This window comes from Bos grunniens, chromosome 29, assembly GCF_055505025.1.
Source record: "Bos grunniens cultivar Pamir isolate PY7600 chromosome 29, Bosgru_T2T1.0, whole genome shotgun sequence".
Classification (NCBI taxonomy): Eukaryota; Metazoa; Chordata; class Mammalia; order Artiodactyla; family Bovidae; genus Bos; species Bos grunniens.
In genome coordinates this window covers 1,434,305-1,503,906 of record NC_141193.1, presented here as the reverse complement: position 1 = coordinate 1,503,906, position 69,602 = coordinate 1,434,305, and the positions used below count along the sequence as shown (strand labels likewise).

The 69,602-nt window shown below is 55.5% G+C and overlaps 2 protein-coding genes and 1 long non-coding RNA gene across 4 annotated transcripts; all 3 read left to right on the top strand.

The window, feature by feature from the left end:
* The first annotated feature begins 21,572 nt into the window (after positions 1-21,572).
* Positions 21,573-23,644, top strand: LOC147341675 (uncharacterized). 2 transcript variants are annotated; one of them, XR_015157600.1, is made up of 3 exons: positions 21,573-21,958; positions 22,467-22,696; positions 23,292-23,644. It is a non-coding gene; the product is annotated as an uncharacterized LOC147341675 (long non-coding RNA). The 2 variants fall into 2 exon arrangements; XR_015157599.1 differs by lacking the exon at positions 23,292-23,644 and having other exon boundaries at positions 21,575-21,958; positions 22,467-22,790.
* Positions 23,645-35,723: 12,079 nt separating this feature from the next.
* Positions 35,724-45,067, top strand: CTSD (cathepsin D). The gene is made up of 9 exons (XM_086383805.1): positions 35,724-35,820; positions 37,826-37,985; positions 39,731-39,854; positions 40,265-40,383; positions 41,557-41,783; positions 43,380-43,502; positions 43,834-43,978; positions 44,064-44,162; positions 44,247-45,067. The coding sequence occupies exons 1-9, from the start codon at positions 35,747-35,749 to the stop codon at positions 44,412-44,414; spliced, it is 1,239 nt and encodes a 412-aa protein (XP_086239931.1). The 5' UTR covers positions 35,724-35,746; the 3' UTR covers positions 44,415-45,067.
* Positions 45,068-48,538: 3,471 nt separating this feature from the next.
* IFITM10 (interferon induced transmembrane protein 10) lies at positions 48,539-60,661 on the top strand. The gene is made up of 3 exons (XM_086383843.1): positions 48,539-48,824; positions 49,662-50,114; positions 60,052-60,661. Exons 2-3 carry the CDS (start codon positions 49,872-49,874, stop codon positions 60,199-60,201), a joined length of 393 nt encoding a protein of 130 aa, XP_086239969.1. The 5' UTR covers positions 48,539-48,824; positions 49,662-49,871; the 3' UTR covers positions 60,202-60,661.
* The last annotated feature ends 8,941 nt before the right edge of the window (positions 60,662-69,602 follow it).

The window sequence follows — 69,602 nt, the reverse complement described above, 5'->3', positions numbered from 1 at the left end:
CTCAGGTAGCCACCAATCCAGTCTCTTTCGCTGTGAGTCTGTTCGCCTGTTTCTGAAGTGTGATTGTTACACAATGCAGTGATTCAATGTTCTATATGTTTCAAAATGATCACAAGATAAGTCTAGCAACCATCTGTCAGCACGGGGAGATATTACATAATTACGGACACATTCCCTGTCCGGCTCATCTCGTGACTCACTGCTTTTTTTCTTTTGTGACTCACCTATTTTGTAACTGACAGTTCACGCCAGTTCGGTCTCTTCACCTGTTTCTCTCCTGCCCTCATCCCCACACACTCTGGCAACTGCCTGCTTTGTTCTCTCTATCTGTGTGTTGTCTGTATCCATGACTCTTGCTTCAATTCTGTTTGTTCATCTTGTTTTTGGATCCCACATAGACGTGATACAAGGCAGTGCTTGTCTCTAACTTCACCTAGGATATTCCCACAGCGTATTTCACTTAGGATGATGGCCTCCACTTCAACCATGCTTGGAAGTGGCAAGACATTGGTTCTTCGTGGCTGAGTAGTCCTCGATTGTGTGTGTGTGTGTGTGTGCCACACCTCCATCCATTCATCTGCCAGTGGACACTTCAGTGGCTTCCGGACTTTACTTATGATTAATAATGTTTCCGTTAACTTCGGGGTACATCAGTTCAGTTCAGTCGCTCAGTCGTGTCCGACTCTTTGTGACCCCACAAATTGCAGCACGCCAGGCCTCCCTGTTCATCACCAACTTCCAGAGTTCACTCAAACTCATGTCCATCGAGTCGGTGATGCCATCCAGCCATCTCAGCCTCTGTCGTCCCCTTCTCCTCCTGCCCCCAATCCCTCCCAGCATCAGAGTCTTTTCCAATGAGTCAACTCTTCGCATGAGGTGGCCAAAGTACTGGAGTTTCAGCTTCAGCATCATTCCCTCCAAAGAAATCCCAGGGCTGATCTCCTTTAGAATGGACTGGTTGGATCTCCTTGCAGTCCAAGGGACTCTCAAGAGTCTTCTCCAACACCACAGTTCAAAAGGATCAATTCTTCAGCGCTCAGTTTTCTTCACAGTCCAACTCTCGCATCCATACATGACCACAGGAAAAACCATAGCCTTGACTAGACAGACCTTTGTTGGCAAAATAATGTCTCTGCTTTTGAATATGCTATCTAGGTTGGTCATAACTTTCCTTCCAAGGAGTAAGCGTCTTTTAATTTCATGGCTGCAGTCACCATCTGCAGGGATTTTGGAGCCCCCAAAAAATAAAGTCTGACACTGTTTCCACATCTATTTCCCATGAAGTAATGGGACCAGATGCCATGATCTCAGTTTTCTGAATGTTGAGGTTTAAGCCAACTTTTTCACTCTCCTCTTTCACTTTCATCAAGAGTGAAATTTTTGATTTTATGGCAGATTCACTTTCTGCCATAAGGATGATGTTATCTGCATATCTGAGGTTATTGATATTTCTCCCGGCAATCTTGATTCCAGCTTGTGCTCCTTCCAGCCCAGCATTTCTCATGATGTACTCTGCATAGAAGTTAAATAAGCAGGGTGACAACATACAGCCTTGACGTACTCCTTTTCCTATTTGGAACCAATCTGTTGTTCCATTTCCAGTTCTAACTGTTGCTTCCTGACCTGCATATAGGTTTCTCAAGAGGCAGGTCAGGTGGTCTGGTATTCCCATCTTTCAGAATTTTCCACAGCTTATTGTGATCCACACAATCAAAGGCTTTGGCATAGTCAATAAAATAGAAATTGATGTTTTTCTGGAACTCTCTTGCTTGATGATCCAGCGGATGTTGGCAATTTGATCTCTGGTTCCTCTGCATTTTCTTAAACCAGCTTGAACATCCAGAAGTTCATGGTTCACGTATTGCTGAAGCCTGGCTTGGAGAATTTTGAGCATTACTTTACTAGCATGTGAGATGAGTGCAATTGTGCGGTAGTTTGAGCATTCTTTGGCATTGCCTTTCTTTGGGATTGGAATGAAAACTGACCTTTTCCAGTCCTGTGGCCACTGCTGAGTTTTCTAAATTAGTATCTTCATCATCTTCAGATAAACACCCAGGAGAGGAATCACTGGGCCACATGGTGGCTCTATTTTTAATTTTTTGAAGACTCCCCATACTGTTTTCTATAGTGGCTGTTAGTGGAGTTTCTTGAAACTTGCTTAAATTTTAATTTACTGTTTTTGACTTAATAATATGTTCACAGGGTATAAACTACAGAGAGGGCACAATGAGTGAGAGCTCCTTATCCCCCCCCGCCCCCCACCACACGGAACTGACGGTTTTTGTTGTCCATAAGGTTTCTGGTCAACAGCAGGCTATTACACCTGGTCTCATGTCCCTAGACATGTCCCAATGTCTCCTGGTTTATCGTCTATGGGAACTTGAATAGAATTCGTATTCTGCCTGTGTGAAATTGTATAAATATTAATTACATTGAATCTGTTCACAGTGCTTTTCAGGTCTGCTACATGCTTCTAATTTTCTGTCTATTCATTCTATTAATTTTTGAGAGCTTGATATGGGAATTCCAGTTAAAAAATCTTAATTTATCTACTTAAAAAATAATTGTAATACATAGTGGAATTATATAGTGAAATGAAAATATCTCCTGCCGTATTAATAAATAAGAAACGTCACTGCCGTTGGTGATTTCCAGCCTCTAAATGTGAATGAGGGCTCTCCAAACACGATCCAGCGGATGCTGCCCCCCTCATGGTGTTTGCTGAGGAGCTGGGGGCCCAGAGGCGTGCATTTTCCCACACACAGAATGCTAAATTTCTTAACTTGATACCTTATCTTTGGTGTTCAGACTGCCTGCTCCCTCTGTTGCAAACTTGTGTATAGCCTGACTTGCCCCCGCCCCGGCCCCCGCCTCCTTGGAGCAGTTTCTTCAGAGCTACTGAGACGCTGTCTCCCGGAGTCCTAAACATTCCCTCAAAACTAAATCCCTCTCTACTTTCAGGCTGTGATTATATGTTTAAGTTGACAATTGGTCCTGTGTTTTCCAAGTCTCCTGTAAATGAGTTATCATACTTTCAGATTTTGGAAAATAGGAAATAAACAATAGGCTATTAGTAGTTAATTCTATTGATTAGGGGAATAAAATGTGATGCATGGATTTTCCACTGCAAGAGGGGTCAGTGCACCCCCCGCCACCCCCACCCCATCGTCATTCGAGGGTCAATTGTACTACGTTGCTTTTGAATTTTCGCTGCTCTCCGTGAGTCTCAATTTGTAACAGAAAAGCAAAATCTGACTCCCTGTTTCCTTTACTTTAAGCTTTGCTTTCCGTTGCTTTTGTTTTTGAAATCTCTAAAAGGCTGCTGTCTTTATAAGCTATGAGGGTACACAATGGTCCGCCTCAGGGAACCCTGCCCCTCTGACTGTTAAACTAAAGTCCCTTTGTTCGGCTCACAAGGAGACATTCTGACACTGCCCACCTGTTAATGGCTGCAGAGAAGAAGGGATTACACAAATCCATCCCCTCCATGATGCTGGCCAAGGCAAGCAAAACCACTGGCCTTTTTGCTTTGCTTCCTCACCTGCTCTGCCTCTCTGTTCTATAAAAGAACCTGACATCCAGACTTGAATAGGATGGCTGTTCTGAGACGTTAGTCTACCGTCTTCCCAGTCAGCTGGCTCTCTGAATACAGTTCATCCCTTGCCTCAACTGGCCTGTGGTGTGGTGAGTGGAGTGAACTTGAACTCTGTGATACCTCAGGTTCTTTTTTTAAGTTATTATTTGTAGGAGCTCCTCGTGCATTAGAGCAACGAGTCTTTCTCTGTGACTGCTATTTATTCAGAGTTCATCAGAAGCCTGTGACATGGCCCGTTAGGGTTTGGAGCTTCACTGGTGGCTCAGCAGTAAAGAATCTGCCTGCCAAAGGCAAGGATCTTCCTGGGTCGGGAAGATCCCCTGGAGAAGGAAATGGCAACCTGCTCCAGTATTCTTGCCTGGAAAACCTCATCAACAGAGGAGCTTTGTGGGCTACAGTCCATGGAGTCGAAAAAGAATCGGACAGGACTTAGTGACAACAACAGTTAGGGCTTTATCCAATAAAACATTGAAAAAAAATGTTTAACTAATTTAACTTTTTTAATGAAGGCAACCAAATTCTGGGTTTAGTGTCATGCTTAGTCACACCTTCCCCACATCAAGATGCTAAAGTAACAATAAGAAGAGAGGATAATGGCGATAACAACAGCTCACTCCCATCTGGTGAGTCATAAGTGCCGGCCATTGTAAGGGCTTAACACCTATTACCTGTTTAAGCTACCAGCTCGCTCTGCCGTCATTTCATTTTAAACAAGCACAGGAGGTGCAGAGGCTAAGTGACCTTCACAGGGTCACAGAGGTCACTCGCACCTGCTTCAGCCGGGATGGCCTCAGAGCCTCAGCTTCACCCACTCTGCTCCGCGGTCACCATGGTCCGCTGGAAGCTTTCGCAGTTTCGCTTATTGTTGTTAAAATCGTGGATCCCTCTGGCATTTAACTGGGGGCGGGGAGATACAGGCTCATTCCCCACCCCACCCCACTCCGGGGTGAAATAGTAGTGTGTGGTCCTTTCCCCCAACACTCCACTGTCCCCTGGTTTGAAATTACACTTTAACCCAGCCTCCACCTTTGCTCTGGGCACCTGAGAAGCAGGGTATTTGCTGCCACATTGGTAAACCAAGGATGTCCGAGCTGGTGAGTCCTGAGGAACTCAGGGTGAGAAAGCACAGATCCGGGCACTGGAGAGCTGGGGTGCGAATCAAAGGAGAGATTTCAGGGAGCCCAGATGCTTGCATCTCCCACACTGAGAAAAGCACTGAATTCCTTAACTTGGGATGTCAGATTTTCTGTAATTAACAACACACTTTTGACATTCAGACTACCTGCTCTTTGTTGCAAAACCTCTGTATAACCCGGCTCCCACTCTTGCCTCCTTGGAGAAGCTCTCTCAGGGTCACTTGAGATGCTGTCTCCCAGGCTTAAGTCCTAAATATTCCCACCGAATAAAACAACTCTTAATTTCTAGCTTGTGCATGTCTTACGAGTCAGCAACCCTCAGTCCCCAGGGAGCTGATTCAAACTCCATGACACACCGGCCCCCAAATGCTGAAGTCCAGCTCAGACCTCTTTCCTGAGCTGGACTCACAAATCCGGTTTTCTGGTCAACATCACCCCTGGGATGCCTCCCTCTGAACCCTACATGCCCCCAACCAGCAAACCTACTCTCCCCTCCGGCATCTCCCAGCTCAGCAAACGGAAGTTCCACCGTTTCCGGTGTTCAGGCCACACACCTTGACCTCCCTCCCCACACACCCTCACCTAATCCATCAGCAGGTCTCATGTAAAACACAAAAGCGGGTTTGGAGCATGAGGGCTCCGCCCAGGGTCCGCTCCATCGCTTCTCAGACCTCTGAGTGAGATCCAAGAGAAGAGCAGACCCGCGGCCCCTGCAGACCAGCCGACCGGGACGACCTTGACCTTGCTCCGTGTCTCCATTCAGCCTGTATCCTTACTGAGCAGCGTTCCAGACACCCTTGACCCGCGATGGCTTAAAAAACAATCACAACCTGAAAGCTGAGAGTTGTTCTGCTCAGTGGGAATTTTTAGGACTTCAAGCCCAGGAGACAGTATCTCAAGTGACACTGAGAGATTTCTCCCGGGAGACAAGGAGATGATCGAGGGTTTATAGACGTTTTCAATAAAGGGCAGGGACTCTGAACTCCTAAAGTATTTATGAATTAAAGAAAACCAGATATTTCAGTTGAGGAGCTTAGCACTTTTCTATGCAGGGGCGTGGACTCCGGGCTCACCACAGTCGTTCCTTTCCCATCCACCAGAATCCTGTATTTCCACATCCCGAGTTTCCTTGGGGCTCTCCAGTGGTGGCTACAAATGCCGATGACTGTGCCATCCTTTGTTTACTAATATGGCAGGAAATATTCCATTTCTCATGATTAAAACCAGCAGCCAGGAGTAGAGGGAAAGTTTTCAAAGCATCTGTAGAAAAATGCACGTAGGAGGACAAAGTAACAATGCGAGTAGGCTTTGCTGCCGAAACGTTGGCCTCTGTGCACTGATGCTGAGTAGGAACACAGCAGCAGAGGTTTCGAGGAAACGGAAAGAGTGGCCTTATGTCTGCGCCAGGCCAGAGGGAACACGGCAGGCTAGCGCCTCGGAAACTGCCCCTCCCTGGGGAACAGGGAGCGGTCTCACTGTCAGGGCTCATGCTCAGGGGTTGGTGGCAAAGATCAAAGCAGTGACAGTCTCGCATTCCTCTGATGGGTGGTGGTGAGATAAGTAGGCGTCAGCCATTAACCTGCAGGTTCCAACTGGCCTGGGGTCTACATGCTTGCGGGCAGCTTGCCATGGTTAATAGTTAACTTCTCCCACCTGGAGGGGTTTTCGGTATCAGCCAAACAGTTCAAAGATATCCCTAGGTGTATCGCTCGAGGGGGAACCAGGGCCTTGCCCCAAAGTGCAACTGCTGTTTTTCTGGACTGTTTCTCCATTGATTCACATCCCCTCCCTTCCCTAAACAGAAACTGCTTGAGTCTGCCCCTTGGACCTTAGGGAAGGTCGTGGAGGCTGTAGGAAGCCTATTTCCTATAACCAAAGGAATGAGGGGGACACAGAAAGTCTTTGTGCCCAGGAGCCCCACAGGGTCCTGCTCGGTATCATTACCAGAGACAATTCAACTTAGAATACAGGAGAGCAAGCTCTGGAAGAAGCTGTAGACCTGAATTTCTATATTCAGCAAGAATTCCTTTAAAAATGAAGGCAAAGAAAAGCCCTTTTTTTTCAGACTTCAAAGAGCTGAAAGGATTACTAAGCAGCAGACCTGAACATCAAGAAATTTTCAAAGAAATCCTTCAGGCAGGAGGAATGTGGCATCAGATGGAAATCTAATCCACCTGAAGCAATGATGTGTACCAGAAATGATATACATGGAGGCAGAAATATCTTTAAAAAAGAATTGGTCGTTCGAAGTAAAAATTGGAACAGTATAATGTACGGTTTATAATGTGATTTAAGTAAAATGTATGCCATTAGCACTAAAGCTGAGTGGAGGCAAGGACACGTATGCTATCGTAAAGCTCTTATACTACATATAAGTAGCATAACATCACTTGGGGGTACACAGAGAAAAATTCAAAATACGCAAGATAAGCCCCGACTTGTCCAGCAAAATAGCAAGACAAAGAATTATAACTAAGAAATAATTGAAGGAAATAAAGTAGATTCAGCAGAAAAAAAGAAAAGAAGACGAGAAAAAGAAGAAGAAAGAACATATGGAACAAATAGAAAACTAGTAGCAAGATGATAGATTTAAATTCACCATATTAATAATCACATTAAATGTAAATGGTCTAAAAATCTTAATTAGAAGGTAGACATTGTCAGGTTACATTAAAAAAGAAAATCAAGACTCAATTATATACTCCATACAAGAAACTTGCTTCAAACATAAGACACTACTACATTAAAAGTGAATGAATGGGAGATAAACCCATGTATTGTGGTCACCTGGTCTGAGATAAAGGAGGCAAGAAGACACAATGGAGAAAAGACAGTCTCTTCAGTGAGCGGTGCTGGGAAAACTGGACAGCTACAGTGAAAGAATGAAAGCGGAACACGGTCTAACACCTACACGGAGATAAAGTGGATCGAAGGCTTGGAATGTAAGCCCGGTTATTATTAAACTCTTAGAGGAAAACACAGGCAGAACACCCTTTGCCATAAATCACAGTAGGATCTTTTTCAACCTGCCTCCTAATGAGGACAAAAGTAAAATAAAGGAGTAAGACCTAATTAAACTTGAAAACTTTTGCAGAGAAAAGTTCATTAAAGTGAAGTCGCTCGGTTGTGTCTGACTCTTTGCGACCCGTGGACTGTAGCCCACCAGGCTCCTCCATCCATGGGATTCTCCAGGCAAGAATACTGGAGTGGGTTGCCATTTCCTTCTCCAGGGGATCTTCCCGACCCAGGGATCGAACCCAGGTCTCCCACATTGCAGGCGGAAGCTTTAATCTCTGAGCCACCAGGGAAAGGAGACCATAAATAAGATGAAAAGACACCTTTGGAATAGGAGAAAATATTTGCAAACCAAACAACTGGCATGGGATTAACCTCCAAAAATACAAATGGCTTGTCAGTTCAAGATCAAAAAGACAAACAACCCAACCCCAAAATGGGAGGAAGACCTGAACAGACATTTCTCCAAAGAAGACATACAGATGGCCAAGAGGCACATGAAAAGATGCTCAACATCACAGATTATTAGAGAAATGAAAATCAAAACTACAACGAGGTACCACCTCACACCAGTCAGAATGGCTATCTCTGAAAAATGTATGAACAACAAATGCAGGAGAGGCTGTGGAGAAAAGGGAACCCTCCTACATTGTTAGCGAGAACGTACAGTCTCTATGGAGAAAACAGTTGTGAACTGGTACAGTCATCATGGAGAACGCTATGGCGGCCCCTTAAAAACTAAAAGTGGAACTGCCGTGTGACCGAGCAATTCCACGCCTGGGTCACACCCAGAGAAACATCACTCAAAAGACACAAGCACCCTAATGCGCACGGCAACACTATTTCAACGGCCCAGAGCTGGAAGCCATCTGGTGTCCATCCGCATAATAGCTAAAGAAGATGCGGTACACTAAATAAGAAGGAAATTCAAAAACAAGCGGACACGCGCGTGTAGCTGATTCACTTTGCTGCACAGCAGAAGCCAACACGGCACTGCCAGCACCTTTGTGCTCCAACAGAAACTAATTCAAGAGAAAGAAGTCACGGGGCCTGCACGTGGACTGTTACTCAGCCGCAAGAGGAATGAAACTGGGCCATTTGCAGAGATGTGGATGGACCTAGAGCCTATCATACGAGTACGTCAGAAAGAAAAAAACACCAAATACCGTGTATTAACATACGTGTGGAGTCTAGGAAAATGGCATAGATTATCTTGTTTGCAAAGCAGAAATAGAGACACAGAGAACAAACATACGGTCACCAAGAGGGCGAAGGGAGAGGAGCCGGGATGAACTGGGAGACAGGTTGACGTGTGTACACCGCTGTGTGTAAGAGACAAGTAACAAGAGCCGGCTGTACAGCTCGGGGACGACCCGACGCTCCACAGCGAGCCGACCGGAAAGGAGCCCGGAAGGGAGCGGGTGTGTGCATGTGCTGATTCACCGTGCTGTATAGGAGAGACTAACTCAAAATCACAAAGCAACTACACTCCAAAGAAAATTGATTTTTAAAAAAGTAAACGAGTGGGAAAGTATCAGAGCTGCTTGTATTATCTTAGTACAAAGAACATTTTGAGCAAAGAGTATCACCAGACTTAAAAAAGCTCATTGCATAGTGATAAAGGGGGTCCATTCATCAAGAGAGCAGCATCTTTAATGTGAATGCCCCTAATAACAGTGCTTTAAAGCACACAATCCCCTGTCCATGGAACTCTCCAGGCGAGAATATTGGAGTGGGCGGTCATTCCCAATCCATGAAGCAAAAGTTAGGGCCCTGAAAAATAGACAACTCTGCAAACATATACTAGGAGATCTGAGCAACTCTGCCAATGATACGGAGCACGACTATGCAGAAATCAGGATGGCTAAGAGGCTCAATCACCGCTGTCGATGGAAGCAGCGCGAGGACCTGCACAGAGCACTCTACCGCACGGCAGGACGCGCAGCCTCTTCAAACATACACAAAGTGTTTACCGAGAGAGACCATATTGGGGGTCTTAAAACAGTTTTCATTCAATTTGGTTGTTCTCATTGTTCAGTACTTAAGTAGTGTCTGACTCTTTGCAACCCCACGGACTGCAGCACACCATGCTCCCCTGTCCTTCAGTATCTCCCAAAGGTTCCTCAAACTCATGTCCATTGAGTCCACAATGCCACCCAATCATCTCATCCTCTGTCGTCCCCTTCTCCTCCTGCCCTCAATCTTTTCCAGCATCACGGTCTTTTCCAATGAGTTGGCTCTTCACATCAGGTGACAAAATATTGGAGCTTCAGCATCAGTCCTTCCAATGAATATTCAGAATTTATTTCCTTTAGGATACACTGGTTTGTCAGAATTGTCTAGGATTGAAGGCAGGAGGAGAAGGGGACAATAGAGGATGAGGTGGTTGGACGGCACCACCGGCTCAATAAACCTGAGTTTGAGCAAAACTCCGGGAGACAGTGGAGGACAGAGGAGCCTGGCCTGCTGCAGTCCATGGGGTCACAAAGAGTCAGACACGACTGAGGAACCGAACAACAACAAGGATTTGTCACAGCTTTTCTTCCAAGGAGCAAGCATCTTTTAATTTCATGGCTGCAGTCACCATCTTCAGTGATTTTGAAGCCCCCCAAAAATAAAGTCTCTCACTGTTTTCATTGTTTCCCCATCTATTAGCCATGAACTGATGGGATTTGATGCCGTGATCTTGGATTTTTGAATGTTGAGTTCTAAGCCAGATTTTTCACTTTCCTCTTTCACTTTCATCAAGAGGCTCTTTAGTTCCTCTTTGCTTTCTGCCTTTAGGGTGGTCTCATCTGCATATCTGTGGTTATTGATATTGCTCCCAGCAATCTTGATTCCAGCTTGTGCTTCATCCAACCCGGCATTTCGAATGATGTGCTCAGCCTATAAGTTAAATAAGCAGGGTGACAATATACAGCCTTGACGTACTCCTTTTCCTGTTTGCAACCAGTCCATTTTTCCATGTGGGTTCTAACTGTTGCTTCCTGACCTGCATACAGGTTTCTCAGGAGACAGGTCTGGTATTCCCATCTCTTTAAGAATTTCCCACAGTTTGTTGTGCTCCACACAGTCAAAGGCTTTGGCATAGTCAATTAAGTAGAAGTAGATGTTTTTCTGGAACTCTCTTGCTTTTTCTATGAGAAAAATTGCCATTTGATCTCTGGTTGGCAATTTGATCTCTGGTTCCTCCACCTTTTCCAAATCCAGCTTGAACATCTGGAAGTTCATGGTTCATATACTATTGAAGCCTAGCTTGAAGGATTTTGAGCATTACCTTGCCAGCAAGGGAAATGAGTACAATTGTGTGGTAGCTTGAACATTCTTTGGCATTGTCCTTCTTTGGGATTGGAACGAAAGCTGACATTTTCAGTCCTGTGGCCACTGCTGAGTTTTCTAAATTTGCTGGCATACTGAGGGCAGCACTTTCACAGCATCATCTTTCAGGATTTGAAATAGCTCAACTGGAATTCCATCACCTCCACTAGCTTTGTTCATAGTGATGCTTCCTAAGGCCCACTTGACTTCACATTCCAGGATGTCTGGCTCTAGGTCAGTGATCACACCATCGTGGTTATCTGAGTCATTAAGAACTTTTTTGTACAGTTTTTCTGTGTATTCTTGTCACCTCTTCTTAATATCTTCTGCTTCTGTTAGGTCCATACCATTTCTGTCCTTTATTAAGCCCATTTTGCATGAAATATTCCCTTAGTATCTCTGATATTCTTGAGGAGATCTCTAGTCTTTCCCATTCTGTTGTTTTCCTCTATTTCTTTGCACTGATCACTGAGGAAGGCTTTCTTATCTCTCCTTGCTATTCTTTGGAACTCTGCATTCAAATGGGTATATCTTTTCTTTTCTCCTTTGCCCTTTGCTTCTCTTCTTTTCTCAGCTATTTGAAAGGCCTCCTCAGACAACCACTTGCCTTCTTGAATTTCTTTTTCTTGGGGATGGTTTTGATCATTGCCTCCTGTGCGATGTTATGAACCTCCATCCATAGTTCACCAGGCACTCTATCAATCAGATCTAATCCCTTGAATCTATCTCTCACTTCTACTGTATAATCACAGGGGATTTTATTTAGGTCATACCTGAATGGCTTAGTGGTTTTCCCCTACTTTCTTCAATTTAAGTCTGAATTTTGCAATAAGGAGCTCATGATCTGAGCCACAGTCAGCTCCCGGTCTTGTTTTTGCTGACTGTATGGAGCTTCTCCGTCCTTGGCTGCAAATAATATAATCAATCTGATTTTGGTATTGACTAGCTGGTGATGTCCATGTGTAGAGTTGTCTCTTGTGGTGTTGGAAGAGGGTATTTACCATGACTCCATCTGTGACCCACTGTTATAAAAACCTTCTCACTTTTTCTTGTGTTGAGATGTAGTTTTTAAAGGTAGAAGTCTCCCCTTGTTTGGCAAAGCAATAGAGCTGTCCTTTCCTGCTTCACCCGAAACCCTGTCTCCGGAGTTTGATTCAGCACCAGTGCACAGAGCAGGAGCTTTCAGTGACGTTAGAAAGGAAGACATTTCTGAAGTCAAAGTGTTAGTTGCTCAGTCATGTCCAGCTCTTTGTGACCCATGGACTGTAGCCGGCCAGGTTCCTCTGACCATGGAATTCTCCAGGCAAGAATCCTGGAGTGGATAGCCATTCTCTTCTTTCAGACTTTCGGATTAAGTTGAAACAACCAAATTGACATTATTCACAGAAGACACACATGAAAAGAAAGTTACAGGTTGGTTGGAACTGCTTTTGAATACAAATAACAGAAGACCAAGGAACAGTGGTTAATGAAGTAGATTTATTTTTCTTGTAAAAGTCTCGATGTGTGTGGCTGCTGGGGTTGGAAAAGAACAAGAATGTATATATACATATAAAACTAAATTATTTGCTGTACATTTTACACTAACACAACATTGTAAATTAACTATAGTTCAAGTTTTTTAAGAAAATAAGAGAAAAAGAAAAACATGCTAAATTTAAAATAGGTGGAAGAAAACAAGTAAGGGGGAAAAATGGTACAAATCTATGAAGTAAGAAACAGAAAATTAATGAAGCGCAAGCTGACATTTTTTAGAGGATCAAAAAAATTGATAAAACTCAATCTAGACAGATGGATCCAGAAAAGGAGAGAAGACGCAACTCATCAGGAATATCCGGAATGAGTGGTGGTTACAAGAGATCCTCCAAAAATGAGAAGAATAAGGGTGTTGCCTGAAAAACTGGGTTGGCCTCATGGTAGCTGTTGAGCCAAAAGGCACATCCAAGCCAATGATGGAGAGAAGAAAGGGTTTGTTATTCAGAGCACGTAAGGAGAACACCGGTGGCCTTTCCCAAAGCACTGTCTCCCGCCAGAGTCCAAGGCTTACGTGATTGAAGTCAGGAGGGTCAGAGGAGGTCATCTCCACCCCTTTAGGACCAGCAGGTCTGGCGGCTGAGACTTTAGGCTCAGCGTCACCAGTGAAGCAGAACCGAGCTTTTACAGCTGAATTTTCATCTTTGATGTTGTTACTTCTCTTGCCAGGCTACAGTTTCTGCTTTTGTTCCCGTTAGATCATTATTCCTGAGACCCATTCAAGGGTAAGCCTTGTGGCCAGGCTTAGGCCCCCCAGAATGGCTGCTCTTACCTCAAAAAGGAGGATAGAATGAACAAGTTATGCCAACGCATTCAACCACTAACCCAAGACACGCAGATGACACCACCCTTATGGCAGAAAGTAAAGAGGAACTAAAGAGGCTCTTGATGAAGGTGAAAGAGGAGAGTGGAAAGGCTGGCTTAAAACTCAACATTCAAAAAGCTAAGATCAAAAAAAAAAAAAGAAAACTAAGATTATGGCATCTGTTCCCATCACTTCATGGCAAATGAATGGGGACAATAGAAACAGTGACAGACTATTTTCCTGGGCTCCAAAATCACCGTGGATGGTGATTGCAGCCATGAAATTAACAGATGTTTGCTCCTTGGAAGAAAAGCTAGGACAAACCTAGACAGTTTATTAAAAAGCAGAGACATCACTTTGCCAACAAAGGTCCATCTAGTTAAAGCTATTATTTTTCCTTTAGTCACATACAAATGTGAGAGCTGGACCATAAGGAAGGCTGAGTGCCAAAGAATTGATGCTTTCAAACTGTGGTGCTAGAGAAGACTCTTGAGAGTCCCTTGGACTGCAAGGAGATCAAACCAGTCAATCCTAAAGGAAATCAACCCTGAATATTCACTGGAATAACGGATGCTGAAGCTGAAGTTACAAAATTGGGTCACCTGATATGAAGAGCCGACTCATTGGAAAAGACTCTGATGTCGGGAAAGACTGAGGGCAAGAGATGGTTGGATAGCGTTATCGACTCAGTGGACATAAGTTTGAGCAAACTCTGGGAGATAGTGAAGGACAGGGAAGCCTGGAGCGCTGCAGTCCCTGGGGTCACAAAGACTGAGTTCTGACTGAGCGACTGAACGACAACCAACTATTCAGCTACTCAGATGAAATGAACCAACCACCGAAGCTCATGGAGAGAGGCACAGACGGGGACGTCCCTGGGGCTCAGTGGCTAAGACTCCTGTATCCCTGCTCAGGGAACTGGATCCCATATGCTGCAACTAAATGACCTCAAATGTCACAGCTAAGACCCAGCACAGTCAAATAAATTAAATAAAGATTAAACAACAAAAAAAAGAGACAGACAGACAGACAGATATGCCTCACGGCCCCATATCTGTCAAAGAATTGAGACTATAGTTTAAAGCCTTCCCTCAAAGAAAATTCAAGGACCGGATGTCTTCACTGCTGGATTCTACCACACATTAAAAGAAGAAGTAGTACTAACTCGACACCAACAGTTCCATAAAACTGACGAGAAGAAAGAAAGCAGTTCCTGCTTCATCCTTTGAGGCCAACGTTGCCCTGACACCACAAACAGTAAGCATATCGGAAGGAAAGAAAGCAGCAGATGGTGAACACGAGGGCAAGAGACCTCAACAAAAGGTTAGCAAACCAAATTCCAAAATCTATAAAAGGGTACCATATTATGACCAAGTGGGGCATATCCCAGGAATGCCATGTAGTTTAAACATTTGAAAACCAGTGGGTTTAATTCGCCATGTTAACAGACCAACAAGCAAAACCATGCAATTCTCCAAAAGTGCACCAAAAGCATTGCACAAAATCAAACTTCCATGCATGAGGAAAGCATCCCAAAAACAGAATAAAAGGGAATTTCTACCACAGAATTGTGGAATTTCCATAAGGCATCTATGGAAAACTCTCATGGAATTCCCTGGTGGTCCAGGGCTCAGGACTCGGCACTTTCAGCGTGGTGGCCCAGGTTCAATGCCTCATCTAGGAAGTAAGATCCTGCAAGTCCCAAGGCCCCAAAACAGCAGCAACAAAAATGTGCAGCCAGCATCATCCTTAGTGTGCAAAGCTGAATGCTTCCCCCTGGGGCCAGGAGGAGGGTGAGACCGCCTGCACACACCATCGCTGATCCACGCAGCCTGGGGCTTCAGCTGGTGAGGTGAGGGAGAGGAGAAAAGCGCGTTCAGATCGGAAAGGAAATAAAGCTGGCTTTATCAGGGGAAGACATGAATATCTTTGTAGAAATCCTACAAGAGTGACTAGGACTGATGTGAGAATTGAGCAGGATCTTAGGACAGAAAGTCACTAGGCAAAAATCAACTGTGTCTCTGTTACCAAAAGCTCGGCCTCTCTGCACACCACTGTTGCACTGTTCGGTCTCTGAGTTGTCTCCGACTCCTTGCGATCTCACAGACGGCAGCACGCCAGGCTTCCCTGTCCTTCACTACCTCCCAGAGTTTGCTTGAACTCGCGTCCATTGAGTCGGTGATGCCATCCAGCCATCTCATCCTCTGTCGTCCCCTTCTCTTCCTGCCCTCAATCTTTCCCAGCATCAGGGTCTTTTCCAATGAGTCAGCTCTTCACATCAGGTAGCCAAAGTATTGAAGCTTCAACTTCAACGTCAGTCCTTCCAATGAACACTCAGGGTTGGTTTCCTTTAGGATTGACTGGTTTGACCTCCTTGCAGTGCAAGGGACTCTCAAGAGTCTTCTCCACACCACAGTTTGAAAGCATCAATTCTTTGGCACTCAGCCTTTCCTGTGGTCCAACTCTCATATCCGTACGTGATTACTAGAAAAACCGTAGCTTTGGCTGTATGGACTTTTGTCGGCAAATGGATGTCTCTGGTTTTTTTGCTGTCTAGCTTTGTCCTAGCTTTCCTTCCAAGGAGCAGGCGTCTTTTAATTTCATGGCTGCATTCATCATCTGCAGTGATTTTGGAGCCCTGGAAAATAAAATCTGTCACTGTTTCCCCTTTCTCCCTATCTGTTGGCCATGAAATGGTCTGTGCACTGCTGCCGAATCAAATCCTAGAGACAGAGTTTTGGATGAAGTAGAAAAGGATAGCTTTATTGCTTCGCAAGACAAAGGGAGATACACCAGGCTTCTGCCTTGAAAGACTATGTCTCAACCCCAGAGAACTTGGTGAGGGTTTTTATAACAGTGGGTCAAAGGTGGGGTCTAAAAAGATCGGGGTGTGAACTGGGCTTGCGCTCCCCTCTGACTGCAGCCATGAAATTAGATGCCGTTTGCTCCTTGGAAGAAAAGCTGTGACAAACCTAGAAAGAGTATTAAAAAGCAGAGACATCTCTTTGCTGACACAGGTCTGCATCGTCAAAGCTATGGTTTTTACAGTAGTCATGCATGGATGCGAGTTGGATCATAAAGAAGGCTGAGCCCCGAAGAATGAATGCTCTCTATTTGTGGTGCTAGCAAAGATTCTTGAGAGTCCCTTGGACTGCGAGGAGATCAAACCAGTCAATCTTGAAGGAAATCAACTCTGAATACTCACTGGAAAGACTGATGCTGAAGCTGAAGCTCTAATACTTTGGCTATCTGATACAAAGAGCTGACTCATCGGCTGAGACAGTTGGATGGCATCACCACCTGGACGGGTAGGAGTCTGAGCAAACTCTGGCAGGTAGTGAAGGACAGGGAAGTGTGCGGTCCATGTCAAAGAGTCAGACGCGACTTGGCAACGACAGACTCATCTCTTATCAGGTGGTCAGTCTCCCAATCTTGGTGACCTTCTCTTCTCCCTTTTATCTCTCATCAGTTGGTTTCATGGCTGCTCTTCCCTCAAGTAGCAACTGTTTAAATCTGCACTTCGAACTCAGGGAAAGTAGGTCATGGAGACTGGAGTCTTGCCTACAAGAACTGGGGGAACAGAAAGGCCTCTCTGCCTGGGAGCCTCCCAGGGCCCCATTCAGATTCATTTCCACTCACTAATAATGAACACTTGGAAATCAAAGGGGTTTGGCTGGGCTTTTTATTTTGTTTAATTTTTGGCTGCCTCGCAGGGCACATGGGATGTTAGTTCCCCAATCAGGGACTGAACCTGTGCCCCCTGCGTCGGAAGGGCAGGACACTGGGTCACCAGGGAAGCCCCAGAAACGGATGCCCCCTGCGTCGGAAGGGCAGGACACTGGGCCACCAGGGAAGCCCCAGAAACGGATGCCCCCTGCGTCGGAAGGGCAGGACACTGGACCACCAGGGAAGCCCCAGAAACGGGAGTTTCAGAATGCCACGCACAAGAGAAAGCAAATAGTAAATATTTAGATTATAATTTGACTAAAGAGGACCAAGACTTGAACTCTGAAACCATAAAATATTTAAGAGAAATTATAAAATAAACAGAGATATACAGTATTCATGAATAGAAAAAAAAAGTGAAATAACTGTTGTTCCCCAAATGATCTACAGATTCAACCCAATCTGAGTCAAAACTCCAGGAGAATATTTTTTGTAGAAATTGACAAGCTGATTCCAAAATTTATATGAAAATGCAAAGGACATAAGATGACTAAAATAAGTCTGAAAAAGAACACTGATGAACAGCTTACCCTACCTGATTTATTATAAAACTTCAGTAAAGGCCAAACATGTGATATTGGTATAAAAATAGACACATAGGTAGATGGATCAGATTAATGTCCAAAACCAAACCCAGGCACACATGGCTAACAAGGAAATTCAATAGAGAATGGATTATATGCCTTTTAGACAGAAGGTGTTGGAACAGCTAGGTCACCATAAGGTAGACAGCACAGCTTACCTCACATTGTAAACGAGAAATAATTCATGGACCTAATACAAGACAGAAAGTAGTGAAAGTTGTAGGAAAAAAATAGGTGAAATCTTACTGACCTCAAGGTCAGGAAAGATTTATTGAATAAAACATGTTAAAAAGAGCATAAGAGGAACAAAAACCAATAAACTTGACATTAATTTTTTTAAACTTCTCTTTGAAAGACACTGTTCAAGAAGTGAAAAGACAAGCCACAGGCATGGGGGGAAAAATACTTACGATGCATATATTTTTTTTGCAAAAACACAAAGACTTGTGTCCAGAATACATAAAGAAGTCTTTCTGCTCAATAATAAGACCACCCACTAGGAAACAGGGCAGAGATGTGAGTGAACACTTCACAGAGAAGGAATGGCTGGTGAGCACTTGGGAAGATGCCCTGGTTCCTGAGTCATCAGGGAAATACAAACGGGAACCGCAGGAGAAACCGCCGAACACCTGTTTGAACAGTTAAGATGACGACTGCACGCCACAAAAAGGGCTGTGAGGCTGTGGGGCCACGGAACCCCTCGCGCAGGCCAGTGGTCGTGGAGGATGAAGCGAGCACTTTGCAAACAGCGCTGGAAGACATCTTTAAAAACTACCCACTCTTAGCATCTGACACAGCTGCCCCACTGCTGCGTACTTACTCAGGACCCAGAGCAGGCGTGCCCGCAAACGCCCGCAACAAGCGTCCCCGCAGCTTCGGATGACGCGGCCCTCAGCTGGAATCCACCAAGGGTCCGCCACACTTACCCGGAAGGACAGCAACTTCTTATAGGGGCTAGTCATGCTCAGTCGCTTCAGTCCTGTCCCCTGAGGACTGTAGCTCACCGTGCTCCTCTGTCCATGGGAGTCTCCAGGCAAGAAAACTGGAGTGAGTCGCCATCTCCTTCTCCAGGGGACCCCCCGACCCAGGGACTGAACCCACATCACTTATGTCCCCTGCGTTGGCAGGCAGGTTCTTTGCCACTAGCAATACCTGGGGAGCCCCGAGTATAGGGGAGTACACGTCAACAAAAAGCAGGAGCCCTCCTGCACCGCTGGCGGGAATGGAAGCTGGTGCAGTCACTGTGCAGAAAGTATAGATGTTCCACAAAAAACTGAAAATGGGATCACCATACAGCCAGCAGTCCCACTCCTGGTGGCGGACATGGACAAATGCGTATCTGAGAAGATACACGTTCACACCCCAGTGTTCAGGCAGCACTGCTCATAAAAGCCAAGACTCGGAGACGACGCAAGCAAGCATCAGCCAAAGAACATATGCAGAACACGTGCCCTGTGCACCGCGGAGCACGGCTCAGACACAAAAAAGGCTGAAATAATGCCATTTGCAGCAACGTGGACACGACCAGAGATTACCATACTGAGTGAAGCAAGTCAGAAAGAGACAAACATATGATCTATTATATATGATACATGACAAATGTATAGTGTATGATATCACTTATATGTGGAATCTAAAAAAATGATACAAACGAACTTATTCCTAGGACAGAAAGAGAGTCACAGGCATCGAAAGCAAACTTATGGCTACCAAAGGGAAAAGGGTGGGGGACAGATTTATTAGGGTTTCGTATTAAAGCGTGCACACTACTATATGTAAAATAGATAACCAGCAGAGACCTACAGCACAGGCAACTATACCCAGCATCTTGCAATAATCGACAACGGAAGAAAATCCATATAACCGAATCACTTCGCTGTCCACTTAAGACTAACACAGCATTGTAGATCCAAGATATTTCAATAAAAATGTTTTAAAACTAATGAGATTGATCGTGGGGGCAGAACAATGCTCCCCAAAGACACCCACATGCTAACCCACGGAACCTGTGATCACATGCAGTTACAAAGGGGAATTGAGGTTGCTGGGCAGTTGACCTCAAAATGGGGGATTATCTGGATTACTCAAGTGAGCAATGTGATCACGAGGGGCTTACAAGTGGGTAAGGGAGAGAAGACGGAAATGGGGGGGACGTGTGACTGCCTGACTGCTGTGGGTTGGGGACTGGCCGCCGCCAGTGGTGGCTTTAGGGGTGGAGGTGGGCTGCCAGCCAAGTAATGGGGGCCCCCAGCAGCTGAAAGTGCCAGAATCCAGGTTTTCTCTTGGAGTCCCCGGAGGGAGCTTGGTCCTGTGACCCCTGGATTCAGGCCCAGTGAAACCCGATTCAGACCTCTGGCCTCCAGATCCGCAAAGTCCTAGATCTGGGTTGTTTCGGGCCGCTCGGTACACGGGGCTTTGCTGCTGCAGCAGCAGGAACCTCCTTCCCTAACGGAGGCGGGCGGGCACCTGAATCTCCAAGTCATGATGCGGAAACAGAGGGAGCAGAGGAAGGGCCCCGAGCTGACCCCCGTCCCGCCCGCCTCTGGGACAGGAGCGTGTCTGCAGGGCCGGGAGTCCAGGCCACCCCGGGGAGGCCTGGAGCCAGCAGGGCTGGAGGGGAGAGGGGACTCGGGGCGGTGGAACGCTTGTGGTGGGTCACACCTTGGGACCCAAGGTGGGCCCACAGAGCAGCCGCGGAAGGAAATGCTCAGGTGTGCGCTTGGAAGACGTGGTTTGGGGCAGGACCAGAGACACAGACAAGAGAACAGGCTTGTGCACCAGGAGAGACGGAGACAACGGCTGGACTGACGGAGCAGGGCTGACGCACAGGCAGCACCGTGAGGGAGACAGCCAGCCAGGGGAGCTGCTGTCCAACACAGCGGCTGGCTCTGCGCTCACCTAGCGGGTGGGAGGGCAGGGCAGGGGCGGTCCAAGAGGGAGGGGATCTGAGTGCACATGGAGCTGATTCCCTTCGCTATGCAGAGGAAACCAGCACAGCACTGTGAAGCAGCCGTACTCCAGTTAAAAAATAAACAGGCGTTTCCCTGGGGGTCCAGTGGCTAAGACTCCTCACGCCCGCTGCAGGGGCCGGGCTGCAATCCCTGGTCGGGGAACTAGATCCCACAGGCTGCTTCGAAGGCTGCGTTACTGCAACAAGGACCCCGTGCAGCTCCATAAGCAATTAGAAATAATTTTGAAAAAAAGAAAAAATATATAAATAAGGCTTTTGAAAAACAAAGGAAGATAAGGATTTCAAGGGTAAAAGGGTTTTTAAAAAGATGTGGTTTCCTGCAGGTCCCAAGCGCACCAGATAAAACGGGGAGGGGGACACGGTGCAGCCTGTTGGATGGTCACGAGCAGGTGCAGGGGAGGCCGTGTGGGACCGGTTAGGAGGAACGCGAGGGCATCCTCACAGGGTGAGCAAGCTTCTGCGAGAGTGGCATCGGAAGTGGCACCTGCGGACAGGAGTGGGGCAGGGCGGAGGGGCCAGCACCCCCGGGCCCAAGGGGGAGGGTCTCTGGGGTGGATGGGTCTGCAGGGACGGCCCGGCCCTAAGGCCTGAACTTGGCTCTGTTTCCAAGTACTCTAGAGTCCTCGGGGAGTTTCTGGAGGACAGGACAGCTGGGGAACGAGGAGGAGGCGGAGTCACCCTTGACGAGCCCCCGAGTCTGGGGGTCCAGGGAGCACAGCAGAGGACTGGCAGGCCCCGGGTGGGCCTGGGAGAAGGGGCGCAGGGGAGTACTTGCGGGGAGGAACGCACAGCTCTGTCTTCCGTCCTGGGAAGTCAGCACATGACCCAGACAGAAATAGCACGAACACCAGCTGCTGTTTAGAAATAGCTGCTATTTGGAAACAAGCTGTTATTTAGAAACATGGAGGGGAGCGTAGCAAGAATCTACTGAAGGACAGAGCGGGGCGCCTCGGGGGAGGAAAGATGGGGAAAGACTGAGACGCGTCCCCAAAAGTCACCGTTTGGAGTCCTGACCCCCCCAGCACCCCAGAAAGTGACAATTTGGAGGTGGTGCCTTTAAAGTCAGGGTTAAGGTAAAATGGAGTCACGGGGCTGGGCCCTAATCCCGCAGAACTGGAGTCCTCGAAGACACAGACACTCACAGAGGGACGACCCTGTGAGGACACGGGGAGGAGACGGCCGTCTGCACGCCCGGGGGGAGGCCTCAGGAGGACCAGCCTACACCTGGGTCTCGGATTCCAGCCTCCAGGACGGGAGACAGGAAGTGTTCACCCTGTAAGCCCACAGGCTGTGGTTCCGTCCAGGGAACCCACACTGACGCTCACTGAACAACCTCTGAGCACCCTTGGCCTTCATCACAAGGGGCATAAAGCTGGTAACACAAAAGCATGAGTCCATCCAAGGAGGGGCAGGAGGACTCGTTGACGCTGGGAGGCTGCTTCTGATGCGGGGACAACAGCAGGAGGGCTCTGGGCTGAAGGCCCTGTCCCCGGCCTGTGTGGGGGGAGAGGGGCACGGAGGCTGGACAGACGCCCCTGGCCCCTCTGTCCTGGGGAGCTCAGCCCTGGGAGCCAGACGCCGGGGTGACAGTCCTGACTCCCCCGCTCAGGAGCTCCTCACGTCACCTGTCCGAGCCTCCGTCCTTTCCCGTGGCGGGCGCTCGGGCTGCCCACGATGGCCGCTCTCTTGCCCTCAGTACATTTCTGCTGACCGGTCACCACCTCACTTTCACCCACTCACCTCGCTGAACTTCGCTCTTAGTCATAGAGTCTGATCCCTACAGGTCTACCTGACCCCGGCCCCAGCAAGTGAGGACTGGTCTCATCTTCAGATCATACAGCTGGATTGGTGCAGGTCTACATACTTGTCCCCGGGGCCAGTGAGTGAGGCCTGAGCTATTCTCACTAACAGGCCAGGACTATCTCGACTGCGACCATCGTCAGAAGGGCAGGGGGGTCACGCCCCTCTGCTGGTCTCCCTCTAACCCGGGAGCCAGCCTGACGTCAGCTTCAGGTACGTGACCTGTAACCTCCCCACCACAGCCCACTGCATGTGGCCGGTCGCTCCGGGACCACCCCTAGTCCATTAAACCATCCGCGTCTCTCTCTCACTGACTCTGGGCTCTTTCTTGGGTCTTGAGCGGGGCAGGCACAGGGCTTGCCGGCCTGTGGGGTGAAATTTCCGATGCCTGTGAAATGGTATCATGGCTCCATCTCTCAAAGCATCTCAGAGGCTGGATGCTCCCTACGTGAGCTTTCTGGGCCACCTTCTGCCCTGGCGTGGTAAACATACAGGGATGCATTCATCCCTCGGCCTGTGGACTCGCGGGTGAGGGGCCAGTGAGGGTGACTGCCTCCCCGCTGCCCCAGGGCTGAGCGGTTTCCAGAAAACGCTCTCGCTTTTAAAGCAGGAAAAGCCCCGGCTGACTGGGTGTTTGGTCACCCGCCCGGGGTTCTGGGTCACTTTGCTGCAGGGACTGAGCCAGTTACCACCAATGTCAGGCTTAACACAGGTCGGACACCTTACAGCAGGGCAGGGCATCCAGCGCAGGTCTCGCGGGCTGGCTTCTCTTGGAGGCCCCAAGGGCAAACCCGTTTTGACTTTCCAGCTTCTAGAGGTCCCGCATCCTTGGCCTGCAGCCTGGATGGCCTCCTCCATCTTCAAAGGTGGCGGCGTCGAGACTTCCAGACTCTCTCGGACTCTGACCCTCCTGCCCTCCTCTTGTGGGACCCTTGTGATCACCTTTAGGGCGTCCCCATTCATCCAAGATCATTGCCACATGGCGGCATCCTTCCGCTGATTATATCTGCAACGTGCCCTCACCACGTGGGGTCACACAGCCCCAGGTGCTGGGGACCCAGAGGCTGTACAGCTCAGGGCTCTCAACAGACACAGAACCGATAGGATATCTGACTATCCCAATCTACCTTCCTTTCTCGTAATGAATTGATCGCCCGATTACGGAGGCTGAGTCCCAGTGTCTAGGGTCTCCGGGCTGGAGGCCCCAGAGCAGGCAGCGCGGCTCCGGTCTGCGGCAGTGTGGACCCAAGTCCCAGCTCAAGTGGTCAGGCATGAAGACAGTGGAGGGCAGAGGAGCCTGGTGTGCTGCAGACCACGGGCTCAGAGTCAATCACGACTCAGCGACTGAACAGCAGCTCATCAAGAAACACCCTCCCTGACACATGTTTAACCAAATATCTGGGACCCCCAGGGGCCAGTCGAGTTGACACAGAAGATTCACCTTCACAGGCGTGGCTGCCTCGTGGGGGATTAGGTGGCAGGAGGGGTGGCCAGAAAGGCAGCTCAGAGTGGGCCCCAAGCCCTCTGCCCGGCAAGGACCTCTGTCCCCGTGGAGGAGGGGCTCTCTTCCCGGGGACACAGCAAGGAGGCTCTATAGTTTCTGGAGGGAGGGGACCCTGATAGTCACCCCAGCAGGGCTGGGGGCTTCCGCAAGAACGGGGCTGGGGGCATCCTCGAGTGTATGGACGGGATGAGGTGAGGAAGGGCCTGTGGGTGAAGCCAGGGGCGGGGCTGTGGGGACGCTGGCCGCTCGTCTGCAGGCAGAGGCTTCTGGGACCCCCGCCCCACTCCCACAGTGCTCCTTGTCTGCTGGGACCCCATCCTGGCCCCACACTGGTCTCCTGACCCCTCGTCCCTGGGACTTCTGTGCTGTCAGCTTGAGTCCCAGGCCAGAGGTCCCCGCTCTGGAAGCCACCGGCCTGCTGCCCTGGGTGTCAGTTGGGCTGCCTGCAAGCCCCAGCCCCGCAGCAATAACAGCTCTGTGTCTGCACCCCAGCGGGGCACCCCAGGTCAAGGGGGCGCCCTCACCGTGCTCTCAGCAGGTGGAAGGAGGGGCGCCCTGGGCAGGGCAGGGGCCCTGCCGGGGCAGCAGGAACCACAGGCCTCCGTCCGGCTGAGATGCCTGGTCTGTGGGCAAGCGTTGGGGGCCCTGCTCAGAGCAGATGGGCTGATCCCCTGCCTCCGCCCGGACGGAGCAGGGCGGAACCTGAGTTCGAGGCAGCCTCACGTGGCCCCTGACACAGACAGTGGGAACCCCGAGCAGAAAGGGAAGGAAGCTGCTGGCCTGGCCTGCCCCGCACAGGAAGGGCTGTCATGTGCTAGGGGTCAGCAGGCCTGGGGCCCCACGGGCACTCAGTCAGGCATGGGGCAGGGGGCAGCCTCCAGCTGCCCGGCCCATCCTGGGAGGCCGGCCCCTGGTCTCAGCCTCTGCCCTGCACCCCCCTCAACCCCTGAGACCCGAGGCCATCTCCCTGCGGAGCTCTCCCAGGGACCAGCCTTTGCCACTGCCCCGCCCAAGCTTGCAGCCACCCTCCCAGACGGACGACACCCCTGTGTCTCCACCCTCCGTGGGACCACTCCGAGCTGCTCCTGGCCGTCCCCAGGGCCACACAGGCAGCCTCGGTGGTGCCTCCCAGCCCGGGCCCCTGGTGGCATCACAGCATTGGCCAGGCTGACAGCCGCCCCAGGGTGGTCGCTGCCTGCTCTTGGCTTCCAGGACCTTCTCCGCTCCTGTTAGTTCTCTCCAGCCGCTCCGTCTCCTTCTGCTCTTCCCGCTCCTCCTTGGGGGGGTCCCTGCCCCCGCAGTGCACACCGAGCCGGGGCCTCCTCGGACCCCAGACCTGGGGTCCCACTGCCCACTGGCACCCGACGGGGCTGCAGCTGTGTCTCACACGTGCCCTCAGACATGCTCCTCCGTGGGGGCATCTTCTGGGCGGTGTCCCTGGCCCCTCCCCTCTCTCCCCTCCACCAGCCCATCCTGCCAGCCTCCCCCCTCCTCTCCTGACTGGGCTTCCTGCTTCCCCTCCTCCATGTTGGCCACACCAGGTGCCCTCTGCTTCACAGCCCTGTGAAGTTCCCACAGCTCAGAGACCCCACATGCTCTAGCCAGAGCCCCTGCCTCTCCCACCCTAACCTAACCCCAACCCCTAACCTAGCAAACCAGAGGGGACAGAGGTGGGTGGGTTACACGGTGAGCTGCCCATCCCCACCCCCCACATAGACACACACACACACACACACATACACACACACACACACACACCCCTGCCCTGGGCCCTCTCCCTGCAGGACAGAGTCTGCAACATGACCGCACTTTACAGACAAGAGACTGAGGCACAGGAGGCTGGGGAACCCTACTCTGAGGGCTGGCACTGGGGAGGCGTCAGCTCTCATCCGGGCTCCCTCGGGCAGTTAATTGGGGAAGAGCCAGGACACCCCAGGGCCCCACTCAGAGTGGGGGTCAGAGTCTTCAGTTCCCAGTCCCTCCAGGATTGAAAGTGAAAGTCTCCAGGTGGGGCTGAGGTCCCTGCTTCCGGCCCCTCAGCTTGCACTCTGGCCATGACAGAATCGTCCAGAGTCCCTGCGACTGAAGCCTGGCCTGGAAGAAGCAGGGCATTGTTCTGGGGACAGAGGGGGCCTCCTTACCCCGCCCACTAGCCCTGTTCTGCTGAGTCACCGCTCCAAAGTCAGTGGGTGTCGCAGCACTGGGCCTGTCTGTCCGGCTGCCTGGGAGGGGTGGGCACCTCAGAGGAGCTGGCACCCCTAGAGTGGGCGGGCACTGACCACCCACCACCTGCCCACCACTGGGACCTGCACAGCTGTGGGCGAAGGGTGGGTGGGGGCACTGGGAAGAGCGGTATGGTGTGTTTCAGGAGCAAGCAGCCCTGGGACTGGAGGGGGGAGCGCACGCCGCGGCTCCTGGGGGGTGGGCTCCCCTCCACTTGTGCCCCCACCCGGGAGGTCACGTGGCCCTGCCCTGAGGAGTCAGCGATGTGGGCACCCCCTTGCTCTGCTCCAAGGACATCTCCAGGTGGACTGGGGCGTGTGGAGGCTGGGCCCCTCCTAGGGGGAAGCTGGCCCAGGGTGGGGCTGTGGGCGGAGGCTGGCCGCAGCCAGCTGCCTGGTGGATGGGCCCCGGCCACATGTGGGGTGGAGGTGAGTGCAGATTTTCGGGTGGGTCCCTCTGCCCATCTGTGCTCTGCGGGGCACCTGGAGGGCCCATGAGTACTCAGCGGAAGCCACAGACCTTGCTCAACTCTTCCCAACACACACAGAGTCGGCGGCGAAAACCAGCAGCCCGAGCCAGCCCAGCCCGGCCCGGCCCGGCCCGGCCCGGCCCGGCCCGGCCCGGCCCGGCCCGGCCCGGCCCAGCAGACTGTGGAAGAACAGAGCCGCCCCGAGCCCGGCCCTCAGCCCTGAGCCTCCCGAGTCCAGCCGCCCTGCCCTCCCAACCCAGCCCGGGCCCAGGCTCTCTGGGGCCTCCGCCCGGCACCCCCTTGACCTGCCCACTTCCTCTCACTGTCTTGCCTGACCAGCGCCACTGCCAGCTGACTCACCCCCGTCCCCCTCCCGGCCTTGCTCTGACCTTGCCCCACACGTCCACAAGCCTCGGGGACACCTGTTCCAGCAGGACCAGCACCACACATGCTCCGGGCCTCAAACTGAACTCCCTGGGGCTTCCCTGGAGGTCCAGGGCCCAGGAATCCACCTGCCAATGCAGGGGACGCGGGCTCCATCCCTGGTGCGCGGAGATCCCACGTGCCACGGGGCAGCTGAACCCCTGCGCCCTAACTACCCAGCCCGAGCTCTAGAGCCCATGGTCTATAGCAAGATATCTTGCCAGGACTGGAGAGCAGCCCCCGCTCGCCGACACAAGAGAAGAGCCACGCAACAGCGAAGACCCGGCACAGCCAAAGAAGACAAGAAAATTTAACAACGGGACTTATTGTCACCACCTCAACGTTCTGCATTTCAACAAGCGACACCGCTTGTGGTGGGGCAGAGAGATGCCCCCTCCCCAGCCGTCCACGCCCCACCTCCCTACCCCTGTGGGGTGTGGCCTGCCGTGACCAAGGGGCCTCTGGGGGTGAGCGAGCTCAGGACCTTGAGAAGGACAGGGCCCTGGGCTCCCCGAGTGGGTCCAGGGCCACGGCAGGGGTCTTTGTAAGAGAAGGTGCGTCAGCAGCCCAAAGGATGGAAGAGAGACCACAGCCAGGCCCGCAGCACCTCCAGAAGCGGGAACGGCGGGAACGGGCCCGCCCCGGGTCCAGCAGCAGGAAGCAGCCCGCCACACCTGAGTTTAGCCCAAAGCGGCTGAGTTCAGACTCGGGGTCTCCAAGCTGCGGGGTGTGACTCTGAGGATTGTGGGGCTTTTTCCAGCAGCCACGGGACCCTGACAGGAGCACCTCTCCTCACCTTCAGGAGAAAGGAGGGGGAAACGGTCAGTGCAGCCTGGCCCTCTTCCTCACTCCCTGCATCCACCCGTCCCTGTCTGTGGTCAGTCTGTCCGTCCGTTCCTAAGGCACCACTCTCGTCAGGCCCACGCCCTCCACCGGGAAGACCGCCAGGCCACCGTCACATGCAGGAGGTGGGGGACGTCACCCCGGGTCTCTGCTCTCTCCACACCCCCACGGCTCTCACGGCTTCAGGCCTGCCTGAGAGCCGGCCTCCTGGGGTCCACAGAGCATCGTTCGGTGGGTGCTTTGACTATGCCAAAGCCTTTGTGTGGATCACAATAAACTGTAGAAAATTCTGAAAGAGATGGGAATACCAGACCATCTGACCTGCCTCTTCCATCTGACCTGCCTCTTGAGAAATCTGTATGCAGGTCAGGAAGAATTGGACATGGAACAACAGACTGATTCCAAATAGGAAAAGGACTACGTCAAGACTGTATATTGTCACCCTGCTTATTTATCTTATATGCAGAGTACATCATGAGAAATGCTGGGCTGGAGGAAGCACAAGCTGGAATCAAGATTGCCGGGAGAGATATCAATAACCTCAGATACGCAGATGACACCACACTTATGGCAGAAAGTGAAGAAGAACTAAAGAGCCTCTTGATGAAAGTGAAAGAGGAGAGTGAAAAAGTTGGCTTAAAACTCTACATTCAGAAAATGAAGATCATGGCATCCAGTCCCATCACTTCATGGGAAATAGATGGAGAAACAGTGGAAACAGTGTCAGACTTTATTTTTTGGGCTCCAAAATCACTGCAGATGGTGACTGCAGCCATGAAATTAAAAGACGCTTACTTCTTGGAAGGAAAGTTATGACCAACCTAGATAGCATATTCAAAAGCAGAGATATTACTTTGCCAACAAAGGTCTGTCTCGTCAAGGCTATGGTTTTTCCAGTAGTCATGTATGGATGTGAGAGCTGAACTATAAAGAAAGCTGAGCACCAAAGAATTGATCCTTTTGAACTGTGGTGTTGGAGAAGACTCTTGAGAGTCTGTAGGACTGCAAGGAGATCCAACCAGTCCATCCTAAAGGAAATAAGTCCTGAATATTGATTGGAAGGACTGATACTAAAGCTGAAACTCCAGTACTTTGGCCACCTCATGCGAAGAGTTGACTCATTAGAAAAGACTCTGATGCTGGGAGGGATTGAGGGCAGGAGGAGAAGGGGACGACAGAGGATGAGATGGCTGGATAACATCACTAACTCAACGGACATGAGTTTGAACAAACTTCAGGAGACAGACAGGGAAGGACAGAGGAGCCTAGCATGCTACAGCCCGTGGGGTCACAAAGAGTCTGACACAACTTATCGAATGAACAACAACAAACAAGAGTTCCTATAAACATAAACAAGAGTTCCCAGCACAGGCACACACACACATGCACACACACACACGCACACACACACTGCATGCACACAGGTACACACACGCACACACGCACACATACGCACACACACGCACACACACACGTCCCCTGTGATAACATCTGGCATTACTGATACATTTGCTAGAATGGATGAGCCAATGTGTGCATGTGTGTTAGTCACTCAGTCGTGTCTAACTCTTGGCGACCTCATGGAATGTAGCCCGCCGGGCTCCTCTGTCCACGGAATTCTCCAGGCAAGAATACTGGAGTGGGCTGCCATTTCCTTCTTCAGAGCCAATACTGATAGGTGTTTATTAGCCAACATCCATAGTTGACACTAGGGTTCATTCCTTGAGCTGTACATTCTGTGGGTTTCGAGGAATCCAGAATGTCCCGTATCCACGCTTAAACCATCGGCGGCGTCCTTCCCCTGCCCTCATGAGCACTGTCCTCCCCTCCCCCACCCCCAAATCACCCGTTCTTTCACCGTCTCAGTGACTTTGCCTCTTCCACAATGTCACACGGTTGGAACCGCACAGACTGCAGCCTTTTGAGATTGGCTTCTTTCTCTCACACATGTGCGCCTATGTGTGTCTTTTCGTGGCTCGATAGCTCATTTCTCTTTAGTGCTGAATGATATTCCACTGCACGTGAACTTGGGCAAGCTCCAGGAGGTGGCGAGGGACAGGGAGGCCTGCTGTGCTGCAGTCCACGGGGTCGCAGAGAGTCGGCTATGTCTTGGCAGCTGAGCGACAGCAACAGCAAAGCTCCATTGTCTGATGGACCACAGTGTGCTTTTCCATCCACCTACTGGAGGGCATCTTAGTGGCTCCCAGATTTGGCCATCAAGCAGAAAGCAGCTGCAAACACTCACGGGCAGGTTTTCGCATAGATTCGAGTTTTCATCTCCTTTGTGTATGTTCCAAGGAGCACGGCTGCTGGATCGTATACCAAGAGTAGGTTTGGTTTTGTAAGAAACCGTTAAACTCTTCCAAAGCAGCGGGGCGTTTTGCATCCCCACCGGGGATGGGAGTCAGTTCCTGTTGCCCCATATCCTCACCAGCACTTGGTGTGGTAAGGGTCTGGCTGCTCCCGACGGTGTGCAGAGGCACCTGGTTGTGGGTCTCCAGCCGTTTCCCTGCAGACCCGAATGTGTCTCCATGGGCTTCCCTAGTCTCTGGATTTCTCACTTGCTAAGGCATCTGTTCTTGTTCACTTGTTGATTGTTGGGTTTTAAGAGTTTTCACGTATTTGGGGGACTTCCCTGGTGGTCCAGTGGCTAAGATTCGATTCTCCCAGTGCAGGGGCCCAGGTTCAACTCCTTGTCCGGGAACTAGACCCCACACGCCACAGCTAAAGACCTTGCAGGCTGAAACGAAGATACAGCACAGCCCAACAAATAACTTCTTTTAAAAAAAGAGCTTTCCTGTATTTTGGCTGTCAGGGGCCTGCTTCTCATCTATGGCTTTTCTTCTTATTCTCCTAACTCTGTCTTTCTCTTTCACAGATTTGGTGGGTTTCATGCATTTCTATTTAAACCACAAATCTGTGTTGGTTTCAAGGTCACGAAGGTAGCCTCCTTGTCTTATTCCCCTGGTACGTTTACTATTGACCTAACTAACCGAAGGGCTTCCCAGGTCACGCAGTGGTAAAGAACACACTCGCCAACACAGGACACACAAGAGACTCAGGTTTGATCCCTGGGTCGGGAAGATTCCCTGGAGAAGGAAATGGCAACCTGCTCCAGTATTCTTGCTTGGAAAATCTCATGGACAGAGGAGCCTGTCAGGCTAAAGTCCGTGGAGTCGCAGAGTCGGACCTGATTGAGTGACCAAGCACAACAACATTACTGACCTGGGAATTTACCACATGGGACCGAGGGCTGTGTGTGGTGTGAGAGAGGGATTAAGTCCTCCTGTGATGCTGGGAAAGACCAAGGGCAGGAGGAAAAGGCGCAACAGAAGGTGAGATGGTTGGATGGCATCACCGACTCCATGGACATGAGTTTGAGAAAACTCTGGAAGATGGCGAAGGACGGGGAGGCCTGGCGTGCTGCAGCCCACACGGTCACAAAGAGTCGGACACGACTGAGTGACGGAACAACAAAAGCCACCCCGTGCTCCTCAGTGTGAGGCTCTCCTGCTCCCCCATCCATCCACCTGTCTTTCTGCACCAATACGCACTGTCTCATCAGCAGGTCTTTACAAGAGTGGCTCTCTCTTCACTGACACTGCTCTCCTCCAGGCCACGTCGCTAAGCCCCATGGTCACTGCCGAGTCCCCCCTCCACCTGGTCCGTCGTCAGCACCCCCCCACCACGTTTCATTCAGCGACCAGGCCCCCCTCTTGTTCCCAGCTGTTCCCACTGTCTCCTTTGCTGGTACCCTCTCGATTCTCTGACCTGATGCATCTGGGAGCCCTCAGGGCTAGTTTGTCTGCACTTTGCTGGCAGCTACGTCTGACCTCCCTGCTCAGAAACTGCTGAGTGCTGATGACTCAAGTTTCTGTCTCAGCTTGGGTCTCTCCCCTCAATCCCCAACCACTTGAGCTGCTGCCCCTCAGCGGTGCCACTGCCCGTCCCCAGGGCAACATCCTCCCAGCATGACAAACCTCCAGAACGAACGGAGCTCCTGGGCTTCCTGCCCCGCCCCTCCTCCTGCTTCTGACCCATCTCGGTAGGTAACAGGCTATCCTTTCGGCCCGTTTGGACACGTGGGAGTCAGTGTTAAGCCCCCCGCTGCACACCATTCTTCCAATCCACCAGGAAATCCTACCACCACCCCTCCCACCTCGAAAGTCCTTCCAGAGCCCAGCTGCTTCTCACAGCCTCCTTGGGCACTGCCTGGTCCAGGCCAGCCCAGCCCCCACGGCCAGATGGGAGCCCCAGCCTCCCAGCTGGTCCGGTGCCGCCCTCCTGCCCACCCGCCCCCCCTTGCAGGGCAGCTCCGCTCTGACCCCTGACCTCGTCTCTCCTGCCCCCCAGCACCGCCTGGGCTCAGTTCAGTTAACAGGCTTCCTCAAGGCTTCCCTGATTGCAACACCCCTTCCTGTCACCCAACCCCTCCCATGCCCCCATTTTCCCCACAGTCTTCTCCCTCCAATGACCTGTGTGAGCGCCCTCAGCGTGGGTCACCTGCCTCCCCTGCCTGGAGGATGAACATCGAAGGGCAGGAAGCCGGTTTCCTTCCCTTCACTTCCACGGCACCCAGAGCTTGTCCGGCACAAGGGGGGTGCTCCCTGATCACGTGTGGGGGCGAAGTGGACACACAGGGTCCCAGAGGGACTGATCCATGAGACGCCAAGTGGAGGTTAAGGGGAGGGGCTGCCCATGCCAGTCTTCTCGACCCTCACCGCGGTAGACCCCCATCACACACACACACACGCAGACACACGTGCACACACATACATGTACACACACGCACACATACATGTATACACATGCATGCACACACACATGCCCGGGCCAGGGCTCTACCTCCTGGAGCACCAAGGGCTGGGCTGGGACCAGTACAGAGAGCATCTCTGCTCTGTAATAAATGGACAAGCAACCTCTGCAGGGGGTAGGGGCCTCTCCACCCCTTCGGCCACTGGAGGGTCCCTTCTCAGAGGTCCCCTGCCACACTCAGGGGAAAGTCAAGGGTGTCAGCTTGCCTCCCACGAGCTCCAGCTCAGGACAGTCACAGCTGGATGCCAGATCAAGCCCGTGGCCCCTCCAACAGTTCACACCGCCTCGTGCCCAGAACCCCCAGGGCCTTGTAAATGTCTCTGAAGAAGATGATGATGTTCTAATTGTGTTTTCTTAGAGGCCCACTTCTGAGCACCACCGTTACAGATATCATGTCCCCACTGAACATCGGGACCAGGCATGGTGACCAGGGGACACCAGCTGGGACTACCTTCCATCAAGTGCCAGAGGCCAGCCCAGCTAGGGCCTCGATGACCACTCCAACACCAGGGCCGGGTAACGACTGGTGCAAGGGTCCCAGTTCTGGGCCTGTGTGGGGAACAGCCTTGGCCCCCAGGGGGCGGGGTCAGGTTCAAGGGCAGGATATGAGCCTGCTTGGCCCCTGGTTTTACTCCTTCAGAACCATGTCAGGGGAACCCAGCAAACATTTGTGGAATGGCCAGGAGAGGAGGCAGGGCAAAGCAAGGGTCACTCATCCGTGGACATCAGGCTGACCAGCATGGGGGGTGGTAGTGGTGAAGGTCAGGGTCCTGGTTTATTTGGTAGTTACAGAAAAGAAAGGAATTCCAAGCTTGCATCTGTAAGCACAGAACCTTGATTTGACCCCCTTTAGGTGGGGAACTGGGAGGACCACTCAAGAAAAAGTGTCCCTGGGTGAGTCCCCTTGTGAAGATTCCCCCGTTCACATCCTGCTCAAACGTCACCTCCTCCAAGAGGCCTGGCCCCTGTGAACTACAAATTGACACTTGCCATCTGCCTCAAGGATTAAGTATGTACTGCTGCAGCTGCTGACCTCCAACACCCCCGAAGGGAGTCCAAGGTGAAGAAGAGAAATAGGGCACTCGGTGCTCAGGGGGAAACTGGCAGGACAGGTCTCCAGAGAGCTAGAGATCTTCAGGAGCTGATTTATGAGCCCAATTCTTACATCTCCTCACACCTAGAAGAGCATTAAAACCCTTCATGATGACGACTGTTCCTCATGACTAGCAAAGCTTCACAAGACTAGTAGAATCCTTCTGGGAAAATATCTGCTTGACCCCTTCACGAAAATCACATACGCTGACCACCCCGCTCCTCTTTGGCGCAGTTTCTCAGAGCTCTCTGAGGTGCTGGCTCCTGGGCTGCAACTCTCATTTTGCCCCAAATAAAACTTAAGTCGCCGCTCACACATTGTGCATTTTTAAAGGTGACAGTTCATGGTGACCGACGAAGTTACCCAGAGAGGGCTGGAGCCCTGGTATACGACCAGAGGCCTCTTATACCTGTCCACCTCCTTGAAGAGTCCAGACAAATCTGGGTAGGTGAATAGTGAAGTCTGGCATGCTGTAGTCATTGGGGTCTCAAAGAGCTGGAACAACAACTCCTGGTTCTCGGATCTCCCATATTGGTTGATAATCCTGAGTTTTATTTGGTGGTGGAACAGGTACCTGCCTGCTTCCAACTGAAAGATATTTGGGGGGGAGTTGGGGGGGAGGTGGTGTGCAGATGCTGGTTGACCAGGGCACACTCACCTAAGGTCTAGATACTGGGTGGGGCTCTGTTGAAAGATACCAGGGTTTGCTCAGTTGTAGGAGACTTGAGTGGTCTTGGCTGAAGTGGTTAGGTAAGAGGCTGATCTGACACTTTTCCTCAATAGAAAATCTACCTTAATAGAGTTTGTCAGGTTAAAAGTGAAGATACTTATTACATGAGAGCTTTGCTCCAAAGGAAAGGGACAACTTTTACGTTGCGCCATTTTTTAAGTCGACACCCCTGTATCGGTCACTTCCCGGCATATTCTCCTGCTGAATTTCCTTCTTCACATGACCTTCTCTGAAATGACCTGTCCGAATTCCTTTCCTTGGTAACACCCATCCCCTCCTTTGGGTGCGACCTAGGGTGGAGGATGGAGCTGATTCTCCCCTTAGGCAGCAGGAACTCAGCTCCCAGGCTAAGGGGTCACTGAGGCCTCAGACAGTGCTGTGCATTAGCCAGACCAAGGGACTCGCTCTCCTACCCCAGAAGCTGGTAAAAACTGATCCCAAATGGCTGAACTGTGACCTGCTGTCCCCTCCCCACCTACACACACACACACACACACACACACACACACACTCCATGGCAGACTTTGAGATTTGCCACAAGGTAGGGATGGTGCCAATTTACAGAGGAGGAGAGCCCAGGGTTACCAGGGCCGGGCCAGGCCAGGTGCTGCTCTGGGGCGCGGTGCCGAGGCTGGGAGGGCTGTGGGCCACTTGGAGGATGAGGGCAGCTGGAGCCTCCAGAGAAACCACCTGGGAGACTCCCAGGGCAAAGGAAGAGCTGGAAACAAGGGCGCCCAGGGAGGGAGCAGGTGGAGTGGGGAGCCCTGGGGAGCCGTGGGGAGCCAGCCGCGAGCCCGGGGCCGGGAAGGAGCCGCGGCTCCGGGAGCCTCGCCCGGCTGAGGGGTCCAGCGGGGCCAGGCCCGGTCCCCTTCTGCCCCGACAAGGTCGTGGCAATTCTCCGGGTCAGCACGTGGCCCGAGGGGGGACAGGAGGACAGCTCGCCTGAGCAGACGCAGCAGCTCCTAGTCGCGGGTGGCCCCGCCCCTCTCCGCTCAGGTCCCGCCCCGCGCCGGCCCGGCCCCGCCCCCCGTCGCCGGCCGCAGCCCACGTGACCAGCCCCGGTGCAAACAAGCGGGTCAGCTGACGCGGCCCAACTGCGCCGTCATCCCGGCTATAAGCTCGCGACCTCCCGGGCTCTCCGCTTCGACCGGGCCGCCGCCGCCATGCAGACGCCCAGACTGCTGCCGCTGCTGCTCGCCCTCGGCCTGCTGGCCGCGCCCGCCGCCGCGGTCATCAGGTGAGCCGCGCAGCTCGCGCTCCCCGCGGACGCCCGCGCACCCCTGTGCCCTCGCCGGGGTGCAGCTGGGCCGCCCCCGGGGCCTCCTGTGGGGCCTCCTGTGGGGCCTACCCGCGGGCGGGGCCGGGGAGCTCTGCAGGTGCGGGGCTCGCCCGGGTGTCCGCGCGTCCTCTTCTCCCTGCCATCATGGGGGGTGGGGGCGGGTGGGGACCGGAGGTAGCAGGAGGGCTGTGACTGGGAGTCGGCTCAGCGTCCCCAGGACGGGTAGGGTGGAAGCCTGTGCTCAGGGGCCCGCACTCGGCTGGAAGACAGGAGACCCAGAGGCAGGCCCAGGAGGCCCCTGAGCTTGGGTAAGTCCTTTTTGCGCCTGGGGTCTCTCTTGCCAGCTGTGAACTGGGCCTGGCCTCATCCCGGTCTGTTCGGCCAATGAGATCTTCCCACAGCCCCTAAGCCAGTTGGACGACCCTCTGGACACCAGGAGGCCCACAGGGTCGAGAGGGAGTCAGCCTAAGGATGGGTCTGGGGGAGTGGCCCAGCTGGCACCAGGCCCTAGGTGGCTTCCCCCACTGCTGGGCTGGGGCTCTGTCCCACCTGCTGCCTCAGTAAGGACCACACCCTCCCCAGGCTTGGGGGCCCCCACTGGGTCCAGCGAGGCCGAGGACTGTCAGGCTGGTCCAGGGCTGTGCCATGCTGTGTCAGCGAGACAGAGGGTCCCCCCACCCTCTGAGCCTCGCCAGGCAGGCTGCTTGCCCAGCAGGAGAGGGGTGCGGAGGGCCCACCCTCTTCTGCCCTGCCCCCACCCTTGCCCAGGCCTGGAGCCTTAGTGCGGGCCTGGGCCGGCATTCTTCCAGCTCTGCTGTGGGCCTTTGCCTGTGGGCAGGGGGGTGGGGTCTCGGGGCTGCAGCAGGCTTGCGCCTTGCCAAAGGGCTGGCTTGTGTGGGCCCTTGCGTGGGCTGTGCCCTAGGGGCAAGTAGCCCTAGCTGGAGCAGTTGTGGGGAGCAGCTGCAGGCCTGAACCTGCCCTGGCCTCACCCCCAGGCCTTCCACTGGGGACGTGAGCCTGGAGCTCCTCAGGTTGGGGCAGCTGAACCCAAGCCCCCACGTCTTCATGTCCAGTGGAACTGCTGGCATCTGTCTCCTTAGTCATTGGAGGGTGTGTCCCCCTCCCCCGCCCCCAGACAAGAAGCCCAGGCTCCCCCAGCCTGTCCCTTCTTAGGCAAGAGGCCAGGCCCACATCTTCCTGGAGCATGCCCTTGGCCTGCTGGGAGGAGCCACTGCGACCTTGAACTCACAGATCCCCAGGCTGGGAAGTAGCTCTTCTTGCTCAGGTGGCTTCCTGTCCCACCTCCTGGGGCAATTTCAGACCCCTGGGGAGCTGGGGGTGGAGAAGGACCCCTCACAGTGCCCCTGCTGCTGGGCAGACCACCCAGGCTGGCGTGTGTGCTGGGTGGTGGGGCTCCCGGGAAGGGTCCTCCAAGGAGGGGCACCGGGCCTTGCCTGGAGTGTGGCCTAGCAGCCCCCACCTCCAGGCCCCAAGTGTCAACCTTGACCTCCAGTGGCCTGCTTAATGGGGAGAGAGTGACGGGGTTCAATGCGGCCTGGGGTGAGGACTGGAAGGAAAGGGGGGTCCTGTGAGGGGCCTGGGGGTGGTCAGGGAGAGCTGGCTGCTTGGAGTGGGTGGCCTGGAAGTCCCGTCTGGCGGCCAGAGGGTGGCCACCCCGCAAGTCGGACTGGTGAGCTGGGACCATCTCTGGGGGATCTGGGTGGGGCGGGCCAGGCAGATGGGGCCCCATGGAGGGCTTTGGGCAGACGTGATAGCTGACCGCTGACCCTGGACCCATTCAGTGTGGGGATAGGAGACCACAGCGGTGCGTGTTGGAGCCCCCGGGGTCTGCGGCGGGGCGGGGAGCAGGCATGCTGAACCTCCAGCTTGGTCGTGGGTGTGGGAGCCTCCCGGTGGGCTGTGCACCAGCCAGCCCTGACGAGCCTGACTCCCGTCTTGACAGGATCCCACTGCACAAGTTCACGTCCATCCGCCGGACCATGTCGGAGGCCATGGGCCCCGTGGAACACCTGATCGCCAAGGGCCCCATCTCGAAATATGCCACTGGGGAGCCTGCTGTGAGGCAGGGGCCAATTCCCGAGCTGCTCAAGAACTACATGGATGTGAGTGTGGGGGCCGGGGAGGCAGCCTGGGGCTGGGGGAGCCCGCCGACTGCCCACAGCACTGCGGGCAGGAGCTGGCTCTGAGGAAACGTTCCTGAGCCGGTGTGGGTTTGGTGAAATCCTGTGTTCTCAGCCTCCAGTGGTTTGCGAGCTTCATCCGTGTGGGGGGCGGGGCTTCTACCCAGCCACCCTTGTGATAGGCGTTTCCACCATGCCCTCCTGACTGAGGGCTGTGACTTCCTGGCCCCAGCTCCCAGCCCCTCTGCCCATCCTGGCCCAGGGGGCTAGGAGGGTTGGCTGGAGCAGCTGAGCACCTCCCTGACGTCTGCTTCCCCTCCTGCCACCGAGCATCAGCTCAGAGCCGGGCTGGCATCTTCATCCTGGTGGCCGGCCCCGCGAGACTGCCCCAGCCCCTGCAGTACATGGGGGAGCCGGCCCGGCGCGGAGAAGCCCAGAATCAGGCCCGGGCCTGCCTGCGAGGCTGTGGGTGGGGGCTGGGGGTCCCTGAGCTCAGTTCACCTGGGCCCGCCTGCCTGGGAGGCACCCACTGCCCTGGAGCCTCTGTGCTTATCTTGCCTGTGTTTTTGGAAGGCCTGTGGCGACCACGGCCCAGGCCCTGCACCCTATCTTCCTCTTTGGTCAGTGACCAGCCTGTGTGCCCACTGCTCGCAGAGGGGGAAACCAGCTCAGAGGTGGAACGTTCTGGAACACACAGCATGCTGGGGCAGGTCACCCTGGTCCCAGCTCTGGGGCCAGGTCCTCTGGGGCTGCCCAGGTGACATCCTCTCCACTCCCCCCCTCACTACCTGAGTTTTGGGAAGCCAGCCCCTCGCTGCCATCCGGCCTCTGGGCCACTCAGGTTTAGGGCAGGTAGCTGCGCCCTCTGTCCTGCCTGGCTGGAGCCCGGGCCAGGAAGCTGTGGCCTCTTGCAGGCATGTGATCAGGCGGTGGCGGGGGGAGTCTGCCTGGGGCCTGATGGACCAGTTCCTGATCCCTGCCCCCCAGTATGCACGCAGACAGACAGCATGTGTGAGCGTACCACGGGTATGGAGATTTGCTGAGTCATGCTCCGAACCCCCAGCACCCTCCCACCCCAAGTCTAGACACTTCTGCTGGGTCATGAGTCAGTGGTGGCTGCTGCTCCCTGGAGCCGGAGCCCTGCAGCGACCTGGGGCCTGGCCTCCGTCCCTGGGACGGCAGGGCCCAGCGGACCCCAGACTCATAGACGCCTGTGCCCCTGATCTCTGAGGGGCTGAGGATGGGGTCCTCCTGGAGGCGTGTGCCCCCTTCATGCTCACCAGAGCCCTCACCCCACATCTGGGCCTCCAGGCTGCCTCTGCTGCCCCGTGTGCAGAGGGGGAAACTGAGGCCCAGGGCAGTGAAGGCGGCGTGCCCACCACTGAGGGACTCAGCCTGCCTGTGCGCCGCCTCCCCAGGGCCCCCTGGACCCCTCTGCCCGGGGCCCTCCAGGCTCGGCCCAGGGGGATCTCAGGGCCCAGGGTCAGGCTGTCACTCGACCCTCATGCTGGGGAGGAGGCCTTCCCTCCCAGAGCCCTGGACCCGGCCAAGGGCTTGGGCGGGGACGGCGGGGTAGGCAGCTGAGACAGCCCACCTGGCCCCGGGCCCCTGTCCTGGCCTGGGCCTTCTCTCTCCCCGTTTCCCACCCTAGCAGACCCCCCCGGCCTGGCCCTTCTCTCAGCCCCGTGGGGAGCCCCGTGCCCTGCCCTGACAGACCCCACCCCCAGGCCCAGTACTACGGGGAGATCGGCATCGGGACGCCCCCGCAGTGCTTCACAGTCGTCTTTGACACCGGCTCTGCCAACCTGTGGGTCCCGTCCATCCACTGCAAGCTGCTGGACATCGCCTGCTGTGAGTCCGTCTGTCCCAGGGGCCTGCCGTAGACCCCAGAGGGAGGGACCCCGGGCAGGGGCGTGCCGCCCCCACCGGCTGCTTGCTGTCCCCTCAGGCGCTGGAGGCCAGCCGTCTAGCCTCAGCCCGCCCTCTCCCGTCTTAGGGCAGGGATGTCCAGGTGGACCTCCTGGGCCACCTGCCGCTCCCACCTCTCGGCCACACCCAACAGGCGGCCCCTCCGGATTCTCCACCCTCCTCCCTTCCTTGATTTAGGGACGGGACCATGGGGGTCATGGGCTGGACCACCGCCCGGGGGCTTGCTGGATGGGCCGCAGCGGGCAGCGGGGGCCTAGCAGGCTGGTCCAGGGCGGGAGGACTGAGGCTGCAGCGGGGCCGGGCAGGCAGGCCGACAGTCCCGCTCGGCACAGGGACCCACCGCAAATACAACAGCGACAAGTCCAGCACGTACGTGAAGAACGGCACGACCTTCGACATCCACTACGGCTCGGGCAGCCTCTCGGGGTACCTGAGCCAGGACACTGTGTCGGTGAGTGTCTCAGGGCCGCTCGCCAGGCTGGCGGATTCACCCCTGACACCAGGGCCAGGCAGGGGTCCGCTGAACAGGGCAGCCAGGGTCTCAGCTGAGCAGAGGCCCGGAGGTGGAACAGCCGGGCAAGCTTCGTGGGGGGACGTGACGGGGGCACGTGGTCCCGTGTGCCGGCCAGGTGATGCTGGAAAGGCTGGCAGGAGAGGCAGGCCGAGAGCCCCCGACTGCAGAAGCGAGAGTGCCGGGCGGGGGTCTGGGCCCAGGACCGGCGAGTGACGAGTGGCAAGGCTCCTAGCCATGCAGCCAGGCAGAGGAGCCGGCGGACGGGGGGGGGCCACCGCAGCCAGAGCTGCCGACCTGGGGCAGCTGCCAAGGGTGTCGGGCAACGTCTGGGGAGGGCTGCGGGGTGCCCGCAGGATGCGCCCGCCTCCCTGGGGAGCAGGGCGGCGCCCTCATGGGCTCTGCTCGGGCGGATCCCCTGATGCCCGGCCACAGGAGGCATCTGGGTTGGGAGCTGTGGGGAGCAGAGCAGAGCAGAAGTTAGTCCCCTCCCAGCCCCCAGCCCCATGAAGGCCGCGGGAGGCCTGTCCCCAGCCTTGGTGGCAGGAGGACCCTTCCTCCAGCCTGCCTGGCGGGGCCGCCCTGCCCCTCCATGCCTGCCTGGCGGGAGTGGGGGCCTCTGCCAGGCTCCCTCTGAGCCTGAGACAGGATGTCGCACACCCCTCCTCCGCCCCCAGCGTCAACCCCAAGCAGCCCTTTCTTCCCACATCCTGCTCTGTGTGTGTCTGCAGTCTCCGCCCTGGCTTGGGGGAGGGGGTAGCATGGCCTTGAGTCCAGGGTTAGATCCAGGGTTCCCCGAGGGTGGGGGCGGGCGGGTGGGAGGGCCTGAGCTCAGGAGGAGTGCGCGGCTCCCTGCTCCCCCGCTTTGCAGCCGTCCTTGAAACTGGCCCAGCAGAGCATGGGCCCCGCACCCCACTCTCCCCACCCGGGTCCAGTGCAGGGGCAGCAGCCCTTACTCCGGGGCCGAGTCCCATGCGCCAGATGATGGGCACCGACCGAGCTGGCTTTCGTGGCCGTGGCTGCCCGTGCAGGGACGGGGGTGAGGGCCGCCTGGGGCCCAGCGTCAGGCTCGGTGTCCACACGGTGCCTGATCCCCGCTGTCCGTGGCCGCAGGTGCCCTGTAACCCATCCTCGTCCAGCCCGGGTGGCGTCACGGTGCAGAGGCAGACCTTCGGGGAGGCCATCAAGCAGCCCGGTGTGGTCTTCATCGCGGCCAAGTTCGACGGCATTCTGGGCATGGCCTACCCCCGCATCTCCGTCAACAACGTGCTGCCTGTCTTCGACAACCTGATGCAGCAGAAGTTGGTGGACAAGAACGTCTTCTCCTTCTTCCTGAACAGGTGCGGGGGTGGGGCTCCATCGTGCCAGCCTTCCCTGTGGTTTCCTGCCAGGCGCTGAGCCGCAGCTCTCACTGCCCGATCGGTTGGCGCCCTCTCACAGGCAGACAGGCCATACCGAAGGCTGGGTCTCCCCGGGGTCCCCGAACCAGGGTCCCCCAGCCGGCTGGCCCTGGATGTGGGATCTTGGTCGTTGGGCCTGCCTCCTGTGACAGCCCAAGTTGGGCCAGGGACCCTTCCGGTCAGTCTGCCTGATGTTCCTGGGCCCGGTGACAGGCAGGCTGTTCCCTGCCCCTGGGTCACTTTCGGCTCAGCGGGGATCAGGCCACGAGCCCTGATCTGTGCCAGGAGCTCTGGAGGCAAGGGAGCTGGGGTTTTCCCATGGGGTGACCCTGGGAGAGCTCAGGGCGAGGCTCCCACGTTGTAGAAGCAACGCTTGGTGCCGGTCACGCTGGGGAGGGGTCGTTGGAAAGGGTGTCTCAGTCCCCCAGCCCCTGGCCTCTTCCCACAATGGTGCTGTAGGTCCTGGGAGGGAGCCCCCAAGGGGGGGAGTGCAGGTTTGGTAGGGCGGGGCACGGGCAGGGGGTGGGCCGGCAGCCTGCTGCTCCTGGTCACTGGTCGCCACGCCCCGCATGCCCCGTCTGGGTCCGACCCTGGGCACTTCTGGTGGAATTCCAGCCCAGAGCCTTTGGCCCGGTCTCTATATGGATGCTGGTCTCTGTCCCTTGCTCAGTCAGTGGCAAAAACTGAGCAGCTGCTGGGGCCGAGCTGCCGGCTAGGTGCTGGGTGCATGTGAGCCCTCGGGTCCTGGAGAGGCAGACGAGGTGCAGAGGACCCAGGAGCTTGGCCAGGTCTGAGGTCGGGACAGATGGCCCAGCTCCGTGACTCCCCGGGCGCGGGTTCAGGCAGGAAGTGGGGGCGGGCGGCTGGCTTGCAAGGGCAGGGCTGAGGAGGGTACATGTGTCCTCCACACGTGGGTGGTGGAGGTGACGGGAGGTGGCAGCCACAGCGATGGGCGGAGGACCAGTTTGGTGAGCACTGGAGACAGCTGGGCAGATGATGCTGAAACCACGAGTGTGACTAAGAGGTGGGGAGGGTCGGAAGCTGAAATCTGAGGTGGGAGCCAGTCTTACGGTGGTCTGGGTGGAGAGTGTCCTCCGGAGCGGCAGGTGCGGAGGGCTGGGGGCGGTGCAGAGGCTCCGCCCTGCTCAGGGCAGCCGGCCCTCCTCCTGGGAGCCCCTGCTTTTCCTTCCAGGCCCGTGAGGTCCCCGCCCCGGGGCTCCTAGCACTCACGACCTGCTCTGCCTGCTGGCCCAACCCTGGCTGTCCTCGGGGGGCAGGCTGGATCCCTTGCAGCCGAGGCAGGCTCTCCTGTCAGGAAGGGGCTTGGCCTGCGATCCCTGGGTGTGAGATTGGAGCCCCCCTCCCCCCGCCAGATCCTCCCACCCCTGCACGCCCAGGAAGGGCCCTGCTCTGGGTCGCCTTCTGAGGGCCCCACACCAGCCCTGACCCCCGTGCCCGTCCAGCCCGGCCACCCGCAGTCTGGACGCCTGGCGCAGAGGCGGGCAGGGCGTCTGACTGCCTCCTCCTTCCCCGCAGGGACCCGAAAGCCCAGCCCGGGGGCGAGCTGATGCTGGGCGGGACCGACTCCAAGTATTACAGAGGCAGCCTGATCTTCCACAACGTCACCCGCCAGGCCTACTGGCAGATCCACATGGACCAGTGAGCGTGGGGCGGGTCCCGCCTTCGGCCCCGTGGGGTGGGCCGTGGCCCGGGGCCCGTGGGGGCCCTGCCCGTGGCCTTAGCGCAGCAGGGCTTGTGGGGGCTGTGGAGGGCTGGCCCAAGGGGACCCGGGCCCCGTGTCCTGCCAGCCCCAGGTGCTTCCTGCCACCTCCCGATGTCCAGCCAGTGGCCCCCCCGCACACAGCTCCCTTGGGTGACCTGTCCTTGGCTCCTGCGCCCCCCTAACTCTGCTTACGACCTAGTCCTCTGGGGGCAGGCAGGGGCTCCAGTGGCCCTGGGAGGGGACTCAGGCTCCCGCCCCTCCCCGCAGGCTGGATGTGGGCAGCAGTCTGACCGTGTGCAAGGGAGGCTGTGAGGCTATCGTGGACACAGGCACGTCCCTGATCGTGGGCCCTGTGGAGGAGGTTCGGGAGCTGCAGAAGGCCATCGGGGCCGTGCCGCTGATACAGGGCGAGGTGAGCGCCGGCAGGGCTGGGGAGGCGGGGAGCCCCGCTGACGGGCCCACCCCGTACACCGGCTCCCCTCTAACCACCCCCGCAGTACATGATCCCCTGCGAGAAGGTGTCCAGCCTGCCTCAGGTCACCGTGAAACTGGGGGGTAAGGACTACGCGCTGTCCCCAGAGGACTACGCGCTCAAGGTGAGCGGGGCCGCGGGGCGGGGTGCAGACGCCCTGGGGCGCGGCGCGGGTGGCGGCCGGTGGTGACCGCTGTTGCCGGCGCAGGTGTCGCAGGCCGGCACAACCGTGTGCCTGAGCGGCTTCATGGGCATGGACATCCCCCCGCCTGGCGGGCCGCTCTGGATCCTGGGCGACGTCTTCATCGGACGTTACTACACCGTGTTCGACCGGGACCAGAACCGGGTGGGCTTGGCCGAGGCTGCCCGGCTCTAGCTGGCCCCGCTCACTGCTGGAGTCCAGAGGAGAAGGCCGCCCCACCACACACACCCACACACGCACACACACTCATGCTCACACTGCACTCACAGTCGCACCACAGCCCGATCATCCCGAGGCCCGTCGGGCCGCAGTTCGGCTCCGTGGGTTCCCCTCCCTGGTGTCTGAAATGCTGCTTGCTGGTCTGTCTGTCTGTCTGTCTGATGGGGAGGCAGCCTGGAGCCGAGCCGGCGGGCAGCTCCGGTGCGCAGAGTCCTCTCTCTGACTTGGAAGACACAGCCTGTTGGGTGGTTGTGTCCCGGGACCCCCGCTCCGGGTGATTCCCTCGGGCCCGGCTGCCCTCCCGGGCGCTCCGCCCCGCAGCTCCAGCCCCTGCCCGCCTGTTCGTCCTGGACGCCGTGATGAAGGGCCTGCTAGGCCTGAGGACGAGCTGGCAAGGGTGGCAGGAGCCAGAAGCCAGTCTTGTGAGGCCTGCAGGGCCATGCGGGGGCTCGCCTCGTCACGGAGGGCGTCCAGGGCATTCTCTGGCCCAGGGTGGGGTGGGGTAGCACCAGAGGGGAGGGGGCTGGGTCGACCTTCTCCGTGGCCACCCCTTTCTTGAGTGGCTGGGAGCCAAAGTTGGCACGAAAATAAAGTTGTTCAGGCCTCTGCCCATGTGTTGGCGTGTTTTGTGCCCGGTGGGGAGGGTGCGCTCCTCGTGGAAGCGGGGGAGGAGCTAGCATGCGTGGCCGTGCCCTCGCCTCAAAGGGAGGGCAGGCTCAGCCTGGGGCACCCAGGGCCCAGGCCAGGCCCGGACCTGGACACTTGCCTCCCGCCCAGCCTCGTGGCTGAGGTTCTGCTGCTGGGGGTGCCAGCTCGGGGGGGTGTCCGGCGCAGTGACCAGCGAGGTGGGCCTGGCTGGGGACCTGTCTCGTGAGCGCCTACACTGAGGCACATTCTTGGGCCCAGGCAAGTGCCCACCACACTTCCTTAGAAAGTGTTTCCCGAGTCCCCTGCACACCTGACTGGGGGCCTTGGGAGGGGGCGGGTGGCGCCTGGGCAGCCTGCCTCCCTCCCGGGCCTCCTCGCCAGCCCGTGGAAGCAGTGTCTCCGTGAATAAGCCCTGCCAATCCTGGAGCAGGCCAGCCTGGTGTCCTGGGGTGGCAGGGTCCAGCGATCCAAGACAGGAGTCCCCTCAGGCTAGTCTGGCCTGTTTTGCTGGAGGGGGTAGAGGTTGGTCAGAGTGGTTGCAGAGCCAGGAGGTTTTGAGGGATGAATAAGAGTTTGTGAATGCTTGGTGGTGAGGCAGATGCCTCTGGGATGGGTAACTCTGGACCCTGCTCGGAGCCCACCCCCCCCTGCAGGGGTCGGGGTCTGATGTGACGTTTGTTCCCGTCCTGGTACCGTCTAGGCCGGCAGGGCTGTGGCTGTCACCGGCCTGGCCCCAGGGGGCCTGGAGACCGCACCCCAGAGCCGGGCCCTGGCATGCCTCTTCCAGAATTGCAAAAGGGATCATGAACGCATGCCCAGTGTTCTCTGCACCTGAAATCTGAGCCAGGAGTGGGCAGAGCTCTGCAGGGCTCCTGGGAGACGGTCGTCAGCGCCGCAACCTGGGAGCTTGCAGGGCAGAGCCGCCAGGAAGGAGGCCGCCTGCCCCTCACGCCCTGCGCCTTGACCATGCGGGCCTCTCTGTCCTCAAAGCCTCCCACCACCCCCTCAAGGCTGGCGGTGGGCCCCTCCTCCGCCTGCCTCGCTCACTGAGACTGGGCAGAAGTGGGGCCATGTGTCCTCTCCTCTGGGACATGGGGACGAGACCCCCAAATGCCGCATGGGTTATTAGCGCAGGCTGAGCCCCCAGCTCCTAACCCAGACTGGCAGGGCACTGGTGTCCTGCCCAGGGTCGGCTCCACCCAGCTGGCCGGGTTTCTCTGGACCCTGGAGTCTGACTCTGGGCTCAGACCCAGCTTCTGTGACCCAACCCTGAGCCTCGAGTCTCTGTCCTGGGAAGGTGGGTGACAGCTGGGCACTCCTGGCCACGGGCCTGACGGACGCCAGGAGGAGCCCAGCACAGGGCCTGGCGTTCGGCCGCTCCAACGCTGGCTCTCTCTCTGGCTGGCTCGGCCCTGCTCTGCACCAGCCCAGCGGGCTCAGGTGGACACATCCTGCTTGGAGGACACCCAGTCTGAGCTCTCAGGAGCTGATCTGAATCCAGCACCTTCCCTCGGCCGCTCTGGTGAAGGCCCGTGGGATGATGCATCCCGGACAGTGGGCTGGGGGTCGGGGGCAGGGTGGTTGGAGTTGGGAGAGGAAGCCCAGCTCCACCCAGTGACCAGAAGCAGACCCCTGTGGGCCTGGTGCCCTCTCCCATGCCCGAGGACCAGCTGGACTCGGGCAGGCCAGCCCATCCGCCTTGCAGCCTGCCCAGCCCTGGGCAGAGCCTGTCCCAGGGAGCCCAGCTGGCACGCCAGGGAGACAGGTTCCCAGGCCACACACAGGCTCACTGGCCCCTTAGGTCAGGCGCCACCGCCGAGCCAGGCCCTTGGAAGGGGGTCGGTGGTGGACTGCTGGGGGAGAACTGAGCCCAGCTTCCCGGAAGTCCCATCGCCCTCTCACCTGTGGGCTGGGCCTGCCAAGGGTGTGGTCGGGCAGGGGAGGGATGTTGCTCTGGGACCCTGCCCCCTGGAAGACAGTTTTAGCAGCATCTTTAGAGCCAGCTCTTTGTGGGCTCCTGATCAGCCCTGGACAGGAGAGGGGGCCTGACCAGGGAAGAGGCTGCAGACAAGGGCTCGGGCTCGGCACGTGCAGGGGTTCTCGAGAGAAGGGGCTTCAGAGAGGACTCTGAGGAGAAGGGGCCCCTGGGTAGGAGCCAGATGGGAGGAGAGGGTGTCCTGGAGACAAGAGGTGAGTCGAGCCGGTCAGAGCAGAAGCGGCCTTCATGGGAGGAAGGGCTCAAAGCCTGTGGGGGTAACAAGGGCTCGAGGGGGAGCACAGGCTGCCACCGGGAGGGCGGCTGCGTGGGGCAGGGGTGGAGGGGGGGCCGCTGCTCCTAGCGGTGGCTGGTTGGAGAGGAGGACCACCTCGGAGGCCCCTGTGCAGCGAGGAGGGGTTTGGGGCTTCCCCATGGCGAGGGTGTGGTTGGGACGACTGCAGGAAGGGCAACCGATGTGGGGCAAGTGTCAGAATGGCAGGGAGGCGGCGTAGATGGGGCTGGAGGCCTGGGACGGGGGCGAGGGTGACAGAGCCCACAGGGCAGCTTGGGCAGGTGGGAGGCCTGAGCTCCAGGGGGATGAGTGTCACCGGGCCTGGGAAGGGACACCTGGCCCCAGGGGCAAAGAGGCCTGTCAGGTGAGGGGTCATGGTCTCCAAGACTAGACTTCGTGAGGGAGCGACATTACCTGGGCTCAAGCAGGGGCTCTGGGCTTGGGGAGCTTGAGTTCAGATCTGGGGGAAAGTGGGGGCGGGAACTCGGTGGGGTGGACTCAGGAAGGATGAAGTCCCGGCCAGGTCAGGGGCAAGACTGGGCAGAGTTGGGGCTCGGGTGGGGGCCTGGCGAGGGGCACCCTGCTTGGGGAAGGACTGCAGTTGGGGGCCCTGGGGCTGGGAGGGGCCTGAGACTCAGGAGGAACTAGGGCCCTGGTGGGGGCTTGGATAGGAGCGGAGTCCTGTGGGGACAGGCGCGCAGACAGGAGCCTGGCTAGACGTGAGCACTGACTTCGTGAAGACAGACTGTGGGCAGAGGGTTCTGTGGGCAGAGGGCTTGGGGAGGCCCAGACACCCACCTGGCCTGGGACTAGGTGGGTAGGGGCAAGGGCTGAGACGCAGAGAGAGCCCAGATGGAGCAGGAAACTCACCGGGCAGAGAAGGGGCAGCACAGAGGGGAAGGGTCCTGGGAACCGGGGCGGGGCGAGACAGGGGGAAGCACAGAAGGGGGAAGGGGCTCTCCCCGGAAAGACAGGTGGGACGGCTCAGCGAGGGGCCGGGGGCTCAGCCAGAGGGAGGACACAGGGAGCGGGTGGGATCCGGGAGACGCAGGCAGGTGGCGCGGGCGCCCGGGCTGGGCGCTGCGGGAGAGCCCATCCCTGCCCAGCTCTGCCCACCCGCAAGGGTCGCCACTTCCGGCCGGCGCCCGCAGCGCCCACCCCACCGGCGGGAGGAGGCGGGGAGGTGGCTGCGCCCGCCGCCGCCGCCGCCGTGAGTCAGGTTTGGGCTGCAGCCGGCGGCCGGCCCTGGCGCTGCGGAGGGCGCGCAGGCAGCGGAGGAGCGGCGCTGCCAGCCCGCGCCCCTCCCCGCGCCGCCCCGCGCGCTCCCCGCGCCGAGGTCGGGCCGCCGGGACGCCGAGCGGCGGGACAGCCAGCCACCGGCGGGACGGCGAAAGGACGCGCGCAGCGAGCGCAGGGTCGGGCCCGGCCGCCGAGGAGTCGCCAGTAGGTGAGCGCGCGTCTTCCCGCGGCTGCGGCAAACCTGGGCCGGGCTGGGGGCCAGGGGGCGGGCGCCGCGGGGCCCCGGCTGCCGGACCCCCGGGGCGGCGCGGGGCGAGGGCGCGTGGTCTGAGACGGCTCGTTCTGCAGAGTGTCGCTGTGCGTCTGCTCCTGGCGACCGGCGAGTGCGCGCGCTTGGGGTCCCAGAGCTGCTCCGGGCCGGGTCGGGGGGCAGGGGCGATGCGCGCGAGTTCGGAGCCCCCGCGGGCGGCGGGTTCATTCTTCCGCGACTGTGTCGGGGCCTGTGGCGCGGTGTGTGTGAGGGTCACAGTGCGGGCTTGTTTACCTGGAGGCCTCTCTGGGCGCACGGGGTGTGCTGGTGTCTGGAGAGCCGGGCGGTGATGCTGGCGTTTGTGTCCCAAGCGTCAGCTTGTGCCAGCGTGCAGGTGCCGGGCAGAGCTCCGCTCCGCCTGCCAAGCCTGGCAGAGGCCGTGTCATTGTGGGCGTGCGTGCCCTGTGTGGGCGCCGTGTCTGGGGTGCTGCTTGCGTTGTTTACTGAGAGAGCCTGTCGGTCGGGTGCTGGGGGAGTGTGGGAGTGTTGCTGTTGTGTGTCAGCGGGTGAAGTGTTGGGAAGCCCCTGCTGTCCCTGCCAAGGCTGCTCGGAGGGCTTTGGCATGGGGCGGGGGACGGTGGGGGAGGCAGGTGGTGGCCGGCAACTGGCTGCCCCTGCGGGATTTCCGTGTCCCTGGAGCTGTTTATGAGACTGCAAGGGGGAGGCTGTAGGGGCCAAGGTGGGCCCATAGGGTGATCAGGACCCGGCTTATTCTTCGTCTCCCCCTCCCTGCAGGCCCAGGGCCCCGCCCAGTGCCCAGCCCTGCTGGGAGCCCCGGCCAGCACCACGGACGGCACCCAGGAAGCCCGAATCCCCCTGGACGGGGCCTTCTGGATCCCGAGGCCCCCGGCAGGTTCGCCCAAGGGCTGCTTCGCCTGCGTGTCCAAGCCCCCAGCTCTGCAGGCTCCGGCGGCCCCGGCCCCGGAGCCCTCGGCCTCACCCCCCATGGCGCCCACCCTGTTCCCCATGGAGTCCAAGAGCAGCAAGACAGACAGCGTGCGGGCTGCCGGTGCCCCCCCGGCCTGCAAGCACCTGGCGGAGAAGAAGACCATGACGAACCCCACGACCGTCATCGAGGTCTACCCAGACACCACGGAGGTGAATGACTACTACCTCTGGTCCATCTTCAACTTCGTCTACCTCAACTTCTGCTGCCTGGGCTTCATCGCCCTGGCCTACTCCCTCAAGGTGAGCCAGGAGGATGGAGGAGGGGCTGGGGGGTCTGGAAAGCTGAGCAGTGGTGCTGACCCCTCCTCCCTCACAAAGAAGCCCGTGGGTGCAGCAGGTATAGCGGAGAGGCTGGGGGACCTAGGGAGACGCAGAGGTCGGCCAGCTAGCTCAGGACAGCAGAAGGCCTGCCCATCGCATCCTGAGCTGGGGAACCTTCCAGGGCGTCCTGGCAGGCTCAGCGTCCTCGGGGCCAGGGTCTCTGCACGGCCAATTTGGCCTCTGGGGTTGGGACCTCAGTGTCCTGTCCCCTGTGTAGAGACCTGGGAATTAGGCCTGGGCGCAGCTGCCCCTGGGCATTAGGATGGAGCCAGCGTGGAGGTGAAGAGAGCTTGGAATCCTTCCCCTGTCGATAGGAGGAGGGCTGACGTCACTGCTGGAGACCTTGTCCCAGCCCCGCACAGGGAGCCTGACGCCAGGCAGGCACTCAGGGGGGCTGTGACAGACAGACGGGGCGCTGCCCCCACCACTGCTCTGCCCCTCTCACATGCTTTCCAGTGACCCATCCTGGGGGGATGGGACGGGGAGGCCGGGGCAGGGAGGCCTGAGTGTGTCCCATGCAGCCTGACCCCGCACCCTCGGTGTGCACGGCTCTCAGAAGGCCTTCCCTCGCTGCTGTGATGGGAGCTGCCGGAGCGGAGCAGACAGGATACCCCCATCCCCTGCTCCCCACCCTCGAGGGCACAGCGGAGAAAAATGGACCGAAATGGGGGAAGGGAGCTGTGGTTGACTCACACTTGGGGTCCGGAGATCCCTGCGGGTGCGTCAGGACCCAAGAGCCTGGGGCTGCTGGAGCCCAACCCGCAGAGGGGCAGAGGGAGACCCGGGCCTCCCTGTCTCCTCCCGCTTCCCCAAGGGCTGGGCTCTCATCTCGCCAGGTCATCCCTTTTCCTGGGCCCAGATTTGCTGCCTGAGGCAGGGGTGGGGAGCGGGAACACGGAGGAGGGCAGGCTAGAGGCAGAGGAGGGGCTGGCACCCGGGGGGACGGAGGCTGGGACAGCTCTGCTTGCTGCTCTGAGCATGGAGCACCCCCCACCCGTCCCTGTCCCAGTGTCACACGGCCTGGCCACCTGGCCTTCCCGCCTCCTGACTCATCCTCAGGGCCTCCATCCCCCCGCTGCTCACGCGTTCATCTCCAGGCTAGTGTACCCAGCCCTGGGCTCCATCGGACAGGAACTGTGTCCAGTGAGTGTGCATGCGTGTGGGCACGTGTGAGTGTGCACGAGAGCATGAGTGTGTGTGCAAGAGTGTGTGCGTGCATATAGGTGTGAGCATGTATGTGTGTGCTTGAGATGTGCAGGCGTGAGAATGCACGTGTATCTATGTGAGGGTGTGAGTGTGCATGTGTGTGTAACTGTGTGTACTGTGTGTGTGTGTGCATATAGGTATCAGCGAGCATGTGCGTGTAATTGTATGTGTGGATGTGTGAGTGTATGAGTGTGTCTATGCGCGTGTGTACAACTGTGTGTGCATGAGTGTGCATGTGTGCTTTAGAGGCAGCAAAAGGAAGGGGGTCCCAGGGAGGCCGGGGGAAGCCCCCCAGCCTCAGCTCTGCCTCTGGGGCCCTCCTGCCAGTCCCGCCAGCAGCCCGTGGACCTGGGCGTGGCTGTGAGGCTCCTGTGGGTGCCGGCGGGCCCCGGGCAGGCCCATCTGCCGTGGGTTGTAGGTAGGTCACAGGTTTCTGAACTGAGTGCAAGGCTCCGCGCTGGGGTGGGGGGTGGGAGATGGTGCTTCTAAGAGGCAGAAGGAGCCCCACTGTGCCTCCAGCCGGGCGCTCCCCCACATCCTCTCTGTGGGCTCTCGGAGCAGAGAGGCGTGGGACTTACTGGGGAGCGGCATGGGCAGCCAGCAAGGCAAGCTGCCTCTGTCCCCGGCAGAGGGACAGGCGGGCCTGCTGGCCCGGGCTCCCGCACCCGGGAGTTCGGCCATCTGTCTGTCCGGCTGCACGTCTCCTGGCCTGCTGCTCCGGACATTGTTTGCAGCCAGTCGTGGGCACTTGCAAGGGCACCTTACGGCCTTGGGGTCAGGGGGCCTTGGCTGGACTCCTGGACTCCCTGGATCCCTCCGAGCGCTGACCTGCGTCACTGAACCCATCCCCTCCTCCACTCGCAGAGCACGGCCGAACAAAACGGCATTCCCGGGAGCGCCAGGAGCAGGATGGCCTGCCGTGTCCCCACAGCCCCCCTCGGGCGCAGCCAGGTCCGTCTGGGCAGGCATGGCCACAGACGGGAGCCTGGGGCCGCGGCCTGCGCTGTGGGGGTGGGTGGCCCAGACAGGGCTCACGACGACCGCCAGCAGTCCAGCCCCTGCTCCTGGTGCTCCGGCCCCGCACGGCCCGCTCTCACCTTCGCTTCCTCCTATTCTCTTTTCTCCCACCCATTTGCTCCCCCCACGCCCTCCTCCAGCCTCCCATTCACTCCTCCGTCCACGCCGTGTAGCACTTTCTTCAGCCCCTCCCCCACCCGCCACCCACCTGGCCCGTCCATCAGGGCTCTGTCTGTGGCCCACACACCTTCATGGATGCGTGTCATCTCTTTCCTCCTGCCCCGTCTTTGCTCGACACCTTCATCTACCGGCTTCCCTGAATCTGTGTATTGATTCATCTGCCCGCGCTCCAGCTCTCGCGCCTGACGTCTTCTTCCACGCTGTCCCTCCCTGACTCGCGTGTAGCCGCCGTAGCCATTCATTAACCTCTTCTAGTCAGTCACCCGGTCATCAGTTCATTCAGACACTTCAGCACCCTGTCACTCTCCACCCATTGATCCCACGAGTAATAAATAATTGTCTCGTTCCTAGTAAGTGACAAGCAACACGTGATCCCTGTCTAGAAGAGCTTACATCCTGGTCAGCAGTCAGACAATAATAAAACTTACACTTACGTGAGTCAGGTGGTAATGTCAGCTATGAACAATAAATGAAGCATCGTCAAGGATATACGAGGTGCTATTTTATATACAGTGGGCAAGGAAGGCCTCTTTGATGAGATTATATTTTAGTCTAAACCTGAATGAATTCATGCAGTAGCCATAAATGCATCTGGGAAAGCATATTCCAGGAAAATGGACTGGGTATTACAAAAGCCCCGAGGCAAAGCCAGGTTCAGGGCCCAGCGTAGCTGGCGTGGGGGTGAGCCTTGGAGCTGGTCCAGAGATGGGGTGTACTGGGCCAGACCACGTGCATTGTGTCTGCCCCAGTAGGATTTTGTTTTGAGTGAAATCTTGGATGAATTTTAAACAAAGAGTCAATATTATGTGGCTTGTATTTAAAAAGATTGCCCTTGTTACTGGGGGAGATAGCCCATAAGGGCTTAAGGAGTTGCGGAGCTGGGGACCAGATCAAAGGCTATTGCCTCAGTCAAGTCTTGGTTCAGAAGGTGGGAGCAGAGAGTGGAAGCAGATCCCGTTTTTTAAAGGAAAAGTCAGTAGACTATCCTGGTGGGTTGGGCATGAGGTGAGGGAAAAGAGAGAAGAGCCTAAGACTGCTGTTGTTGAGTTGCTCAGTCATGTCCAACTCTCTGCGACCCCACGGACTGTAGCCCACGAGGCTCCCCTGTCCATGGGGTTTCCCAGGCAAGAATACTGGAGTGGGGTGCCATTTCCTTCTCCAGGGGATCTTCCCCACCCAGGGATGGAACCTGCGTCTCCTGCATTGCAAGCAGATTCCTTACCTCTGAGCCGCCCAGGAGCTCAAAGGACATTCATCTGATCTGTTGAGAGAACGGAGGTGCCATTCGCACATGAGGAAGGAGGCCGTAGAAGGGACAGGTTTGCAAGGAAAAGACCCTTGCTCACCTTGTCCACCCACCAACGCATGCACTCATGTTTCCACCCTTTCAACTCTTTGCCCGTCCATTTTCTCTCTATAAATTCATATATTCATCTTCCTTCCTTCCAGAGTTTCTCTTCCACGCTGCCAACCATCCGTAGATTCACTCATTCACTTACTTACTAAATTCATGTTCCTTCTGTCTTTTCTTTCTGCCTTTCCTCGCGCTGTTTATCCACCAACCTCATCCATCAGTCTTACTCTTTCCATCAACCCAGCTCGCCATCTAATCTTTTTCTTCCCTGGGTTCATCTGTTTCCCCCCTTACTCATTAATAGCAATAATAGTAGTAACAAAAAGCCAGCAAATACCAATAACCACCAAACAGCCCAGTTATTTATTGAACTTTTATATTCTAGGCACTGTTCTAAGCATGTCTCATTATTTAATTAAATGTAATATTTTATTTAAAGGTAGCAAAACCCTATTGGAGAAGGCAATGGCACCCCACTCCAGTACTCTTGCCTGGAAAATCCCATGGACAGAGGGGCCTGGTAGGCTGCAGTCCATGGGGTCACTAAGAGTCGGACACGACTAAGTGACTTCACTTTCACTTTTCACTTCCATGCCTTGGAGAAGGAAATGGCAACCCACTCCAGTGTTCTTGCTTGGAGAATCCCAGAGATGGGGGAACCTGGTGGGCTGCCGTCTCAGGGGTCGCACAGAGTTGGACACGACTGAAGCGACTTAGCAGCAGCAGCAGAAGCCTATGAGACTGGTGCGGCTAACTGCAGATGAGGAAGCAGGGGCAGACGCACCAGGGAAATTCCTCGGGGTCGCCATCAGGTTCGTTTCCTGGACCTTTGACTCGTTACACTCTTCTTTCTATAGTCATCGCCATTTTTCTTTTTTTAAATTAATTTATTTTTTATTGAAGGATAATTGATTTACAGACTTCTGTTGTTTTCTGTCAACCCTCACCATGAATCAGCCATAGGTACACATACATCCCCTCCCTCTTGAACCTCCCTCCCGTCTCCCTCCCATCGCATCCCTCTAGGTTGATACAGAGCCCCTGTTTGAGTTTCCTGAGCCGGACAGCAAATTCCCAATGGCTATCTAGCTTACATATGGCAGTGTAAGTTTCCGTGTTACTGTCTCCATACACCTCACCCTCTCCTCCCCTCTCCCCATGTCCATCAGCCTATTCTCTGTCTGTTTCTCCGTTGATGTCCTGCAAATAAATTCTTCAGTACTATTTTTCTAGATTCCATATATATGCATTGGAATACAATATTTATCTTTCTCTTTCTGACTTACTTCACTCTGTATAGTAGGCCCTAGGTTCATCCACCTCATTAGAACTGACTCGAATGCATTCCTTCTTATGGCCGAGTAATATTCCGTAGTGTATATGTAACACAACTTCTTTATCCACTCATCTGTCGATGGACATCTAGGTTGCTTCATGTTCTACCTATTGTAAAGAGTGCTGCAATGAACAATGGGATACATGGGTCTTTTTCAACTTTGGTTTCCTCAGGGTATATGCCTAGGAGTGGGATTGCTGGATCATCAGTTCAGTTCAGTCACTCAGTCGTGTCTGACTCTTTGTGACCCCATGAATCGCAGCACCCCAGCACGCCAGGCCTCCCTGTCCATCACCAACTCCCGGAGTTCACTTAGACTCATGTCCATCGAGTCAGTGATACCATCATATGGTGGTTTTATTCCTAGTTTTTAAGGAATCTCCCTACCATCTTCCACAGTGTCTCCATCAGTTTACATTCCCACCAACAGTGCAGGAGCATTCCCTTTTCTCCACACCCTCTCCAGCATTTATGGTTTGTAGACTTTTTGACGAGGGCCATTCTGAGCTGTGTGAGGTGGTATCTCACGGTGGTTTTGATTTGCATTTCTCTAATAATGAGCGATGTTGAGCATCTCTTCACGCGTTTGTCAGCCATCTGTGTGTCTTCTTTGGAGAAATGTCTGTGTAGGCCTTTTCCCACTTTTTGATGAGGTGGTTTGTTTTTCTGGCCTGGAGTTGCATGAGCTGCTTGCATATTTTGGAAATTAATCCTTTGTCAGTTGTTTCATTTGCTATTATTTTCTCCCATTCTGAGGGTTGTCTTTTCACCTGCTTTTGCTTTCCCTTCGCTGTGCAAAAAGCTTTTAAGTTTAATCAGGTACCATTTGTTTGCTTTTGCTTTTATTTATTTCTTTTTTTAAAGCATGTTTTGGCCGTGCTCTGTGGCATGCGGGATCCTACTTCCCAGACCAGGGATTGAACCTGAGCCCCGGCACTGGCAGCACAGAGTCGAAACCACTGGACCAGGGAGGCCGCAGCTGGTCATCACCTCCTGCCTGTTCATTCACTCATGTCTTCCTCTCTAGCTTACTGCACTTTCTATCCATCTCTCCCTTTACTCATTCACTCATCCAACTGTACAGCCTTCTTTTCTGCTCTTCTCCACCCTTTCTCGCTATCTAGCCACCCCTTCTATCAGTACAGCTAATCGTTCATCCGTTAAAACTTGGATTTGTCGATCCTTCTTCTCTCTCGACTTTTTCCTCTTCGTGACCTTGTATCCACCCCCCACCGCCCCAGCCAGTCATCTGCCGGCCATCAGTACATTTCTGTCTCTTCCTTTCATTGGTTCACGCTTCCTGGTCAATCACCTCTAAATTAAGTTGCTCATTCATCTGTTTGTGTACTCACCTTCCCTGTCTTTCCTCTACTCCTTTCTCCCAATTGCTTACCACGTCCATCCAGGTAGTCCGCTCTGGAGCTGGCGTCAGCTCGTCTGTCCACCCGTCCACCCATCTTCCCTCCCTTCCCGTCACACACACTCTGTCACCCCAGTAACATACACGCTCATCAGAGAGCGTGTATATTACCATCCATTTATCCGCCTGCTCATGCTCCCATTTTTCTCATTTCCTTGCTTCAGTTGACTTACCCAGTTACCCATCCATCAGTCTGTTCACTCGCCAAAGGGCCTTCCTTCTCTTTCCCTTATCCAGCCACCATCGTCCAGCGACCTCTCTGCCCTGTGCTACGCATCCGTTTATCCACTCCGCTCCTCCATGTTTATTCCTCCTCCTTCAGCCCATTGCACCCACCGCCATCCTTCCTTCCTCTTTGCCTTTCTTCTGCTCTGTTTTTTTTTTTTTTTTTTTTTTTTTGAGGGGGTGGCTACTCTGGGTCTTCATTGCAGCACACGGGCTTCTCTAGTTGCAGCACAGGCTTAGCTGCCCCTCGGCACGTGGGATCTTAATTCCCCAACCAGGGATCGAACCCATGTTCCCTGCGTTGGAAGGCAGATTCTTAACCTCTGGACCACCAGGGAAGCCCTGTTTCTTCTGCTTTTCTCGCCCGCTCATCTCAGCCTCCCCTCCTCACTGCCTCTTGCTTCCCGGATCTCCTAACGGGGTGCTCCCAGGCGTGGTCCTTGGTCCTCCTCTTCCCGTTGTCGGTGCTCAGTCCCTTGGTGCTCTCGTCCAGTCTCAGAGCTTTAAGTAGCATCTTTATGTTGATGCTCCTCCAATTTGTATCTCTGCCCTAGACCTTACCCCTAAACTAGGCTCTACAAAACCTACCTGCTCAAAATACCTAGCTGTATGTCTAGAAGACATTTCTAGCTTCACGTCAAAAGTCAAACTACTGAATCGCTCACAAGCGTCCTCCTCCTGGAGTGCCCTACAACCCCCTTATTTCAGTAGATCAAAAAGCCTTGCAATCATCTCAAATTCCTTTCTTTTTTTATCACACTGCACATCTGATCCCAGTAAATACTGTCAGCTGTGTCTTCAAAATAGACCCAGAAAACGGTCAGTTCTTACCACCTTCATGTCTACTGACCTGACACGACCCACCCTGCCCACTCACCTGGGCTGTTAAGGGAGCCTCTTTTCTGCTTTTCTCCAGCCTCTGCCCCTGCAGTATGTTCTACACACAGCATCCAGAATTATCAGAGTAAAAAACTCCAGAGCCTGCCTGTTTTCTGCTAAAAAGTGCCTATGAAGCCCCACACAAATTGCTCCTTGACAGTCTCCTCTCTGATTTTAAGCCCCCCTCCCCTCTCCTCTGGGTTCTGCCCTCCTCACACCGGCCTCTGGTTATTCCTCTGGTAGACCTCAGCACATCTACACCTGGGAGCTTTGTCTTTAGACACCTGTTTTCCCTGCAGGTGAGCGTATGACCATCTCTCCACGCTCTCCTGGGCTTTACCCAAACATCCCTGCTCCCTGGGTTCTTTCCTGAGTGTCCACAGGAAGTCCATCCACCCCTACACACTCCCACCCTCCTGCGCGTCTATGTCTCCCTGTGTTAGCTTGCCATCCCTCCTCCACCCTCCAGGCAGCCAGACATCAGTGCCATCTATCTGCCTAACCCAGGCCCTGCCTTTTGTCCATATACCCACCCATCCATCTATCCATCCATCCATCCATCCACCCACCCATCCACCAATCTGCTGATGCAAAGACTTTCTCTTCCTGCCTCTCCTGTCTCTCTCCTTGCTCCCTTTCTTCCTCCTCCCAGGCTCTGCTTGCAGTATGCTCAGACCTGCACCTCTCTGGGCTCTGTGGAAGGAGAAGGTGGGAGGGAAGGGGACTCCTAAGACCTGGCTTGGATGAGGCCAGGGGCGCCTCCCCAGGGACACTCCTTCCCAGCCAGAGGATCTTGGGAATAGGCCCACCGCTGTCTATGGCTCCCTGGGACTTATTGGACTCCAGGCCGCTCCTCTCGCTTGGGCGTGAGTGTGGCTGTGCTGGGTCTTTGCTGCATCAGGCGGGCTTTCTAGCTCCAGCGCATGGGCTTCGCTTGCGGTGCATGGGCTGAGTTGCCCCATGGCATGTGGTCTTAGTTTCGTGACCAGAGATCTAACCATGTCCCCTGCATTGGAAGGCAGATTCTCAACCCCTGGCCCACCAGGGAGGCCCCCGTTCACTTTAATATCCCGTCTCGAGGCCCTGGGGGCTGCCCCTTGTCCACAGCGTGTGTCCTCAGGGAGCCCCAGTTAACTGTAAGTGAGGCGGAACCAGTCAAGTCAGCACACACTCGTGACGCCCCCTCACCCAGTCACAGACTCTCTGAGGCCAGCTTCCTCTTCCGTCTATTTTCCCAGAGCTGGTGGCGTAGAGTCGACCTGTGACACTGAACACGCTTAAGGTGTACGCGATGACCTGACACGTGTGCGTCGCGTGAAGTGGTTTCTACAGCAGGGTTAGTTAGCACTCCATCACTTCTCATAATTACCTGTTTTTAATTTTTTTGGTAGTAAGAACACTGAATTTTTACCCTCTTAGCAACTTTCAAGTACGTAAAACAGCATCAACAACCCGTGTTATTATAAATAGTTCTGTCTTTAATATTTATTTTATTTATGTGTTTATTTGGCTGTGCTGGGTCTTCGTTGCAGTGTGTGAACTCTTGGATGTGGGATCTCGCTCCCTGACCAGGGATCCAGCCCGGGCCTCTGCATTGGGAGTGTAGAGTCCTAGCCGCTGGGCCACCAGGGAAGTCCCCTAAGTGTTTTAGATTTACCTAAAAGTTGCCAGAAAGGAGATACAAGAACCCCTGCATGCCCTTCACCCAGACCCCCAGCAGTTAATAGTTCACCACATCCAGCATCTCTTCTGCGTGTGTGCTCACTCACCCAGTCACGTCTGACTCCTTGTGACCCCAAGGACCGTAGCCCTCCAGGGGTTCAGCCCTCCTCTGTTCGTGGGGTTCTCCAGGCAAGGATACTAGAGCAGATGCCACACCTTCCTCCAGGGGGTCTTTCTGACCCAGGGATTAAGCCACGTCTCTTGATGTCTCCTGCATTGGCAGGCAGATTCTTTACCACTGATGCCACCTGTTAAATACAGGTTATTTGTCTCATAAACTGAGAGTAAGTTTCAGATCTGATGCCCCTAAGCCTCCCCCGCCCCGCCCCCAAAGTCCAGCGCACGTTTCCACCCAGAAAGGACATCCTTGGGCAGTAGCCCCGTGTGGTGGTCAGGAATCGGGAACTGACCCAGGCTCAGGGCTACCCTCTCCTGGGCCCTCTGCCTCAGGCCCTCCCGCCTGGCCTGTGTGTCCACTCTCAGCCCTGACTGCTGGTCTTACTGCTCCTGGCTTCAGGTCCGGGACAAGAAGCTCCTCAACGACCTGAACGGGGCGGTGGAGGACGCCAAGACGGCACGGCTGTTCAACATCACGAGCTCCGCACTGGCCGCCTCCTGCATCATCCTGGTCTTCATCTTCCTGCGGTACCCGCTCACCGACTACTGAGGCCCCAGTGGGCACGCCGGCGGGACACGCGGCCCTGAGACATGGCCAGGGCAGAGCCGGGCGTCCGCCCTGGGCACCCCCTGACCCCAAAGCTGTGAGCCAGGCAGTGGGGCCATCGGAAGCTTCGTCTGTCAAGGGGGCAGCGAGCTTCGTGCTGCCCCGGCCTCTCTGCCTCTTGGCCCCCTGCCCGTTTCTGGGGGCCCCTGGGTTTCTGCCTGTGCTGCTGCACCCCGGCTTTGAGTGGCTGCCCCCTCTCCCTGCCTGTGCCCCCACCCGGGCTCCCGAGGCCCCTCAGACCTGACACCCTGCAAAAAGGGCCCGTATGGGGCCTCCCAGGGTGGGGCGGGGGCCTGCCAGCATCTGGGGGCTCACTCCCCCCACGACCCCACCTCCTCCAAGCTGTGACCCTGCTCGGAGCTCTTGTATCTGTGAACCTCCAATAAAATACTCGAAAATACTCGCCCAGCTATGGCCCCGTCTCCTAGCCACCCCCCACCCCCGCCCCCAGGCAGGTGGGATTCGGAGGCTTCGGGAACCCCATTCAGGCACTGCCTGGGGGTCCTGAGTGCCGCACCCAGCTGACTTTTCCAGGGAGCGTCCACCCTGTAACCCTGGGGGTCTTCTGCCTGCTCTGCAGGATGGGACTGAGGGGGCTTTTGGTGGCTGCCTCCTTGGAGAGGAGTGAAAGGGGCTGGCACAGCTGCCCTCCTGGCAGAGAGTGAGACCTGGCAAAGCCCACCAGCAGGAGGGAGCACCGGGGCAGTGACTGCCGCGCCCAGTCCCTCTCGGGCACCGGGAGCCGCATGCGAGGCCTCCAGGCGAGCCTGGCACACGCAGGGCTCTGAGGTGGCGCTGAGGGTCAGGGCTGGCTTGGCTGGACGTAGGCTGTGGCCAGAAGTGGGCACTTGGGAGTGCGGGCAGTGGGCTGAGGGGGGGCACTGGGAGGGTCTCGGGGGGCGAGGGGGAGAGTTTGGGGACCGGCTGGAGGCGGGCCGGGGGGAGCCAGGAAGGGTGCCCGTGTCTCCAGCATGGATGGTGGGGCTGGCGGGGCAGCTGAGCGTTGAGACTGGGAGACTGAGGAAGGGGACAGTTTGAGACAAGCCCCCCCGGGGGGCAGGGAGGACAGCTTCTGAAGGGGCCCGAAGCCCCGTGGGACTTGGGGCCTTGAGGGAGGAAGGAGCCAGGAAGGGGTGGGGTTGCTGGGAAGGGCGCTATGGAGGAGGGGGGTGGTCACCCCTCCCAGAACCGGGCGGTGGACAGAGGGGAGAGGGCTGGGGAGGGGGCATGCAGAGGGCCAGGTCCGGCGCCTGGGGGGTGGGAGGGGGACAGACAGAGGGGGCGGGGCGGGCAGCGAGGGCCGCGTCCAGATAGACCGAGTCCCTCACCAGGGCAATGCTTGGAGGCATGTGGGTGCAGGCCTGGGAGTGCGGGCTTCCCTTCGGGCCTCGCTCGGAGAAGAGACCCCCCTCCGAGAAGAGACCCCCCCTCCATGGTGTCTGCTGGGGAAGCGGGTCATCGGGACGGCCGCTGGTCTCCGGGGAGGTGTACACCCGGCTGGCTTTGGTGGTTGATGGTCCAGGGGTACCAGGCATGGCTCAGCTGTGCTTCGCTGCCCAGGGGTGGGAGGGGAAGACCAGGTGGCGGGCCAGGAGGGGCGTCCACGCGGTGGGAGTTGGAGTGGGATGCGGCTGGTGTTCGGTTGGGAGGAGGCAGCGGGCCCGGAGGCTAGAATCCCACGGGTCCTCGTTCAGGGGAAAAGGGAGTCAAGGTGGAGTGCAGGGCTCATGGGAGTAGCGGTTTGGAGTGCTATGACCCCTCGGCCTGGAGAAGCGCTTCCCAGGTGGGAGTATAAAGGACCTGGGTGCTGGCTGCACCCCCAGGACATGGCCCAGGGCTCAGAGTGGAGACCAGGCCTGAGTCTGGAAGCTTCAGGTCAAGGGGGTGAGACCTGGGTGGACAGAGGCAGAGATGGGTGAGCGAGCTGGACTCTAGCTGTGAAGGAGAACAGAAGTGCTGAGGGGCAGGGAAGGGGAGGGGACGCAGGGACATGGAAGTGTTGACCCCTGACTCCAGGGGGCGGTGCGGAAGGGCAGGCTGGAAGGGAGCGGCCAGCCTTCAGGAGGTCTCCACGGAGGGCCAGAGCCAGGGCTGCGGTTGGCGGTGGGCTGGGGGACACAGCATCTGGGTGCCTGGCCGGCCCTGAAGGTCAGTTGCAGGCGCTCTCAACACTTCCTGGGTGAGCCCCAAGAGGATGCCCACCGCAGCCCAGGGTCCCGGGAGGAGTCATGATGGGGGGGCTGCGGCCGTGGGAGAGAGGCCTCGCGTGCGCTGTGGGTCACGGGTCAGCCTGGACTCGCCCTGGTGCCCCAGGGCTCTGTCCTGCCCGGCGAGGGTGGGGAAAGTGCAGGGGAAGTGCTTCCTTGGCTCACTGTCCTCACGCCTTGGGTGCCGGTGGATGACTGCCCACCGGGGACAGGTCCCGGGAGAAGGGCATCGTGTTTAGGCCGCCGCGGCCAGCTTCTCCCTGGGCCGTGCCCGCCCAGGGCAGGCCTCGGGCTCCTGTCTCCTCACAGCCAGCAGAGGCGCCCTCGGCTCCCGGGAGCTCGTGTCCGGTCCTGGGCAGCAGGGAGCAGGCAGGCAGCCCAGAGGTGCCAGCCTTGCCCCTTGGGCTTAGGGGAGGGTGGAGCCCAGGCAGGGACCACGCAGGTCAGGCAGACCCCCACCCGCACAGGCGGCGGGCGGCACAGGCTCCACCTCGGTCTCTGGCTTCCAGGTCTGTGTCTTTGCTCTTCCTCGAGGGCTGGGTTCTTCCTCGACCTTCCAGCCCACCGCCCTACCCCCTGCACTACTCCTTCCCCGTCTTTGATTTCCGCAGTGCCTGGCACGCGTGAGCCATTTGCAGTAAGCACTCCAGAATTACATATGAACGAATTGCCCTGGCTCACTCTCTTCCTGCCCCTCCTGGACGCGGCCCCCAGACTCCTGCAGCTTTGGGAGCATCAGGTGACTTTCCTCCCCCTCCCCTCCCCTCCCCCTTGTACTGCCCTGGGCCACTGCTCTCACAACCCCCAGCCTGCAGTCTCCCTTTTGAAAGGATCAGGACCAAGTAGCCGAATGGGGAGCAGATCTGAAGGGCGAGTCTGGCTGTGTGCCTGCATTTGAGTGTGTGTGTGCACTTTGCATGTGTGTGTGCACACCTGCCTGCAGGCGCGTGTGTGTTGGGGTGGAGGTGCCGCGAGGCCAGGCTTGGCCTCTCTTGCCGTGACCACAGCCCTTCAGAGTCCTGCAGGTCCCCCCTGCACTTCCAAGCCCACAGTCCACTCCAGCTTGACTCTGCAGACACTGGAAACCCACAGAATATTCTTCCTGAATCGCGTGCTCTCAGCTCCCCACAGGTGTGCAGAGCTCCTGTTGCCACCCAAGGACTTGCCCCGCTACAGAATAGCGAAGACAGTTGAGACGGGGTGACCGGGGCTGGGGGGCAAGTCCCAGACCGCTGCAAACCCCAGGCTCACGAGACTCGCTCCTCTGCGCCTGATCTGAGGACTGGAGGACAGGGGGTCAGGTATGGGGGGCTCTTCTGAGCCACACCCCTGCCTCTCAATTCCACCTGCCGGGGCTGGGACCCCAAGGGGAGTCTCGGGACTGGTTTCCAGGACAGAAAGACGTCACCTGGGAGAACAGCCAGGGGGCTCGGGGAAGGAGGTGGAGCCGATCAGGCCGCAAATTCAAGACCGTCAGAGCCCAAACACGGGTAGAGCTTGCACAGCACAGGCGGGCTGGTGAGTCAGTAAAACAGGAAGCGAAATTATAACCAACACCACAGAAATACAAGGCATCACGAGAGACCGCTATAAGGAGCTCTGTTCCGATAAACCTGGAGGAAATGGACACATTCTTAGAAAGGTGCGATCTGTTAGGACTGAACCAGGAAGAAAGAGAAGATATGAACCACAGTTACAAGTGCCGAATGGAATCCGTGATGTAAAAACTGCGGCTGGGACACTGCTCCCAGGGCAGGTTCGATCCCCGGTCAGGGAACTGGACCCCACATGCCTCAGTGAAGGTGGAGGATCTCTCATGCCGCAAAAAGACCCAGCACAGCCAGATTATACATATTTATATGCCCAAAAAACAGAAAGTCCAGGACCAGAAGGAAATGGCCACCCACTCCAGTACTCTTGTCTGTAAAATCCCATGGACAGAGGAGCCTGGTGGGCTGCAGTCCGTGGGGTCGCAAAGAGTCGGACACGACTGAGCGACTGAGCACACAGATGGCTTCACAGCCAAATTCTTTCAAACATTTAGAGAGGAGATAACACCCGTCCTTCTGAAACTACTCCAAAAAATTGCAAAGGAACTAACACTCCCAAACTTATTCTATGAGGTCACTATCACCCTGATACCAAAATCAGACAAAGAGATCACACACAAAAAAGAGAAAATTACAGGCCAGTATCACTCATGAACATATATACAAAAAAAAAAAAAAACCTCAACAAAATATAAGCAAAAAATCCTCAACAAAAATATAAGCAGACAGAAGGCAACAATATGTGAAAAGGATTACACCCCAGGATCAAGCAGGATTTACCCCGAGGATGCCAGGAGTTTTCAACATCTTCACATCAGTCAGCGTGCTGTGCCACACTGGGCCTGCCTGGTAGGTCAGTTGGCAAAGACTCCACCTGCAATGCAGGACACCCTGATTCGATTTCTGGGTCAGAAATATCCGCTGGAGAAGGGATAGGCTACCCACTCCGTATTCTTGCGTGGAGAATTCCCATGGATCCTCAAATCAATGTGATGATATACCACATTAACAAAATGAAGAATAAAGATCATATGATCACCTCAGTAGATGCAGGAAAGACTTTTAACAAAATTCAATATCCATTTATGATATATACATTTTTTAAAAAACACCTCCACAGAGTGCATATAGAGGGACCATAGCTCAACATAATAAAGGTCGTATGTGACAAGAGCACAGCTAACGTCATGTCTGTGGTGAAAAGCTGAAAACTTTCCCTTAAGATCAGGAACAAGGCAAGTATGCCTATTCTTACCACTTTTACTCAACATAGCATTGAAAGTCTTAGACACACACACCAACTGGATGAGGAAAAGAAAGAAAAAGAGCCCAGACTGGAGAGAAAGAGGTCAAATTGAGACTGTCTGCAGATGACAGGGCGTTATACGTGGAAAATCCCAAGGATGCGTCCAGCACACGGCTAGAGCTCATCAATGAATTCAGCACATCTGCAGGATTAAGAATTAAGACACAGAAATCTTCTAGTCTACACTAACAATGAAAATCAGGAAAAGAAATTCAGAAAACAATCCAATTTGCTATAGCATCAAAAAGAATAAACCACCTAAGAACAGACATGCCTAAGGAGGCGAAAGACACTGAAGGCAGCAGTTGAAGATGGTACGAAGAGATGAAAAAATACAGCACACTCATGAATTGCGAGTTTCAATGCTGTTAATACTACCACAGTGCCCAAGGCAATCAATAGGTACAGTGCAAGCCCAGCAGAATGCTAGTGGACTTTGCCCACGGAACTAGAAATGCAAAAATAAACCCAACGATCTTGAGATGGAGGAGCAGAGCTGGAGGAGTCACGGCCCCTGACTCCAAAGTAAAGTACGAAGCTACGGTCATCGGGACAGTGTGGTGCTGGCACAGAACCAGAAATATGGGCCAATGGACAGAACAAAGAGCCCCGAGGTAAACCTACACTTCCATGGTCAGTTAGCACGATGAAGGAGGCAAGAACAGACAACAGAGAGAAGACAAGCCTCTTCGATACGTGGTGCTGAAAACTGGACAGCTGCGTGGGGAAGAATAAAATTAGAACACTTTTCACACCATGTACAAAAATTAATTCAAAAAGGACTAGAGACCTAAACGGAAGGCCAGATGTCATAAAACATCTACAAGAAAACATAAGCAGAACACTCTGACATAAATTGCAGCAATATTCTTGGGGTGCTGTCTTCTCAGGCAAGAGAATCAAAAGCAAAAATAAACAAATGGGACCTAATTAAACTTAAAGGCTTTTGCGCAAGAAAGCAAACCATTGACAAAACAAAAACATGACCTACACACTGGGAAGAAACATTTACACATGATGTGATTGACAAGGGATTAATATCCAACATATACAAACAGCCAGTACAATTCAATATCGAAAAACGCCCAAAGAATCCAATCAAAAGACGGGCAGAAGACTCGAATAGAAATCTCTGTCCCAAAGAAGGCATACCGGTGGCCAGCAGGCACGAAATGGTCCTCAACACTGTGAGTTACTAAAGAGAAAGGCAAATTGAAACCGCAGTGAGACGTCACTTCACACCTGTCAGAACGGCCGTCGTCAAAAGTCTACAAGTAACAAGTGTTGACAAGGACGTGAGGAAAGGGAACCTTGTGCTCTGTTAGTGGGAATGTAAGTTGGTGCAGCCTGTGGAAAACTGTGGGGTTATACATAACGGAAGTTTGCTCGGCCATAATAGAGAATAAAATCTTGCCATTTGTGACAATACGGATGGATCCCGAGGGTGTTATGCTAAGTGAAATAAGTCAGACAGAGAGACAGGTGCCGGATGATTTCACTTACATGTGAAATCTGAAACACGCGAGCAAGTATGTCAAAACCGCAAGAATCACAGACACAGAGAATAAACAAGTGGTTTCCAGGTGAGGGGTGGGGAGCAAAGAAATGTGTGGAGGAGCTTAAGAGGTACACGCTTCCGGTTACAGACTAGATGTCACGGGCTGAAATGTACAGTGTGGGTAACATGGTCAGTAACTATGTAATAGCTTTGTCTCTTCTCATAACGTGTATGGTAACGTCAAACCACCGTGCTGTGTACCAGGAACTAACCCAGTTCTGTGAGTCAGCCACGCTTTTTCTCAGTGCTTTGTTTATGAGTTTTCGGCTGTGCCGGACCCCCGTTGCTGCGCGGGCTCTCCTCCAGCTGCGACCAGCAGGGGCTACTCTGCAGCTGTGGCGTGCGGGCTTGAGAAGCCACCCCACTGAGAGTGAGGAGGCTTCTGCTGCTGCGGGTCACAGCTCTAGGGCACACGGACTCAATCTCTGTGGTGCGTGGGCTTAGGTGCTCATGGCGTGTGGGATCTTCCCCGCCCAGGGACTGACCCTGTGTCTCCTGCTTTGGCAAGCATATTCACCAGGGAAGCCCTTGAATTGTATTTTAAAAGCAAACAAGCAAACTTGTAGGAAAATGAGATCAGACATTGGCTCCTTGAAGGAGGGGTTGGGGGAGTTGGATGCAGGCAATTGCAAGGTAAACTTGCAGTTATAAAAGAGATAAGCCCTAGGGACACAAATTCTTTACTGCATGTAGGAACGTTGAGAAGTAAATGCCGAGTTCTCATCACAAGGAAAAAACTTTTTCTATTTGTTTTATATCTACATGAGATGATAGATGCTGAGCAAACTTTGGTGGTCATCATTTCTCAATGTATGTAAGTCAAATCATTACGTTGCACATCTTAAAATTATACAGCGCAGAAAACTAGCACACAAGAAAAGCATCGATGTACTTGACAAGTCAAGGCACGCGTGGGTGACATCTGGGTGCGGATAAGATTCCATTTCTTGATGCTGGTGCTGGTTACATGAATATCTGATTTATAAAAGCATTAGGTTGTACAACTGTGCCTTATGTAGTTTTCTGCATGATATATATTTATTTATATACATAACCTTTTTCTTTAGAAATGCATATTTATATATGTGTATACAAGTGTATATTCATAGCAGTGTCATTCATAAGCATCAGTGGGAAATGAATATCTGGTAGCACACATTGTCACACACCTATTAAAATAAAAACGGTAAGTGTGCACATCTTTGTTTAGACTCAAGTAATCCCCCTGGGGAGTTCACCCTTGTGTTTATTCATAAATAACAACAGTGCAGAGAATAGAATGCCTCTGGGAGAAAAATGACTGTGGGAAGGGAAACAGGTGAGCAGGAAATGTTCAATTGTATTGTGAACAGAGACGCACAGAGAGGAGCGGGGGTGCCTAGAGGGGGTGTCCGGGGAAGAAGGCGGCAGCCAGAGGCTGGAGAGGAAGCGACCACGTGGAGGGGGTGAGAAGGGCACCTTCATGGGGGTGGGCACCAGTAACCACAGGAGGTAGGCGAGGGACTGTGAGAGAGCTCACATTAGCAAATGCATCGCAGCTGATGGGAGTTGGGAGCTGGTGCAGCGGGTGGGAACACGAAAAGGGACAAAATAGGGGAGCGCTGGGGTGCTGGGCGCTGTTGGAGGAGGGTCCTCTGCCCCTCTGCTGAGAGCCTGCCAACAGCAAAAGCTCACCCAGCGCCCAGGGACCCTCCGCCAACTCCAGGACCCAGGCTCCCTGCAAAGTGGCCAGTTCCAGGGAGCGTCCCGGGAGGACCCAGACCGTCTTACACCGGGGAAGCAAGAAGGGCAAAAGGATAGAGGAGGGTGTGTCCAAAACACGCAAGTTGTTGTTGAGTCACTAAGTCATGTTTGACTCCTTGTGAGCCCATGGACTTCGGCACGCCAGGCTTCCCTGTCCTTCACTATCTCCCGGAGTTTGCTCAGATTCATGTACATTGAGTCGGTGATGCCATCCAACCGTCTCAGTCCCTGTCGTCCCCTTTTCCTCCTGCCTTCAATCTTTCCCAGCATGAGGGTCTTTTCCAGTGAGTCGATTCTTCACATCAGGTGGCCAAAGTATTGGAGCTTCAACTTCAGCATCAGTCCTTCCAATGAATATTCAGGACTGATTTCCTTTAGGATGGACTGGTTTGATCTCCTCCAGTCCAAGGGACTCTCAAGAGTCTTCGGCCCCGCAACTCGAATGCATCAGTTCTTCACTGCTCAGCTTTGTTTTATGGTCCAACTCTCACATCTGTACATGACTATTGGAAAAGCCATAGATGTGACTGTATAGACCTTTGCTGGCAAAGTGATGTCTCTGCTTTTTATCTAGATTTGCCATAGCTCTCCTTCCAAAGAGCAAATGTCTTTTAATCTCATGGCTGCAGGATCCATTCCCAAATCCAGAACCATCTGAGGATCACAGTAGACAATATTAGTAACAATCATAATCCTTTGAATAAAATAGGAAACATGAGTCCATACTAAGATTAGCTAATACATCAACTGGAAGTTTAATGGACACTGGAATCTTTGGTTTCAAAGAAGCATCTTGGAGAATACTTACAATTAGAGACGGAAACCTGAGTAACGTCACAGCTGGAGAACCCAGCAGGCCCAGTGGATCTAGTGATCCGGTGAGCATCACTGGGGACAGGGGGGCACGTGGGAATCGTCAGCCGCCCCAGAGGATGCACTGAGAACAGCCCTCCCGATGGGTACCCCTCCTGCTGTGGGCT

Coding starts and splice junctions, on each gene's coding strand:
- IFITM10 (XM_086383843.1), top strand. CDS start 49,872: ATGGCGCCCACCCTGTTCCCCATGGAGTCCAAGAGCAGCAAGACAGAC. Junction 50,115..60,051: donor CCCTGGCCTACTCCCTCAAG/GTGAGCCAGGAG, acceptor TCCTGGCTTCAG/GTCCGGGACAAGAAGCTCCT.
- CTSD (XM_086383805.1), top strand. CDS start 35,747: ATGCAGACGCCCAGACTGCTGCCGCTGCTGCTCGCCCTCGGCCTGCTG. Junction 40,384..41,556: donor TGAGCCAGGACACTGTGTCG/GTGAGTGTCTCA, acceptor CCGTGGCCGCAG/GTGCCCTGTAACCCATCCTC. Junction 43,503..43,833: donor TGGCAGATCCACATGGACCA/GTGAGCGTGGGG, acceptor CCCTCCCCGCAG/GCTGGATGTGGGCAGCAGTC.